This window comes from Nicotiana tomentosiformis, chromosome 1, assembly GCF_000390325.3.
Source record: "Nicotiana tomentosiformis chromosome 1, ASM39032v3, whole genome shotgun sequence".
NCBI classification, from domain to species: domain Eukaryota; kingdom Viridiplantae; phylum Streptophyta; class Magnoliopsida; order Solanales; family Solanaceae; genus Nicotiana; species Nicotiana tomentosiformis.
The window spans coordinates 23,747,259-23,806,604 of NC_090812.1; the positions used below are offsets into that span (position 1 = coordinate 23,747,259).

The 59,346-nt window shown below is 40.3% G+C and overlaps 1 protein-coding gene and 1 long non-coding RNA gene across 2 annotated transcripts; one reads left to right on the plus strand and one right to left on the minus strand.

Moving 5' to 3' along the window:
- Window positions 1–31,406: 31,406 nt before the first annotated feature.
- Window positions 31,407–35,161, minus strand: LOC104085091 (uncharacterized). Its single transcript, XR_683761.4, has 2 exons — window positions 32,598–35,161; window positions 31,407–31,810 (listed from the first exon to the last, which is right to left on the minus strand). It is a non-coding gene; the product is annotated as an uncharacterized lncRNA (long non-coding RNA).
- Window positions 35,162–44,455: 9,294 nt separating this feature from the next.
- Window positions 44,456–45,765, plus strand: LOC104085090 (ferric reduction oxidase 7, chloroplastic-like; the record flags this gene model as incomplete). Its single annotated transcript, XM_018766981.3, has 4 exons — window positions 44,456–44,692; window positions 44,854–45,172; window positions 45,253–45,529; window positions 45,633–45,765. Coding segments are annotated over 4 exons (939 nt in total), but the record flags the coding sequence as incomplete, so codon positions are not given.
- Between the last annotated feature and the right edge of the window lie 13,581 nt (window positions 45,766–59,346).

A 59,346-nucleotide genomic window follows, 5' to 3' on the forward strand; every position in this document is an offset into this window, starting at 1 on the left:
AAACTTTGTATCTCTATTCTCTCATAGATGGTGAGGACACGCGCTACCGGATCAGCTGAGCAGACACCTGCACCCTATGCTAGAGCCGCGAAAGGTTGGGGTTGAGGTAGATGCCGAGGAGGAGAATGTGCCAGAGCTAGAGAACTTGCCATAGCAGCAGTTGAGGAGCTGCCAGTAGCTCCGGTTAGGGGATAAGCATCAGAGGTGCGTGTTGTTACCCCTAGACTTCAGGCGACTTTAGGTCAGTTCTTGAGCATGTTTGGTACATTAGCTCTAGCGGGATTGATCTCCGTTGCACCATCTACTTCGCAGATTGGAGGAGGAGTTCAGACGTCCACCGCCCGTACTACAGAGCAGCGGGCTCATATTGGTCAGGTTCTAGGTGTGATATTGGTACAACATGTTATTTCGGTTCAGCCTGAGGTCAAGCCAGGGGAATCAAAGGAGGAGCAGAAGAGGCTTGAGAGGTTCAAAAGGTATACTCCACCTACTTCTAGTGGCACAACTGCCAAGGATGCATATGGATTTCTAGAGAAGTGTCACTGCATTCTCCGCACCATGGGTATTGTAGAGGTGAACGGAGTTGCTTTTAATACATTTCAACTATCGGGGACAGCGTATTAGTGGTGAAAGGTTTATGAAGAGGGTAAACCAGTCAATACAACATCACCCGCTTGGGCTCAATTTTCGAAGATATTTTTGAGGGAGTTTGTTCCCCAGACCCTCTGGGATGCGTGGCTTATAGAGTTTGAGCAGCTGCGTCAGGGCACCATGACAGTGTTAGAGTATGCCATCAGGTTCAATGAGTTATCCCATCATGCACCTACCTTGGTTCCTACAATCAGAGAGCGAGTCCGCAGATTCATTGAGGGGCTCAGTTATGATCTTAGATTCTGCATGGCTTAGAGTTGTAGACTGATACTCCATTTCAGCAGGTGGTGGATATTTCCAGGATGTTAGAGCGTATTCAAGGTGAGGAGAGGGAGGATAAGGAGACCAGGAGGTCTCGATGTTCTATAGGGTTCAGTGGATTCTACTCTTCTGCTCTAACCCATCGTGGCGGAGGTTAAGGCAGTCGGCCAGTCCAGTCCGTACTTCAGACTACTCGTGGTGCTTCAGTTAGTTAGTGTACTCATGTGAGGAAGTCATCTTTTAGTGCACCACCAGTATGGGGTTCCTACAATGGTTATTTCAGTTTTCCGGCACAGACTCAATACGAGCAGCCACGCCCGCAGAGGGGTTGTTATGAGTGTGGTGATACTAGGCACATCATGAGAGATTGTCCCAGACTAAGGAATGAAGGATTTCATCAGAGCACTCAGGCCACGAGCTCTATTCCAGTTGCTACTCTACCTGCACAGCTAGTTAGGGGTGAAGGACAAGCGGGCATAGGGTACCCTAGAGGGTGAGTCCTCTTATCTTGCTTCACATATGGGTGAGTTTCATAATTTTGTACTCTACTTATGTGTTTACCCTTGTTGGGATATTCTTGTTACAACCCAAATTCGCATACCATAGATCACGTCGTAAGTAGTCGATGTAAATCCAAGAAGATATTATCTTTGAGATGATAAGAAGTTAATCCTATTGGTCTTAAACGATACAAGGGTGTATAAGAGTGGTTAACAAATATTAGAAGTTAAACGAATCAAGGATGTTGTAACCCATATTTTCGGGTAACACTAGAGGTGATTAACTGTCCCAAGAGGTCTTGTTTTAATGTATTTGAATCATATAATATCCGCATCATAAGTCTTGAAGTCAAGCGAGTTATGAAACAAAAGTCGATAAAAGTTGTCGCAACTTAGGTTTATAATTTTACTTAAACTTTAGGTCAAATGTTACTGTATTTTTCTCCCAATGTGCTTGGATTTATGGGGTGATCTACCTATCAAATTGAAGATCTATGAGTCTAGTTTCCAACGCATTAAACTGTTCATTGATACAATCTCAGAATAGAGAGATATTCGCATTTTCGCGAGAGTGCGCCAAGCTGCTCTCTATGGGGCCCACAAAGGCGGTTTAAGACATATGGACATATATAAGATACCTCAACCCCGTTTTAAGTCATTATTTTTCAGTATATTCAGACCTTATAACCCTAAAAACAGTCTCTCAAGGTTCTCTCATGATCCAAGACCCAAACAAAGGGCAAACAACACAAATCAAATGTCGGGAATCCCGTGGCGCTAGTAAGTTTCTTGTTCTTCTTGTTGTTGCTGATTTTTGTGTTGTTACAGCTCGTGTGGGAGGTTGTTTTAGGTGTTTTATGTCCTGTAAATACACCTTCAAGTTTTTAATATCAACCCTAGGTAATTTCAAGTCTTCTAAAGTAATTCTAGTGCCGAAAAACCTGAATTAATTGCTAGTTTCGCTTCCTTGTTCTTGTGGCAGAATTGAAGGGATATTTCGTGGAAAATTAAGGTCAAATTGGAGTTGTTCTTTCTGTTTAAAGGTAAGGAACCTCTTACTCTATATATATTTAAGATTATCCAAGTTGCAGCTAAGTCATTGAAGCTAGAACTTGTGAAATATATATCGAAAGGCTTGGTAGTAATGTTGTTGGTTGGTGGACTGTTTTGGAGGCTCAATATGATTATTAATGATGTTGTTTGGGCTGTTTGGTGATTGTATTGACTTGTGGGAAGTCATATAAATAGGGAAGGTGCTGTCCATTTCATCGTAAAATAGGTTGTGGTGGATACATAATAGTTACGACGCTTAAACGATAATGATAGTGCCATTTCTCTTATTGTAGACTAAGGAGTCGTGACATTTGCATAGCTTGAGGTTGGGCAGTATATACAAGGTATGTGAGGCTATCCCCTTCATTCTTTTGCACGACTCCGATTGTACATAATGTAATGAACGAGCTCCTAAAGATACTCTACTCTTAGAAGCTAGCAGTACTTACATTGCTGCCCTTCTTATGAAACGATTGATATTGATGTTACTTCTCTTATTCTTATATTATCAATGTTGTTGGTAGTTCCTGATTCTTATAAGATTCTTGATGAAGAGTTAATCCTAATAACGTGTACGAAGGATACCAACCTTATGTCACTCCGAAAGGTTCAAAATGTGATTCCAATGAGTCCAGCATGCATCATATATATGTATCTATTTTACTCTACCGAGCCGCGCTATAGTCGGCCGGGTATGGCACCTATTGTGCAACCACTGATCAGTTGGGTTTTACCGAGCTCCACGTGGCCGGGTACGATTCTACCGAGCCCTATGATGGCCGGGTACGTTTTACCGAGCCTATTATGGCCGGGTACGATATGATGATGGTGATGCCCACAAAGGCGTATGTTTTAAAAGTTTATGTATATATATGTATGTATCATGTATTTCATGTCAGTAGCCCTCAGAGGTACCCAGATGTCACAGGTTGTATATTCTCTATCCCTGTTTACATTACTGTTCTTACTTATGCTTTCTTGCCTCACATACTCAGTACTTTATTCGTACTGACGTCCTTTTTATTTGTGGACGCTGCATGTCGTGCTGCAGGTCCTGATAGACAGGTAGACGTAGCTCCCCCACCACAGTAGGCTGTCCAGTTCAGCGGTTATTGGCGAGATCCCTTCTCCGGACTTGCCGTGGTCTTGGTATGCATTTTTGTTATAGACATTATGGGTATGTCGGGGCCCTGTTCCGGCAATGTTGTAGAACTTATGTTCCTTTAGAGGCTCATAGACAGGTGTCGACTCATGGTAGCTCGTACCTTATATATAGTTTCTTGACAGTCTTGTCGTCTCATGTTATGTATGTTCATGACATTATCTTTCATTGTTGGATGTTCATGATCCATGTCTACTATTTATATTGATCTTGTCGGCCCTTAAAGATAATAAGGAAGGTTAGATAAAATGTACGTTGGTGCTCGGCAAGTATGGCCCGGGTGCTAGTCATGACCCTCCAGTTGGGTCGTGACAAACTTGGTATCAGAGCAAGTCTGTCCTAGGGGTTGTCTATGAGCCGTGTCTAGTAGAGTTTTGATTATGGATGTGTAGCGCGCCACATTTATAATCAGGAGGCTACGTGACATCTAGGGTTGTTACCTTCTTCCTGAATCTAGATCGTGCATAGAGTTGAGTCGTAAGTGTTCATATCTAATATTCACCTTGTTTTCTTTTAGCGATGCCTTCGACTAGGAAGCAAGCGATTAGTAAACGACTTGATACAGCTGTAGGAGAGGGTAACATTCAGGTGCCTCCAGCCATAGCAGGCCAAAGTGAGCCTCAGAGTGAGATGCCGTCTCATACCTCTCTGTCTCCTCCAGAGGATATTAGGAGGCACCCAGTACATCCAGTTCCTCCGTCTAGCACTACAGACCATGATATGCGCAGTGCGGTGCAATTATTGACTAGCTTGGTAGCTGCTCAGGCTCAGAGGTAGAATACCGGTGCTGCTGATAAATCGGTTAGTGCGAGAGTTCGTGATTTTATTAATCTAGACCCTCCAGTGTTTACCGGATCAGACCCCAAAGAGCACCCACAAACATTTATTGATCAGATTCATCGTACATTGCGGGTTATGCATGCTAGTGATACGAAGGCAGTGGAGTTGGCTTCTTATCGGTTACAAGATTTAGCGGTTTTCTGGTATGATAATTGGGAGAGATCTAGGGGTCCGAACGCTCCTCCAGCCGTGTGGAAGGAATTTTCTGAGGCCTTTCTTCATCACTACTTGCCAGTTGAGATACGACGAGCTAGAGCTGATAAGTTCTTGAACCTTCGACAGGGTAATATGAGTGTACGAGAGTATAGTATACAGTTTGATTCTTTAGCAAGGTATGCTCCCCATATGGTGGCCAAGATGAGTGATAGGGTGCATCTGTTCGTGAACGGGTTGGGACCACATCTGATAAATGAGTGCACAACAGCCTCCTTGGTAGAGGGCATGGATATTTTCCGTATTCAGGCTTATGCCCAGACCCTTCAGGATCATAAGTTATATGCTAAGCTCTCTAAATGTGAATTCTTGCTGAACTCAGTAGCATTCCTTGGCCATGTGATATCTGATGAGGTTATTAGTGTCGACTCTCAGAAGATCGATGCAGTGAAGAATTGGCCGAGATCTACAACACCGTCAGAAGTCCGTAGCTTCCTGGGGCTAGCAAGATATTATAGGCAGTTTGTAGAATGGTTTTCCTCTATATCAGCACCATTGACTAAGTTAACACAAAAAGCTACCAAGTTCCAGTGGTCTGATGCTTGTGAACATAGTTTTCAGGAGCTAAAGAATCGATTGACATCCGCGCCAGTGCTCACTCTCCCAGAAGGAACAGAAGGTTATGTGGTATATTGTGATGCCTCAGGTATAGGTTTGGGGTGCGTATTGATGCAACGTGGGAAGGTGATTGCTTATGCATCAAGACAATTGAAGAAGCATGAAAAGAATTACCCGACTCATGATTTGGAATTGGCTGCAGTAATATATGCTTTGAAGATATGGCGGCACTACTTATACGGCGTCCATGTTGACATCTACACAGATCACAAGAGTTTACAATACATCTTCAAGCAGAAGGAGTTGAATTTGAGGCAGCGTAGGTGTCTTGAATTACTGAAAGACTACGACATCGAGATATTGCACCATCCTGGTAAAGCCAATGTTGTGGCAGACGCTCTCAGCCGTAAGTGAATGGGAAGCTTAATACATATTGAGGCAGGTAGACAAGGGTTGACCAAAGAGCTTCACCTGCTGGCCAATATGAGAATCAGATTGTTGGACTCTGATGACGGAGGTGTTACTGTACAGAATACAGCAGAATCATCTTTGGTAGCCAAGGTAAAAGCACGGCAATATGAAGATCCTACCTTAGTAAGATTGAGGGAGGGAATTCAGCAGTGTAAGATTACAGCTTTCAAGATCGGTGGAGATGGGACACTGAGATACCAGGGCCGATTATGTGTACCTAGTATGGCAGGGTTGCGAGAGAAGATTATGATTGAGATTCACCAGTCCCGATATTCTATCCATCCTGGCTCGACAAAGATGTATCATGACGTTAAGGAGCAGTATTGGTGGGATAACATGAAGAAGTCTATTGTAGAATTTGTAGCCCAGTGTCCTAATTGTCAACAAGTAAAGATCGAGCATCAGAAACCCAGTGGATTGATTCAGAATATAGAGATTCCGACCTACAAATGGGAGGTGATTAATATGGACTTCATTATTGGATTACCTCGCTCTTATCATAAGTTTGACTCCATCTGGGTGATAGTTGATCAACTTACAAAATCTGCCCATTTTCTGCCAGTTAAGACAACTTACATGGCTGAAGATTATGCGAAGTTGTATATCAAGGAGATTGTTAGGCTTCATGGTGTGCCGGTATCTATTATATCAGACCGAGGAGCTCAATTTACGGCTAACTTTTGGAGGTCTTTTCAGAAGGGTTTAGGCACACAAGTAAATCTCAGCACTGCATTCCATCCGCAGACTGACGGACAGGCTGAACGTACCATCCAGATGCTTGAAGATATGCTACGAGCATGTGTTCTAGATTTCAAGGGAATTGGGATGACCATCTGGCACTTATAGAATTTGCCTACAATAATAGCTACCATTCCAGTATTAAAATGGCCCCGTATGAGGCACTGTATGGGAGGAGATGTAGATCACCAGTTGGATGGTTCGAAGTCGGTGAGACAGAATTATATGGGCCAGATTTGATTCACCAAGCCATTGAGAAGGTGAAAGTGATACAAGAGCGACTGAGGACGGCACAAAGCAGGCAAAAGTCTTATTCCGACGTCCGACGTCGTGATCTGGAATTTGAGGTTGGTGATTGGGTTTTCCTGAAGATCTCGCCGATGAAGGGTGTTATGCGTTTTGGGAAGAAGGGTAAGTTGAGTCCGCGGTATATTGGGCCGTACAAAATTCTTCGACGAATTGGACAGGTTGCTTACGAGTTAGAATTGCCATCTGAATTGGAATTTGTCCACCCGGTATTCCATGTATCTATGTTGAGGAAATGTATTGGAGACCCTTCTTGGGTCATCCCTATCAAAGATGTACAAGTTACAAAGGATCTATCATATGATGAAGTGCCAGTGGCTATATTAGATCGACAAGTCCGCAAGCTGAGAACAAAGGATGTAGCTTCCGTGAAAGTATTATGGAGGAACAAGAATATAGAAGAAATGACATGGGAAGCAGAAGAGGAGATGAAGTCTAAATACCCTTACCTATTCCAGAGTGAAGATAACGAGGATGCCGGGGGAAAGGACGCATTATAAGGTGAAACGGCTCTATGAGGTAAGCAATAGCTTGTGAATACTCTTTTTTTTTAATACAAAATGGTGATATGCAGATAATGTACATATCCATAATGCTTTGTATAGTCTTGTAAGGCCATAGGTTGGGTTTAACTGCTTGCAAGTTTGGCTAGTGTCCATTTTATGGGGGAAACTCAGCCGGAAATCTCCGTCGGAATCCACGATAAGTTAGACACCCCATAAACCCTTACATTCGAGGACGAATGTTCCTAAGGGGGAGAGGGTGTTACAACCCAAATTCGCATACCATAGATCACGTCGTAAGTAGTCGATGTAAATCCAAGAAGATATTATCTTTGAGATGATAAGAAGTTAATCCTATTGGTCTTAAACGATACAAGGGTGTATAAGAGTGGTTAACAAATATTAGAAGTTAAACGAATCAAGGATGTTGTAACTCGTATTTTCGGGTAACACTAGAGGTGATTAACTGTCCCAAGAGGTCTTGTTTTAATGTATTTGAATCATATAATATCCGCATCATAAGTCTTGAAGTCAAGCGAGTTATGAAACAAAAGTCGATAAAAGTTGTCGCAACTTAGGTTTATAATTTTACTTAAACTTTAGGTCAAATGTTACTGTATTTTTCTCCCAATGTGCTTGGAATTATGGGGTGATCTACCTATCAAATTGAAGATATATGAGTCTAGTTTCCAACGCATTAAACTGTTTGTTGATACAATCTCGGAATAGAGAGATATTCGCATTTTCGCGAGAGTGCGCCAAGCTGCTCTCTATGGGGCCCACAAAGGCGGTTTAAGACATATGGACATATATAAGATACCTCAACCCCGTTTTAAGTCATTATTTTTCAGTAAATTCAGACCTTATAACCCTAAAAATAGTCTCTCAAGGTTCTCTCATGATCCAAGACCCAAACAAAGGGCAAACAACACAAATCAAATGTCGGGAATCCCGTGGCGCTAGTAAGTTTCTTGTTCTTCTTGTTGTTGCTGATTTTTGTGTTGTTCCAGCTCGTGTGGGAGGTTGTTTTAAGTGTTTTATGTCCTGTAAATACACCTTCAAGTTTTTAATATCAACCCTAGGTGATTTCAAGTCTTCTAAAGTAATTCTAGTGCCGAAAAACCTGAATTAATTGCTAGTTTCGCTTCCTTGTTCTTGTGGCAGAATTGAAGGGATATTTCGTGGAAAATTAAGGTCAAATTGGAGTTGTTATTTCTGTTTAAAGGTAAGGAACCTCTTACTCTATATATATTTAAGATTATCCAAGTTGCAGCTAAGTCGTTGAAGCTAGAACTTGTGAAATATATATCGAAAGGCTTGGTAGTAATGTTGTTGGTTGGTGGACTGTTTTGGAGGCTCAATATGATTATTAATGATGTTGTTTGGGCTGTTTGGTGATTGTATTGACTTGTGGGAAGTCATATAAATAGGGGAGGTGCTGTCCGTTTCATCGTAAAATAGGTTGTGGTGGATACATAATAGTTACGACGCTTAAACGATAATGATAGTGCCATTTCTCTTATTGTAGACTAAGGAGTCGTGACATTTGCATAGCTTGAGGTTGGGCAGTATATACAAGGTATGTGAGGCTATCCCCTTCATTCTTTTGCACGACTCCGATTGTACATAATGTAATGAACGAGCTCCCAAAGATACTCTACTCTTAGAAGCTAGCAGTACTTACATTGCTGCCCTTCTTATGAAACGATTGATATTGATGTTACTTCTCTTATTCTTATATTATCAATGTTGTTGGTAGTTCCCGATTCTTATAAGATTCTTGATGAAGAGTTAATCCTAATAACGTGTACGAAGGATACCAACCTTATGTCACTCCGAAAGGTTCAAAATGTGATTCCAATGAGTCCAGCATGCATCATATATATGTATCTATTTTACTCTACCGAGCCGCGCTATAGTCGGCCGGGTATGGCACCTATTGTGCAACCACTGATCAGTTGGGTTTTACCGAGCTCCACGTGGCCGGGTACGATTCTACCGAGCCCTATGATGGCCGGGTACGTTTTACCGAGCCTATTATGGCCGGGTACGATATGATGATGGTGATGCCCACAAAGGCGTATGTTTTAAAAGTTTATGTATATATATGTATGTATCATGTATTTCATGTCAGTAGCCCTCAGAGGTACCCAGATGTCACAGGTTGTATATTCTCTATCCCTGTTTACATTACTGTTCTTACTTATGCTTTCTTGCCTCACATACTCAGTACTTTATTCGTACTGACATCCTTTTTATTTGTGGACGCTGCATGTCGTGCTGCAGGTCCTGATAAACAGGTAGACGTAGCTCCCCCACCACAGTAGGCTGTCCAGTTCAGCGGTTATTGGCGAGATCCCTTCTCCGGACTTGCCGTGGTCTTGGTATGCATTTTTGTTATAGACATTATGGGTATGTCGGGGCCCTGTTCCGGCAATGTTGTAGAACTTATGTTCCTTTAGAGGCTCATAGACAGGTGTCGACTCATGGTAGCTCGTACCTTATATATAGTTTCTTGACAGTCTTGTCGTCTCATGTTATGTATGTTCATGACATTATCTTTCATTGTTGGATGTTCATGATCCATGTCTACTATTTATATTGATCTTGTCGGCCCTTAAAGATAATAAGGAAGGTTAGATAAAATGTACGTTGGTGCTCGGCAAGTATGGCCCGGGTGCTAGTCATGACCCTCCAGTTGGGTCGTGACAATTCTATAGTGGTAGCCCGTGTATATCATTTGGTTTTGTTCACTATTGAGAGCAATGAGATTAGAAATGACTTTCTGTTACTCATTACGGTAGGTTTTGATGTGATTTTTGGATGGTTGGGTTACGGTTTGTGATTTAGATGCTCTACCGGTGCGAGGGGTTCATTACGTGTTGTGATTTTGTTATGTGGAATTGAATTTTTGGAAGGTTTCGGTTGGTATAATGTGTATTCTACTTGTGATTCAGTGCTGAGGATAGGATCCTCGCATTTTCATACAGTTTTATATGGTTGAACTGTGCGGAGTGCCGCGATGGAGTTGTATTAGAATGAGATCCTCGTGATTAGTTCATATGTTTTGATTCTCCCTTGTGGAATTGATTCGTAGTATAGTACTGATAGGGAGTTGTGTCTGTAGGGCTTGTTTGATAATTCTCTCATGTGATTCTCTTTGCATATTTGGTCATATTTGCATTGTGCTTATTGGGTTTTAGCTTGCGAGGTGTGTGCCCAAGTGGCATTAGATGTGACTCGTTAATTTGAGTGAATGGTCATGGGATCTTCACGTTTCTCGTATTGTTGTCAATGTTGTGAAGTTTTGGAGCAGGGTTCTAGCTAACATGAGGTTAATTGCTAGTGCTGGATTTGATTATGGGCAACTGTGGTGGCGAGAGTTGTTGTTATGGGCATGTGTGTGATGTGTTACGTCGTGTAATTGTACCTTGTGAGTGTAGGCATGGGTTGTTGTAGTTGGATCGTGTGTGTTGATGAGTGAATCGGGTCCTTGGGAAATAATCGAATGGTGAAAATTTTGGTCTAAGGATTATCAGTGTGGGTGGAAGGAATAATTTTTAGTTGAGATGGTGTTTTCGGGCTTATGTGGATTGCGATGACGTGGGATCACCCGCGAGCATATGTATGGTGAGTACATTCAGTGATTTGATGACTTTGGAATGGTTCTTGGCATGTTCGAGGATGAACATCTATTTAAGATGGGGAGAATGTAACGACTCGACCGGTCGTTTTGAGGATTTGCATCCCGTTCGGTGGATTAAGGTCTCGAGCAGCTTCGTATTATGTATTATGACTTGTGTGTGTGGCCGGGTTCAGTTTTCGGATGATTCGAGATTGATTTGAAAAGATGATTCTTATTTTAGAAGCTAAAGCGATAAGAGTTAACCGGAGTTTGACTTTTTTGTAGATAACTACAAAATGGTGTTTTGATGATTTATGATAGCTTTGTATGGTGATTTTGGACTTAGGCGCGTGTCCGGATTTGGATTTGGAGGTCTGTAGGTTAATTTGATACATTTTGGCAAAAGTTGGAAAGTTAAAGGTTTGGAAGTTTGAGAGGTTTGATCGGGAATTGACTTTGTTGATTCGGGTTCGGATTGCAATTCTACAAGTTGGAATAGCTCCGTTGTGTCATTTGGGACTTGCATGCAAAATTTGACGTCATTCTGGGTTGATTTTCATAGTTCATTAAGTTTAAATTGAGGTGCGATTATTGGTTTTGATGTTATGTTTTGGGATTTGAAGCCTCGAGTAGGTTCGTATTATGTTTTGGGACTTGTTGGTATGATTTGACGGGGTCCGGTGGGGCTTGGGTGTATTTTGGATCATTGGCTGAGAGACTAGTTAAGTTAAGAAATTTGGAGTTAGACCATGGTCAATATCAGGTCAACACGACCTCTTTTCAGTGTTTTGAGTGCGCGATCAGGTCTATAGCGTGTTGTATGATTGAAATTCATATATTGTTTGTATCCGAGAGGTTCCAGATGAATTTCGGGGTGGTTCCGGATCATTTCGGTAAAATTTGGGATTGCTGGTGCCGGTACTTCGCAATTGCGAACTTTTTTGGTCGCAAATGCGCCATCTGCAGCTGGGTTAAGAGTTTGGAATTTCGGAATTTTAGCTCATTCTTTCATATTTTGAACCCTAGACTCGGTAGGAGGCGATTTGGAGGGTGGATTTTCATCTACAATCATTGGGTAAGTGATTTTGATTAATTTTCAACTATTTTAGACGATTATAAATGAGATTTAACATCAAAATTAGGGGAATCAAAGGGGAATTTTGAGAAACTTTGTCTATGTTTGAATAATGAAAATTTGGGATTTGAGAGTCGAATTGGACTCGAATTTTGAAACAAAATACATATATGGACTCGTGGGGTTATGTCTAGTCGGAATCTACCCCTGGACCCGGGTTTTGACCGGGCGGACTTTTGAGAAATTGTGTAAAGATCATTGCTTTATTTATTGGAATTGATATCTCTTGCATTATTTGATGTTATTAAGTCGATTTATGTTAGATTTGAGCCGAGAGAAGGTGAATTGTATAGGAAAAGCAATTTTAGAGTATTGATTGAGGGCTTTTGAGGTAAGTATCTTTCCTAACTTTAGGTGGGGGAACTGTCACGACCCAAAATCCATAAAGGTCGTGATGGCGCCGGACTCCACTGTCAGGCAAGCCAACACTAAATAGTTAATTAAATCCTCATTTTTATATTTTTGAAATCATAAATTTACTTCAATTTGTCTAGTAAAAGATGAATTTACAGAATAAATAACAATGCTTTCCAATTCTAATAGGGAACATCCCATAATCATCCCAGACCCCGGTGTCACAAGTGCATGAGCCTTTTATAGAAATTTAAAATAAAATACAATAACTGTCCGGAATACAACTTGGATAGGAAAGAAGAAACAATACTCTGAAGGAGACTCTGCTGGCTGTGATGCGTCAAATAGAAAGCAGCTCACCTAAGTCCCCGCTATAATCGCGCCTCTGCGCCCACAAGGCCGCTAAACATATGCGTACCTGCACAAAAATGTGTAGCAAGTGTAGTATGAGTACGTAAATCAACGCGTACCCAGTAAGTATCCCGCCTAACCCCGAAGAAGTAGTGACGAGGGGTCGACTTCGACACTTACTATGGGCTATAAATGGGATGTCAATGATATAATTAAGTATGGATTATATGAACGGTTGGAAGCTCAATATTTTGAAGTAAGTAAGTAGTTCTTTTATAATTAAGAAATCTCCAAATTTATCTCTCATTATTTAACAATTTAACTCAGGCCGAGGAGGCAATTTTATTATTTATAAATTTCAAGGCAAGCAATACAAGCATGCGCAATTCATGCCGAGGTCGTACGACCCGATCCAACAAATATTTAAACTGTGCACTGCCAGAGGGTCGAATGGCGCGAACCATAGATGCATCTATTTAATCTGCCGAGGCGTTCGGCCCGTTCCACAAAGATAAACACATTCAAACAGTCAATCAAGACTTCATCAAGGGGGAATTATCCAAGGAAATGTCAATTTCTCTTTTAACAGTCAAAAAATGATGTTTAGCTTTTTAGAAAGTTTATTTACCAAGTTCGATATGATTTAGGCATTTAAATTGACAACAAGGTTGCGAATATTACAAGTAGAGCATGTTTTTGGGTCCTAGACTACCCAGACTTAAGCATAATAGTAGCTACGCACGGACTCTCGTCACCCCGTGCGTACGTAGCCCCCACAAATAGGAGCACATATTGATTTATTTCACCTATGGGGTAAATTTCCTCTTACAAGGTTAGAAAGGAGACTTACCTTGCTCCGAAATTACATAATCGGCTCCAAGGCCGCTCCGACAATTCAAATTGATGTCCGTCGCTCCAAAACTAGTCAAATATGACGCAACCGAATCAAAATATACTCTAATACTCATAATTAATCAACCCCCCGGGCCCATAATTACGAACTTAGTCGTAATGTTGTAATAGAATCCGATGTTTGTCATTTCATAGAAATACTTTCACTATTGAGTTTATCCTTAAACAATTAATTGGAATTGTGGTTATCAGAAATCATTAATCTATTTTAATTGAAGTTATGTTTAAAGAGGGTGTTGTTCCTTGTTGAGTCATCCGTTCATTTTGTTGTTATTGAGATTCTATATACGTTGTGTTGAGCTGTGGGCTATTTGTTGTGGAAATATTGATATCGTTGAATCTTTGGAAAGGTTGTGGCCTATGGGCACTTGTAATAGCAGTTGATATGTTGTGTTGTTGTGATGATAGCACATGTGAATTATTGTGTGGTTTGGTTGCTGTTATGCGGAGTATAAGGGTGACATTTCACCGTTGTTGTTTTGCGGGACATAAGGATGGTATCTCACTGTTGTTGAATATACAGAGTGATACGTGTGGCTATTGTGTTATTGTTCGGGTGGAGCGATAAGGGTGGCTATTATACAGAGTGATACGGGTGGCTATCAGAGAGATAATGGTGGCAATGTCAGGGGTGATGTGTTATGGCTTGGGGACATTGTGTTGGTAATTTTCGTGTGATGGTGTGATTTTTCTTGTGCATGTCATACACCCTGCGTAACTTATTTTGTTGCTTCGATGAGCTACTCGATGTCTTTGATATTACTTGTTAACTTGGGCTGTAGTAGTACACTCGCACAAGCATACACCGTAGTATGCCACTTATACTAGCTCAGGAGTACGAAACTTGACCATTATTGATCATGCCCATGTGTTCTTGTATTATCCATTTTTATGTTGCTATTGATCCTGTAACCATGCCGGGCGGATTGTGAGCCTGTGACCATGCCGGGCGGATTGTGATTGTGAGCCTGTGACCATATCGGGCGGATTGTGATTGTGAGCCTGTGACCACGTCGGGCAGATTGTGATTGTAAGCTTGTGACCATGCCGGGCGGATTGTGAATGTGATCCTGTGATCATGTCGGGCAGATTGAGATATTGGCACGTGAGTTGTCCGTTCGATTATGATTCGAGATGTGGGCACGAGGTGCTGTGAGTATACTAAGAGATGAAGTATTACGGAGTAATTTCGTTGTGAACCTTGTGTTAGAATGACTTGATTTATTTGTTGTCATTGTGTTCCTTAATTGGTTTCAACGGTACTTTCATGGTGTTCCTATTTCCTTACTGTTTATATCACACGTTGATTCTTGTTGCCATTTACTGATTCCTACTTTCCATTATTAGCTTTATACTTCTATACTGCACGGGTTATTTTTTTTCTAGTGAGTGTCTTGACTTGTACCTCATCTCTACTCCACCGAGGTTAGTCTTGATACTTACTGTGTACCGATCATGGTGTACTCATACTACACTTATGCATATTTTTGTGTAGAGTCAGATATTGGAGATATTAGACTCGGGTAGAGTTAACTTGTTGATCGCAAGGATTCAAGGTAGATCTGCTTGGTCATCGCAGTCCCTTGGAGTCCTTTCCTTATATTGTACTGTCAGATTGTCACTTGAACAGTATTGTATTTTGATCTTTGAGATCTTTCCTTGTACTTAACTAGAGTTCGTGATTCTGTATTATCAGTCTTGAGAGGTTGTTATGATTATTGTTGCGTAAGCTCATTTCGCTCTTGTATCGGTATTCATATAAAACTGTGTTTCAAATTAGCATTGTTAATAATTGGTTTAATTATTATAGTAATCGACTTACCTAGTCTTAGAGACTAGGTGCTATCACGACATCCTACGGAGAGAGTTTAGGGCCGTGACAGTTTTTCTAAAAAATTAATAATATTAGAAAACCATATAGTGTGTTGATGAGATTTTGTAGTTCACAAAATTAATAATAATCTCTCTGTGTTATTTGAAGTAATAATATGAAGTTAAATATATAAAATAGTTATAAGAAAAATGAGCAGTTTTCCTTCTTTTGATGGATTGTTACAGTCAGATACGTACCCAAAATATGGGATGAAATTCAAAAAAACTAAATTTACAAGTGGACATTGAAAAATAGCCACAATTTAAAAATTAATCGAAATTTAACCATTTTTTATGTAAAGATAAATATGAACGAAAACACTTTGCAAAATCTGAAAAATATTCCAGCATAATATACTGGAGTTCCAGTATAACATACTGGTCCAACATAATATGCTGGAAGTTTATACACAAGTGCTCCAATCTCTGGTATATTTTGCTGGAACTTTCCGTATGTTGGAGTTTCAGCATAATATGCTGGAAGGTCACAGGTGCACCAATCTCCAGTATATTATGCTGAAACTTTCCGTGTTGCAGCAAAATAGTGGCTATTTTTTAATGACCTTGCAAACACTGGCTATTTTTCAATTACCAGTCCGAAAACTTGCTAGCTCGTGCTATTTATGACATTCTTTCAAAGAATATTTTCTTAAAAAATGAATTTTATCACCAAATACTCGAACATAAAGTACCTAGGACTAGAAATCATCAAATGTCCGACCCTTGGACTAGACCTTTTTGTTTGCACTTAATGGATGTCTAAATCTTAATTATTATGATCTCAGGTATTAAGTGTGTTTGTTTCTAAAGTCTGAATCTTAATAATCCAAATGTTAATCATTAAGTATTTTTTTTAATTCACAACACTTAATGGGTCAGAATATGTTTGTATAATTAAGATCTATAACAAAGACTTAATTACATTGAGATGCTATCATCCACATTCATTACTAAACGAGGCCTTTTGAACTATATAACATATGTTTTTTTAAAAATAAAAATATTTCCAGAGTAAGAAATATATATCTATGTTATATTAAAAGAGAAATAATATCAAAATATTAAGCCAATTGACAAGTTAATAAAAAGTCACATTAGTAAATATATAATACTAAGTACTTGCTAATTTATTAAAGAATAAATAAAGAACAAACAATTTATTTGATTACTATCTTATGTGTATCCTTTGATTTTTTTATAGTTTTTTTTATATTTCTGCACACTATATTAAATAATAAAATAACAACTAATATTTATTAAAATAATATGATAAATTAGATCATAATTTTATATAAGATTAATATTTTATACTAGTATACATAAGAACCAAGGAATTCAGCGGTAAAAGGAAATATCATCTTAAAATTGATTTAAGTAAGTTTATTTTTAAAAAAAATTCAAGACTGTCTACTAATAAGATTTAACTCTTTTTTGGTAATTAATTAGTACGATCTAACTTTGAAGTGTGAAATTTCAGCTATAATCAAATAATTGACCTATGCGAAGAGCCATACCATTAGTTTCTTAATGTCAAATCGTAATTATCGGATTAGTTTGTACGAGTTAATTTGAGCCTTTTCTTTATTTTGATTTCTTAGTTACGCGGTACTAGTAATGTCACCACCATCATTGATAAATATGAAATAGAAATCTTTATACATAACTTACAATTCTCAAAATCGGTAGTACAAGTCACAAGCTCTACTAAGTTTGCTAGAATTAAACAGTATAATATTATTAGGTGACTCTGAGGACTGCGAACGCGACGGTAGGTTTACCTTGAGTCTCCACAACTCGACCAGCCAGTTAATAATCGACAACAACCGTGGCACCTGGATCTACACAAAAATGTGCAGAAGCGTAGTATGAGTACACCACATCGGTACCCAGTAAGTATCAAGACTAACCTCAGTGGAGTAGTGACGAAGGACAATCAAGACACCTACCAGACTAAACAACCTGAACAAGTGCGTAGATGAACTAACAGAGAAACACTATTAATATAAAGCTAAGCAGGATAAGGAATACAAAACAATACTTGCAATGATACGCTAGTAACAACAATATTCAACAGGAAGTAGTCAGGTAATAATGCTATAAAGTAACTGATCACAGTCTAAGTCCGGGGAAACCAAATAAAGGGAAAACCAGCAACAACTTAATAAGGACAACCGCTTTCACACCAGATCTGTTCAAGCATTTCCACGAGGTACCGAACCTCATAATCACAGCTCACGGATCCCAATTCATGAACCTTAATCACTTGGCATCTTGTGCCCATATTACAACTCATAACCGCACGGACGACTCACGTTTCAATAGAACAATCCTCACACATAAGGCAAGATGACAAGAGTACGTATAAGGGTTAATGTCGTCAGGATTCACCTTTTAAAACTGATATGGGTGATTTAACTACGTGTTTGCTTGTGCAAGTGTTCTACCATAATTCCAGTCAACAAATAAGAGTAGAGTCAATGAACGGAACATAAGAAACAATCACCACGAAATGTACAGTGTAACAAAAGCAGCAATGAAGTTTGAAGCATCGACCAACACAACAAGATTAGCTACATAGAACTGAGCAAATAGTGCAACAGGGAGGAAAAAAATTAATATTATGCTAAGGAAAACAACAATCAAAGACAGGTGCACAACAAGAGCTCTCCCGAGGTACTGCCTCATAGTCTCAAATCATAAAATGAATCACAACTTTCCTTATATCACTGCAGGAGCCTTTATATTTAGTTTTGAAAATTATTTTTCCTGAAATAGCATCCCGCATTTTATCTCACCTTATTACACCGCATGACTTCTAGTAGTTCTCCTACTAGCCACGAGTTTCAAGCCCACCATATCTCACCGCATGCGTTTCAACACCCAGACCTTATACCACCGTATGCATATCAATAATAACAATAGTACGGCAAAAACCTCGTGCAACACAATAACAACTGCACGATAGAAACCTCGTGCAAACACAATAACAACCACATGAAAGAAATCTCGTACAACATAATAACAACCGCACGAAAAAAACCTCGTGCAAACACATAACAATTTTCTCAACAAAACACGTATGCCAAAAACACAACTCAAATAAATGATTTTCACAATATTGCCCACATGCCACAATATTTCCTCAAAACATTTTCAATATCACAATCATGTATAGCCCTCGGCTCAACAACACTAAATACAACAGGAACAACAATAATAGAACGAGAATACGACAAGTAAATCAACACAAGAACTTCAGAACACAAAAATAAATGGAAGAACGAACTCACAGAGAAAGACACAACAGGGAAATAATAGTCTCAACAAGAAAAGTTCAACAAGGGAGAGGCAATGTATAACAATAATTCCACGAAACTGCAATTCGATAACAAGAGAGATAGCATGAATCAATGACCCCAAATAAGAATACGTCAACAATGAAAGGGGTATAAAACTTCCATTAAGGTTAAGCAATTACGGAAGAGATAATAATGATTTCAATTAAGGTTAAGCAATTACGGAAGAGAAAATAATGATTTCAATTAAGGTTAAGAAATTACGGAAAGATAGCACGGCGATAAAAGAGGCAACAACTTCAGTTAAGGCACATAAGAGTTTAATCGACAATAAGGGTAGAACATAAAATAATTAATTCTAATTAAGACACGTAAGGGTGAATTTAGTAAATGGGGGATTTAACATGACAAACAACTTCATATCTAATGGACATAAGAACCTAATAGCCCTAAACGGTTAAATTTCCACAAATAAGCCCGAGCACGTACTCGTCACCTCGCGTACATGGCCTTCACATGATATAATTAGCACAAATGACTCAAATCCTAAGGGGTAGTTTTTCCACACAAAGTTAGGCAAGATACTTACCTCAACCCGCGTTCAATCAATCAATTAGAAGGCCTTTCCCTCGATTATCCAACTCTGAACGGCTCGAATCTAACAAAAACAATTTCATACTTTAAATATAACTATAGGAAACTAATTTAAATAATGAAATAATGATCTTAACTAAGAATTGAAAAATCAATCCAAAAAGTCGACTCGTGCGCGCGTCTCGGAACCCGGCCAAAAATTACAAAAATTTGAACACCCATTCGATATCGAGTTCAACCATACAATAATTACACAAAATCCGATACCAAAATCTCGCTCAAATCCCCAAAATTCGGCCTAAGAACTTTTCTCCATTTTACCCAAACTTTTCAACCCAAATCACTAATTAAATGATGAAATCAAAGACACAAATATGAAATTTAACCAAAACTAAGTAAGAATCACTTACCCCAATCACTCTCTTGAAAATCTCTCCAAGAATCACCTCCAACCGAGCTCCCAAAATCAAATTTTGTGAAATAAACTCAAACCCTCGCTTTTGAAATATTTATGTGTGCCCAAATGTCCTTAATCGCGATCGCGAAATACAAATTATACTGGCCACAATTTAACCCTACGCGAATGCGGAAAACATAATGCGAACGCGATACACTGACCTTCAGACCTACGCGATTGTGAGCTACATGACGCATTCACGATGAACAAAGCGTGAATTCAGTTGTTGCTTCACTTCTTCTATGCGAACGCGGCCCTTCCTATGCGTTCGCGATGCTCAAACTCCTTCAGCTTACGCGATCGCATGCCCCAACTGGCGATCGCATAGAACAAACCCCACCAGTTGCTCTAATTATCATACGCGATCGCGGGCTTTCCCACGTGATCGCGTACAAAGAAACCAGATACAGATACCAGAAAAACTTCAGCACATCCCCAAGTCCAAAAATTGATATGTTAACTATCAAAAACTCACCGAAGGGCCCCGGGACCTCAACCAAATATACCAAAAAGTCCTAAAACACGATACGAACTTAGTCGAGCCTTCAAATCACATCAAACAATGCTAAAATCACGAATCGTGCATTGATTCAAGTATAATGAACTTATAAACTATTAACTTCTACATTCGATGTCGAACCCTAACAAATCAAGTCCGATTGACCTAAAATTTTGCATACAACTCATAAATGACATTACGGACCTACTCCAACTTTTGAAGTCGGAATCCGACCCCGATATCAAAAATTCCACTCCTGGTCAAACTTTCCAAAAATCTTCCAATTTTCCAACTTTCGCCAATTAACACCGAAATGACCTATGGACCTCCATATCAACATCCAGACAAGCTCCTATGACTCAAATCACCATACAGAGCTATTAGAATTATCAAAATGCCATTTCAGAGTTGTCTATACAAAAGTCAAAAACTTCGGTCAACTCTTATTGCTTAAGCTTCTAAAACAAGAATCCTTCTTCCAAATTGACCCCGAATCATCCAAAAACCGAACTCGACCACTCACGCAGGTCATAACACATAATACGAAGCTGCTCGAGGCCTTAAGCCACCGAACAGGGCGCTAATTCCCAAAATGACCGGTCGGGTAATTACAAGTAATTAATGGGGTGTGGAGTATCTTAATCATAGTTACGCAGTTGTCACTACCCAAAACCTACTATAGGTCGTGATGGCATCCAATGACTCCCTTAGACAAGCCAATGGTGAACTACAAACTTAATTATTTATTATATTATTTTTTAAATCATAAATCTTATTAGATAGGTAAATCAATGCATTACAAATCGTAGATACGTACAATTTAAATAAAATATAAAGTAAAGGTGTGTCAATGGTAAGCAAAACCATAAACAAATTCTAGAACATCCCAAAATCCGGTGTCACAAGTGCATGAGCATCTAGTAGGAAGTACAATAACAATACAACATCTGTCTGGAATACAAGATAGACATGACAAAGTAAATAATTATGATGGAGACTCTGTGTGTTGCGAATCGTAGCATAGGAATGCAACTTAACATAAAGTCCCCTCTTCAACTGCGCCTACGCGCTCAAATGACCACCAAATGAACCTGTCATATCCTGCACATTTAGTGCAGAAGTACAACATGAGTACGTAAATCAATGCATACCCATTAAGTATCCAGCCTAATCCTGAAGAGGTAGTGATGATGGGTCAGCATTGACACTTACTAGTGGTCTAGTAAATCAAATATAATAAAGTAGACAAATATGAAACATGGTAAATAAACAATGAGAACAAATATAGGCAAATAGTACGGTCTACAACTGAACAGTGAACACAGAATCTTCAATTATAGGATACCTCCTCAAATAGAATACGTAATGGTCAATACCAAACCAACGGTCACATCTCAAGTCAAGGAACTCATGAGTACGCGGACTCCTTATCAGGTATTTTGCACGATTCTGACAAGGCGAGCGACCCGATCCCATAAGAGTGTTTCATAGAACTGTCGAGGTGAACAACCCATTTCCATAAGAGTATTTCATAGAACTGTCGAGGAAAATGGCCCAATCCCATAAGAGTGTGATACATAATCCTACTGAGGCGAACGACTCTACCGAGGGGAATGGCCCGATCCCATAAGAGTGTGTTATATGATACCGCCAAGGCGAACGACCCGATCCCATAAGAGTGTATTACATGATACCGCTGAGGTGAACAACCTAATCCCATAAAAGTGTATTACATGATACCGACGAGGCGAATGACCCGATCCCATAAGAGTGATACTGCCGAGACGAACGACTCGATCTCATAAGAGTATTGCTGAGGTGTTCAACTCGATCCCATTAGAATATAAAACTTTGACAGACCACTGACCCCACTCACGAATATACGTGTGAGTTATAAAATTCAAGAAAAACTATCGGACGAATACGCACAATGCGGAAGAAATCCGTAAAGGAAAGTACAATTTCCATGGTTAATCAAGTAGCTCGTCAAGTGTCTAAAATAGCAACTATGATACTCTACGTGAGTCTAGTCTCAGGCAAAATGAAAATTAAAGCATTTAAATAGGTAAGAATAACTTAAATAGTACAATTAAAGCATGGCGCGAGTCTAAGTCTACCCGGACATAATCAGGAATTCTAGCATATGCACGGACACTCGTCACCTCATACGTGCGTAGCTCCCACAACATGTAGCACATAATAAAACATAACATCTACGGGGTAAATTCTCCCTAAAAGGTTAGAGAAGAGACTTACCTCGCTCCAAAATTTGATAACCGACTCCAATACCTCTCTAACTCCTCAATCCGATGTCAAACGATCCGAAAGTAATAAAATAATGTGAAAACCAATCAGAATATATTCCAATACTCGTCATTTAATGATTTGTAACAATTCCCAACTCCGCTCGAAAAGTCAATAAGGTCAACTCCTAGGCTTACGTGCCCGGATTTCAAATATCATCATAAAAAGTATAACCTTTAGCTTATATATTATATATCCAGAAAGTCGTCCAATTTCATCCACGAATTGACTCTCAAATCAAGGATTTACCATTTCTTAACTTTGGGGCTCAAAACACAAATTTTTACAATCCAAAGATGAATAAAAATTATTATCAACGAATATAATCATGGAAAAACATAAAAATAGAGGTCAGATATTTACCCCTTGTTGAGACAAGAACAACACCGCAAAAATCACCTCAAACGAAGCTCTAGAACTCAAGATATGCTTAAAATACAAAACATCTCGGTTTAAAACATCGTCGAGATGATTTTTGTTCATCGCCTACGCGGGAGACTATCGTATTCGCGGAGAGCAATTTTGTGCGTTGACCGGTCAACCCAGAAATCCTTGTTCACATTCACGGAATCTCTCTCGCGTTCGCGAAGAACAAAAGGTTGCACCAGAAACGAACAATCTTTCCCGACACGGAAATGGGCATAACTCTCTCATACGACCTAAGAATTCAAATATTCTTATTGCTATGGTTCAATAAGGATCTAATGGTTCAATCTAATCACAAATCAAAGGTCGTTTGATCAATATAGTACCCTTTATGCCCAAAGAAACGACGCTGAAACATCAAATAAGAGTGTGACACAATCCAAACACATCTAAAACACACTCGAGGCCTTTGGGACCCCGCCTAATCATACATACCAGTCACAAAACATAACCCGAACCTACTCAAGGTCTCAAATCATACCAAATAACATCAAAACTATGAATCACATATCAATCTAAGCCTAATGAACAAATGACTTTTAAACTTCTAAAACTCATGCCGAACCATACCAAATCAACCCGGAATGACCTCAAATTATGCATGCAAGTCCTAAATGACATAACAGACCTATACTGTAACGAACTGGCCGGTCGTTTGAGTATTTTAACCCCGATCCCCTAATTATTTCTTCTTCTATGTTGTAATATGGATATGTGATTTTTCGGGGGTGTTTGGTTTTGGTTTCGGGAGAGTTTCAAAGTGGAATGGGACATATAGTCCCTAAGTTGGAGCTTTAAGTTGAAAGAGTTGACCGTAGTTTGACTTTTGTATAGATGACTCTGAAATGGAGTTTTAGTGGTTCCAATAGCTCCGTATGGTGATTTTAGACTTAGGAGAATATTCGGATGTTGATTTGGAGGTCCGTAGGTCGTTTTGGCGTGAATTGGCAAAAGTTAGAAAGTTGAAGTTTTGAGAGGTTGGAAGTTTTGATCGGGAAGTAACTTTATTGATATGAGGGTCAAATTTTGATTTTGGGAGTTGGAATAGGTCGGTCATGTCAATTATGACTTGTGTGCAAAATTTGAAGTCAATCGGAGTTGTTTTGGTATGAATCAACATTAGTTTCGAAATTCGGAAGTTCATAGTTTCATAGACTTGAATTGGGTTGTGATTCATAGAATCAATGTTGTTTTATGTGATTTTTGATCTCTAGTAGGTCCGTTATATGTTTTGGAACTTGTTGGTATATTCGGACGTGGTTCTATGGGCCCCGAGTGTGATTCAGAATTGAATCCGGAACATTTTGGACCTTAAGCATTGCTGAAGCATTGTTGCTTCTGGTGTGATCACACATGCGATGGGTGTGGCCGCAGGTGCGGCCTTAGGAACGCAGGTGCGGAAGTGAGTGAGGGACACTCGGATCGCTGAAGAGGGAAGGTCTCCACAGAAGCGAAGTCATTTCTGAGATGGAAGGAAGCGCAGGAGAGGGCCTTGGTTGCCGGTGCGACTTTTCCTCCGCAGGTGTGCGTACGCAGATGCGGTTGGTTTCTCACAGAAGCGGAGGATGATGGGCTTAATGAGAACCACATATGCTATGGTAATTCCGTAGGTGCATAGCCTCAGATGCGGCTGTGGGCTCGCAAATGCGACTTTACTGGGCAGAAAATAGGGAATTATTTAGGGTTTGGTCTCATTTTCATTTTTGGACCTAGAGAGCTCGGTTTATGACAATATTTCGAGAGTTTTTTAAGGAAAACTTTGGGGTAAGAAATACTAACTTGGTTTTGGTTAAATTATACGAATCTAGTATTATTTTCATCATATAATTAATGATTTGAGTTGGAAATTTGGAAAAATATTTATGAAAGTTTCTTAGGCTAAAATTTGGGGATTTGAAAGGTGATTTGAGGTTGAATTTGAGAAATTCTTGTATGGTTGGACTCGTTATTGAATGAGTATTCGTATTTTATAATTTTGGTCGGGTTTCGAGACGCGTGACCGAGTTGACTTTTTATTTCTTTGCAAAGGTCATAATTTTATTGTTCGAAATACTTTCCTATGGTTTATATTTATAGTATGAAGTTGTTTTGACTAGATTCAAGCCGTTTTGAGTTGGATAATCGAGGGAGAGACCTACTAGTAAATTGAGTTAGCGTGATTTGAGGTAAGTGTCTTGCCTAACTTTGTGTGGGGGAATTACCCCTTAGGATTGGTGTTATTTGTGATAACTGTGATGTGTGAAAGCCATGTACGCAAGGTGACGAGTGTGTGCACGGGCTAAATATGGAAATTTATCGGTTTTAGCCATATAGATTCCTTTCATGCCTTAATTGAGTTACATTAACATGTTATAGTCATCATTTTTAGTCTATCTTCACATGTTCTACTTGTCTTATCTCTTACTTGTTAATTGCCCTACATGTTTAGTTGAAGTTGTTGTTGTTTCCTTTATTCCTTACTCATTATTTAACCGTGAATTCTTTACTTGAAGTTGTTATTCTTGGAATATCTTGTTGAATTATTCACTTTCGATTGTTATTGTTGACTCTTGCGTACATCGTGGTTGAGCCATGGACTCTTTATTGTGAAAATACTGCTATTGCTGATTTCTTTGGCAAATTGTGATATTGGGCACTTGAAGCCATGCGGTGTGATAAGGTGGGATAAAATGCAGGATTATATTTCGGAAAAATAATTTTCAAAACTAAATGCATGGTTCCCGCGGTGATATAAGGAAAGATTGTGAATTATTCTTGTGATTCGAGACTACAAGACGATACCTCGGTAGTGACTCTTGTTGGTATTTCTCTATAGTTGCACTTGTCTTTGGTTGTTTTGTTTCCTTAGTATATCATTCCTTGTTTTCTCTGTGTTGCATTATTTGCTTTAGTTCCGTGTAGATAATCTTGTTATGTTATTTGTTGTTTCAATTTCAATGCTATCATTACCACACTACCATATACTTGTACAGTTTTTTCCTTATTTGTTCCGGCAGGGCCTTGACCTGACGTCGTCACTACTCTACCGAGGTTAGGCTTAGCACCTATTGGGTACTGTTATGGTGTACTCATGTTATGCTTCTGCACATCCTTTTGTGCAGATCCAGGTACCTCCTATCAGCCCAGGTATTAGTGAAAGCTCAAATGCGGAGACTTCAAGGTTTACCTGCTGCCATCCGCAGGCCTTAGAGTCCCCCTCTACCTAGATTGCTTTATTTCATTATCCTTTTATAGACATTGATGTATAGGATTATTCAGTAATACTAATTATAGCTTGTGACTTGTATTCGTCGGGTGTTGGGAGTTGCATATGCTGAGTTGCACAGTTTATTTTATATAGTTGTTGAGTTTTTAAACTTTAATTATTATTTGAGTTATTTTTGCATGAATGTTAGGCTTACCTAGTGTTAGAAACTAGGTGCCATCATGACATCCCACGAAGGGTAATTGGGATCATGACATATACCAACTCCCGGAATCATAATTCGGATCCGATATTAACAAAGTCAACTCTCGATTAAACCTATCAACCTTCTAAACCTTCAATCTTCTAACTTTTTCCAAAGAGCATCAAATTAACCTAATGACCTTCAAATCCAAATCCGGACATACGCCTAAGTCCAGAATTATCATCCAGACCTAACGGAACCGTCAAAGTTCTGATCCGAGGTCGTTTACCCAAAAGTCAAACCTTGGTCAACTCTTCCAATTTAAAGCTTCCGAATTGAGAATTATTCTTCCAAACCAACTCTGATCTTCCCGAAAATCTAATCTGACTACACGTACAAGTCATAATACATGAAGTGTAACTACTCAAGGTCTCTGAACCGCCGAACGATACGCTAGAGTTCAAAACGACCGGTCAGATCGTTACAACAGTACTAATAATTAATGGGTTGATCGAAAATCATATAGTAAATGCTTTTACTTTTATTTGATTTGCCTTTTTTTTTTCTCGAGGAAAAAAATCACACTAAAACAAGGAAATAGAAAGAAGAAGCACTAGAGCCAATTGTGCGATTCCCTTTTAGTGTTTGTGGCTACACTATGCGTTTCCCTTTTTAGCACTAGAGTCATGTTATACTTGTACTATTCTTTCTACTGATGTAACGCCGGTATTTTCAATTTTGAGAAGAATATGAACTCGAGAAAAAAGAAGAAGAATATGAACTGACCTTTCCTAGTATTAACAATGAGATAGACATATTCTGTAACTGTATTCATCCATGTTCCGGGGGGAAAGGATAATTTTTGAGTGGTCCAATTTTTTGTGGCTTCATTTCTGCCAGATTTTTGCTTAAGCTTAAATTTTGTACATAGCCTAATGTTGATGGCTCTTGTTTTTTCTGAAGCCTTCTTGTTTAAATGCCCGCCTTGTCTCGCCACACGCGCATAATAATATTTCTGTCTTGTCTCGCTACACGCGTATAATAATATTCTCGCCTTATCTCGCAACATGCGCAAACCCATACATATATATAGCCCGCCTTGTCACACCGCATGTGCAATTATCAATAACAATAGCACGGACAACTCACATGCGAACACCCTGATAATTCTCTCAACAATATCACGTGTTCCAAAAATATAACAACACAATATAATGACTTGCACTACATGTGCCCATATGCCACAACATTTCTTCAAAATAATTTCAATACCACAACCACACATAGCCCTCAGCTCAACAACACTGAGTACAACAATAACACGAGAGTACGACAAGTAAATCAACACAAGAATTACAAAACACAAAGAAACGAAAGAACGAGCTCACAATGAAAGACATGACAAGTAATAATAGTTTCAAACAAGAATAACTCAACAATGGGAGAGATAATGTGTAACAACGATATCCAATAAGAGTAACTCAACAATTGAAGGGATAACATGTAACAATATTTTCAAATAAGTACAACTCGACAATAAGAGAGATAACATGTAACAAGGATTCCAAATAGGTACAACTCAACTATAAGAGAGGTAACATGTAACAATGATTCCAAATAGGTACAACTCAACGATAAGAGAGATAACATGTAACAATGATTCCAAATAGGTAAGACTCGACGATAAGAGAGATAACATGTGACAATGATTCCAAATAAGGATAAGTCAACAATAGAAGGAATAACAATAACTTAAATTAAGGTTAAGCAATTATGGAAGAGATAACATGGCAATAAAAGAGGCAACAACTTCAATTAAGGCATATAAGAGTATATGTGACAACAAGGGTAGAACATGAATAATAAACTTCAAATAAAATACGTAAGGGTAAATTTAGCATACTTTAGTGAACATTATTAAAGATAAAAGGTTTCTACTTATTGGTAAAAATGTCAACTTGTGTTTGTTGTCTTACTTGCTCCATTTAACTATTTTAATTTACTGCCTCAACCACTAGGGCTTGAACCTCGACAAAAGCATAGAGTAGAGATTATAGGAGTAGAATAGAGATATGACGAAGGTCTTGGTAGGGCGTATTTGGCACTGGTGCATGGTACACGACGCATGGCTGGATATTCCTCCAGGTCTTGGTCGGGCAAATGTAATCCTAAATTTATTAGTATTGCGATACTCGCCTAGTTAATCGACTGTTGATGTTCGGATTTTGCTATGTGCCATGGAAGTATTTCTCGTGGAATGATTATGTATGAAGGATGCGTCAGTTATTTGAGTAGTGGAGATGGGATCAGATCTGGTGATTCTTCTGTATTCTTGTGATTTGGAGACGGGGAGTTCTCAGAGACAGATTGTTTCTTAGCTGCGAATTGTGAAGGTATAGCAAACGTTACACAGCTAATAGTGTGTGTTATGGTTAGGTTATTGTGGACTTTTAGGGGGTTATTTATCTATGTGTAGTCCTTTGTGTCTAGTTTTCAAAAAACCAAACTGTTTATCATTTAAAGTTTTGTACAAAATGTTGAGATGATATACTACATGCTGTCTATGAAGAGTTTGGGAAGGGTTAATGAAAAACAAAATTCGCGATCGCGGGGAAATGGCCGCGATTGCATAGGGTAAAAACTATGCTGAAAATTTTTGGAATCGCGATCGTGAGGTTGGTGACCACGATCGCAAAGGGTACCTCTGGAGCAGTGTATAAAGTACTCTATTTCGAAGATCTTGGTTATTTTATCATATTTTGAGCTATGGATCTCGAATTTGGGCGCATTTTAAGGCGATTTTCACCACATGGATTGGGGTAAGCGTTTTCTACTCGGTTTTGATTATCTTTCAAAATTTTATCTCGATTTTGGCATTTTGATTATGAATTTCAAAGAGAAATTGCATGTTTTTTGTCTAAACATTCCTAGAGTGAATTTTTGAGTTTTGAACATCGATTCGAAGTCGAATTTGGTGAAATTAGTATGGTTGGACTCATAATTGAATGAGTTGTAAGTTTTTTTGAGTTTTGTCGGGTTCCTAAGTACGAGTCCGGGTTTGACATTTTGGTTGACTTTGAGTAATTAAGTAAAGATTCGACCTTTATCGTTTGAGTTTGATTCCTCTGATATTATTTGATGTATTTGAGTTATTTTTGGATAGTTTCGAGCTTTGGAGGTTTATTCACACGGAATGGCATTTCTAGAGTATTGTTTGGCTTGCTCAGTATTTGTTATAGCATGTTTGAGGTAAGTATCTTATCTAAACTTGGTTGAGGCACTAGTTACCTGAATTATTTGTGATAGCTACATGCTATGAGTGCACATATGTGTGGGGTTTGAGACTATGTACGAGTACCAGGGTATTTATCCATGCTCGAGGTAGTGCTTGGGCTATGATATGCCTAGAATCGACTGTTAAGCTGTAAGGTATGATGTTTCTCATAATTGTAACATTGTTGTGAACTATCTGACCCATGTTTGAGGTTACGAAAAGGCTAATTCCCTAAATAAACTTGGTAATTGCTAATTCTGTGATAAAATTTCTGATTTAAGCTATGATAGCACACTTTGCACATGCCTACACTTAAGCATGTTATTATGCAAGTTCAAGAACATGAAATCTTATATTTATTCATCATATAATGTGTTCTTGTATACTTACTTGTGTGTGATATGATTTGGATTGGATGCGCGTGATCACGCTGGGCGAATTATATTGTTATGTCTGTGACCACGGGGGACGGATTGTGTTGTTATGCTTGTGACCACGCCGGACGGATTGTGTTGTTATGCCTGTGACCACGCTGGACGGATTATGATATTGTGTCTGTGACCACGCCGGACGAATTATGATATTTTCACGTGAGTTGTCTGTGCGAATTGATATTATTAGTACGTGAGTTGTCCTTGCAGATCCAGATATTGATATTATAGCACGTAAGTTGTCCATGTAGAACGTAAGTTGTCCGTGCAACACGTGAGTTATCCGTGCAGCGTGTGGATACGGATCCATCCCCAAGGATCATCCTCTCATGTTTCTCTCTTGACGGTGTACACGCGGATTGTGAGAAACCGACGAGTTTCTGGTTGATGTAAGCTCTGGGAGAGCCGGTTACTACTATTTGGATTGGGATGCACGTCGGGACAGGTCTTATTGGCTTATTGTTATTTGGATCGGGGTGTGTCCCGCAGCGGATTGATATGTGGTTATTGCATTTCATATTTACTTGCAATTTCCTTGACTGCTTACCCGATTTACTTGCATATCATCCTTATATGCTGGATTGTTGCATGAGCATAACACTTTCAAACAAAGAATTGTGAGCATCAAGGTGGGTTTACCCGAGATTTTCTGATTTGATCATATATTTGTTCTATACTTGTTAAAATTATGAATTGTACAAGTGATAACGAGTTTCATTTGTGATTCTTGCTTATATTACCTCGCCGATTTAGCTAGGTTACTTATTGAATACATGTGGTCGGTTATACTCATACTACACTTTTGCACCTTGCATGCAGATCTTGGAACTGATGTTGCTGTGAATGGCAGGAGCTGGCATTGAAGATGTACCCGCGTTACAGATTTCGCTACCACTAGTTCTTGGTAGTTCTAGATTTGAAATTTTGTTCATATACATTTCAAAGAGATGTATCATTTTTCAATTCAGTTTGTAAATCTAAGTCTTAATGACACATGACTTGTACTATCAGTTATTGTGAAGTTGTATAATGATTCAGTTATTTCACTTTTGGCTCTTAATTTTATTATTAAATTGTGTTTACTATTATTTAGCTTATAACGGGTTGGGTTAGGTATTATCACGATTAGTTAGATTTTGGATCGTGACATTAACCGCCCTTTGAACCAAACATAAAAAAAAATTAAAATATTTTCGTTCGTACCAAAAGCACCCTCTTTCAGATACGGGAGTTTTAAACAAACAGAACTTCATTTAATAAACCAAACTGGAGATACACAAATGATCACATGATTCGAGATAAGCAGTATTTTCTCAAGCAGGCACCATTAATCCAGCATGATCTATGCAAGCAGGCAAGCTGCAGGTCTTATTTGTTTATGAATAAACAGTATCTTATATATTTTAGTTTCAAGAGGAAGAGGTGCAGCAGGAGGTCTCTGCTGCTTTGGTTATGCATTTAATACTGCCTGTTTCATCAACGATGCAGATGCAACCTTCTCCACATTCAGCTATGACTTTCCCAGCATTGGTGATTTTACAAGTATATCCTGCGTCAGTCTTGCAGACTACTTTGCAACCAAGTGAGCCCTCTAAAGCTTTCTTTACCTCTGCTAACGTACTCTCAGATTCATCCCTTCAACATATGTGCAAACATCATATTCTTTTTATTAGGTCCTGATATTCTCTACTCCCTCCGTCTCATTTTATGTGACAGTATTTTGACCCGATACAAAATTTAAGAAAGTAAAAAATAATTTTGAAACTTATAGTTCAAAACAAGCTATAAATACTTGTGTGGTTGTCAATATCTCATTAAAGGTAAAGTATAAATTTTAAAGTTAAATTATTTATAAATAAAAAAATATGATATACATTTTAGTAAAAAAGAAAGTATTAACACATAAATTGAGACAGAGAGCACTAATTTTTCGAGCACATTAAATTAAATCAACTACGTATATATACTTTACTCACTATGAGAAATAAAGGGTCACAATACCACTTTTGTCATTTTAAATCGCCCACTATAACAATAACAAGAATACACTGTACCAATTATAGCACTAAAATTACTTTGATGGCTATATTTAATCGCTATAGTGGGAAATAAGTAAAATTGAGTCACTTTAATATGTTGAAAAATAAAATTACTATTATATTAAGAAAAGTTTAGAAATTGAATTGATATAATGTGTAAAGTTTAATTATTTTAATGCGTAAAAAACAATATTGTTACTTTATGAAACAATAAACCTTGAGTTCTTAGTTTAATCTTAATTAGATGATGTGATCACAGAAATTAACATGATATTAGAGACAAATTCAGTCATGGAGTACTTCCGTTCATCCTCTCCTCCACAAATACTCTCATAGCTATTTCTTAAGAAGAAGAAAAAAAATTGGAAATAGTGGGTACTTACACACAGATACAGGTGGTGTCGGACGTGGAACAAATACAGAAGGGCTTGCCAGCTTTGGAACTATCTGTTTTAGTAACAGAGCAAGACCATCCTTCTACGCACTTCCACTCTACTTTCCCCTCCTCCTCTATTCCGCAGCATCTACAAATACCGATAAACAAGTTGAATTGACCACAGTAAATATTCTTGGTAAACTATCTCAATCAGTGATTTGACGATTTTGGTAGGTTCATATGATATTTTTGGACTTGTACGCGCGTTTGGTTAGGGTCCGGAGTGACCCGAGCGAGTTTCAACGCATTTTGTGAAAGATTGTGAAAAATGAGTTTTCTAGTTGAAATCTTGAGCTTTGATGATCAATTCTTGTTATTTGATGTTATTTTGATGATTTGAGGTAGCGAGAAAATTTATATGATGTTATTACACTTGTGTGCATGTTTGATTTGAAACCCAAGGGGTTCGGGTGAGTTTTGGATGAGTTTGGGTAATTTGGCAATTATTGGTATGCTTCAATTCTGGTGCTAACGGCATGTCTCGCATTTGCGATGACCTGTTCGCAAATGTGAATTCCGCTTTTGCGAAATTGAGCTCGCATTTACGATGAGGGACTAGGCTGGGTAAATTCTCGCATTTGCGGATATCCCAGGCTTTGTTTTTGCGATTGCTTGGTCGCATTTGCGACTAGACACTGTGTTATGAACCCGAATTCATGACACAAAGTTAACGAGGGAAATGATAGGTTTAATTCATAAACTCAAAGAGTCAATCATTACAATAACATAAACTAGAACTAAGAAGGAGATTTAGAGAAGAAGGATAGAGAGAGCCGGGGGAGAACAAAAAGAGATAGTTGAGCGGAAGAAGCCAGGAGAACGGAGACGAGAGGAAACAGAGTTCTCAACAATACGCATAATTCCAAAATCATTGACTTCTACTATTTTAATAGAATAGTTCTTGGGCTCATTACTCAACCCGGATCCCAAATTAGTCTGACCATATTGCTTGTTCTCAGCCCAATAGTTATTTGTGCGCTGATATCCTTATTGGGCTGTGGTTGATTCATAACAATATTTCCATCCTCAATAAGAACCTTGTCCTCACGGTTCAAGTCAAGAACAGTGATACTCACGAGCTCCCAACCAATTATATGAATACTAAGGCGTTCTTTGTACCTAGAGAAAAATAGAGGATCCAGTGCACCTTCAGCGAACCAATATAAACCTTGTCCTTTGTGGCTCTCATACATTAGTGTTATCAACCTGAGCAGTGTTATCAACTTGAGTGCCATCATAACCTGCCCCGCATATCGACAAGATCTTGCTTGCCCTTTTCGCGAAGCAGTTAGCGAAGAGAGAAATGAGTGAACCAAGGCAAACTTTCCAGAAGCAAATCCCCACAAAAGCACCCCGTATAATATGACATCAACCCATCAATTTGCCTCAAACACCTTAGTATCCTTTCCTTGGTAACCTTTAGATCCTTTAAGATATGTTCTGTTGAGTGGTGGATAGCAAGGATGGTATTGTACAACACTTGTTTTGGAACTAGCCCTTTGTGAGATATGTTTGTCAACACACACTCAACTTCATCGTATTTCGTAAATTTCAGCGGAATAAGCATCCTATACATGACAACTCTTGAAATTTTACCATTAAATCTCATTGCTTTCTTCAAAATGAGTCCCTCGTCTAGATTATCATTCTTACAAAGCCCATGAATGAGGGTACTATAAGAGACAATAGGATAACATGTACTTGTAATTGCCCTTACTCTCAGGTATTGTGTAGTTTCCACATAAAAGCCATGAGAAAGCTCTACTAGGCTTGAATCCTCATTGACCGTCTTCACACAAATCTTATCAACCACCTCGACTACATACCTGGAAGCAATACATGCGCTAATGTGCCGAATGAATAAGGATGTTTGGCTAGCTCGTTGTTCATCATTAGCACTAGGATGCCGCTGCCCTATCTTGTTCATGGTTGAAGAACAACTATTCAAGTCTAGTGAAAATATAAAATGAATAGAATATCCAAGAGTATTATAGAAGATATGTGGGGAGCCAAATGTTTGGTTTAAGGTGGCCACAAGATCTGCAATAGTGGAAGATGACCTCAAAGGTGTAGATGGTACCCATATCAAGGCATTTGTTGGTGAGTGTAAGCCAAAACAAGAAAGTTCTGCCACTTGTGAATCAGCATTGTCACCTTTAATTGCACTCAGCGATATATCACTAATCTCTAAACCAAAAATTATATTTTCAATTATTTCACTGATATAGAAATTCACACATCATTGTCGTCCGGGATCCCACATTTTAATCATAGAGTAAGAAGATGCAAATGAGCAAACCTTTCTAGTAGAGACCAGCAGTAGTAATGCCTTAGTCTTTGGAGTCCAGAAATTCTCCATATGCATTGTGAAAACCAGTGCGCACCACCATTCCATGGATCGCAGTCCCCCAATGCGAAAGTTCCAACAACTTGTTCAATTAGGGATACTACAGGCTCTCGGCCACCACAATGAAATGGATAAGCAAGTCGAATAGATCTCGCACTAGAAGGTGACACTACTAACTCACTGGTATCAATAGAAAGCAAACATGATTCCATGATAACATCACCAAACACAGAAAGTTTGCCGTCCATCAAAAATGTCTTCTTAGTACTATAAGGTAAAGTAGCATAGCCATTTAGTAGTATGCAACTCAAAACTACAAGTCGAAAATCACATAATGATGGTTGCTTAATTATTAACACGAACTCTTCATCCCATGATGGTTTTTTATAACCAACAAACAGAATTTTGTGAGGAACATATCGCGCAATATTTGGGACCTCGCTAGCCATCATGATCTTCTTATCAAAGAATTTCACAAACATGGACGCCTGTGAATGTGAAGCGATATGACATTTTCAAATGGATGTGCGACTTCAGCATGTCTCACAATATCCTTCGGCACTACATCATCTCCGCTAGCAAAAGGTACCAGAAAATTGGTTGTCGCATCAGTTGGAGAGACATAGTTCTTGTCAATGGTTCGTTTGAGATTTCCATCAGGATACACGACACCAAAGGACTCAATACCAAATTTAGCTTCACCAAACAGCTCCCAATAATACAACTTTGCAAATAAATAACTCCATATTTTTCTAGTTGCTTTAAATAATGTAGGTGCATATGATAGAGAACTTAAAGGAATATGCAGAAGAGATGCACACCCTGAAGCAATGATAAATTCCTGCCCTGTATCAAACCAATTGGCCACATAACTAGAATTTGACAGTCCAATATCCCTTGCATTTGTAGCCCAACTACCAGAGTGTTGTACCAGTAAAAGTACTTGACTGGAAAAAGCTAAGGTATCTGCCAACGGGCAATTGATTCCTGTAGTTATCACGATCCTAGTTTTAACCTTATACTCACGTGCAGAAAAAGAAATCATAAATGAAGTCGTATCGACAATTTGACTAGGCAACCGACGTGTATCTTTTTGGAAATTTTCAGCAAGCACCATGTCTTCCTCTTAGTCTCCATAATCCAAATCAGAGTCATCAGTAAGTACCTTGGAGCAGTAGTTATGCGGCATTTTGTCGAACACTTGGCCTTCCTCTATGAATTCCTCTTTCTCAGTCAACAGTATATTACTAGCTTGGAGCTCCTGTAGTATTTCCCTGTTAGTTTCAGCTGATGTTGCTTCATCTTGGGAGGTGTCCAGCATTTCCTCAAACACCTTGTATGCAACATTCATGTTGCTGTTGTTCGCGTGCTTATTCCAATACTGAGGCGAGGGTGAGGTGCTAGTGTTGCACCATGATGGAATAAATGCAGCTCGTGCTAGAAAATCCTCCACTGACTTGCGCTGCTGGTGAGTGGCCAAGCACCCGCCAGGTGTTTCTCTAGTTCGGGTGCAAAAATGCAGCCTTAGTTTCTCCTTAAAATGATTCCAGTCAAAAAATTGCTTATTTTGAAACAACCAATCAAACCAAGCAAGTGCTTCGCCATCAAGTAGTGGTAAAGAAGATGTAACCAGTCCTTTTCGGAGAAACCAAGGTAGGTGAAGTACAGCTCTGCCCAAAAAATCCAACCCTCTAGGTTTCCACTGCTGAATCGATCTAATACAACCATTGTTATTGGAGTACGAACGATGAAAGCACCAATGTTATGAACCTGAATTCACAACACAAAGTAAACGAGGGAAATGATAGGTTTAATTCATAAACTCAAAGAGTCAATCATTACAATAACAGAAAGTAGAACTAAGAAGGAGATTCAGAGAAGAAGGATAGAGAGAGCCGAGAGAGAATAGAAAGAGATAGTCCAGAGGAAGAAGACAGAAGAACGGAGAAAGAGGAAATAGAGTTCTCAACAATACACATAATCCCAAAAGCATTGACTTCTACTATTTTAATAGAATAGTTCTTGGGATCACTACTCAACCCGGATCCCAAATTAGTCTGACCATATTACTTGTTCTCAGTCCAATAGTTATTTGTATGTTGATATCCTTATTGGGTTGTGGTTGATTCATAATACACTGGACTTGGGCAGGTTCGCAAATGCAAACCTTTGATCGCATGTCCCTGATGATGGTAGATGTAACACCTCGTACCTTAGTGTTTGGATGCATTGTAGTAAAACCATGTTAATTGGAAAAGATTAAGGCCGTACATAAAGCTATAGATGTAAGACCCCGTAAGTTTATTGAATTTCGAAAACGTTATATATTGCCTTGATATGGTACTTTCTTTTAAGAGAAATATTTTTTTTTAAATGTTGGATAAATAGGATTATCAAAAGTTAATAGTATAATATTATTTTGATAAGTTTTAGTTAAATACACGATATGAGGAAAAAAAAATTACTTTCTCATAAGAAAAGTTATATTTTACCCATTTTAGAATTAATAGTACAAAAAACAATATTGTGCTCTTGATATTAGGTTGAAAAAAAAATGAATTTGATAAAATTACATCGGTGTCAATAAGTAGTCATGTATTATTTTATTAATGAATCAAGTTATTAATATAGTGTGACTTATGTTAAACGGAAAGTAGTTACATTTACGCCATTATCTTAGGGAAAGAAATGGATTGTTTAATATGCTTGTGATATGTATAACTTGTTGTAGTAGACACCTTCCCAACTTTCTAAAAAAGTTATACCTTTATCTAATTAGTCATGTTCCACCACCAAAGTTAACTATTGCATCAGATCCTTATCTTATCTTACCTTCTTTATGTAAAAATTAATAAGAAGCAATTTACATTCCTCTTCTTTTCAATTCAATGAAGTACACAAAAAGTTTTGTTCCTTCTTTCTATTTTTAACGAAGAACAGTAGTCTTAATCGGAGGTTCCTTTTATCAAATTATCTCAATTGAAGTAAGGTGTAGGGAAGCTTTAAAGAAGACGATCTTCTACGAGCTCATATAAGTAATTAAGGTATATTAAGGTTATCCATTCTTTCTTTTTGGCATGATCCATATGATACAAACGAAACGTGCAAACACAGAACTTTCATAAATGGCTATATTCATAAAAGTACTAGGGGTGCCTATGTTCTTGATTCTCCATGTGTCCTATTATTATATCTTCTATTTATGGGTATCAGAAAAATACGTAAGTTGCTAAAGTTTATCCGAAGGCATATTGATCTTATGACATTCCGAGAAATCTTACTCACTTACTTCATTATGCATTGTATTTATTTATACATGTACATTGACCCATGACCAGATGGCGTTATATACGATTATATTATATGTATATGGGATATGGAAAAAGGTTATGATGTTATATACGCAGCACCACCTGATCAGCTGGTATACGTTGATGATTTCGCCCACAGTAGCTGAGATGATATGATGGGATGCCCTTAGATGCGTGATGATGTTATGTAAGTATATACCTATGCATGGTATGGTATTTATACGCACATGTATGACATTATAAATTTTTCATGATTCACAGAGTTATTCAGAATTACAGGTTGAGTTCTTTACTCCATGTTTCTTTCATGTCTTTTATATACTATTGTCATGCCTTACATACTCAGTACTTTATTTTCACTGTCGTCCCTTTTGCCTGGGGACGCTGCGTTTCATGCCCGCATGTCCCGATAGACAGGTTGAGAGACCTCCTAGTAGGCTATCAGCTCAACGGAAGGTGTTTGTGTACTCCATTTGCTCCGGAGTTGCCTGTTTGGTCAGTATAATTTAGACATGTATTGATTAGTATGGCGGGGCTATGTCACTTTGCTTTTTGCACATAGTCTGCATTGCACTGTTTGCTCAAAGATTCGTGTGACCTCCAGTTGTGAATAAATAAAAGTTTTATATGAAACCAAACCTGGGTTATTGAAGTAATGAAATGCACTGGGTTCTCACTTCGCAATGCTTCCCTTATAACCGTTTGTTGGCTCCAAAGTCCAGTACCTCGCGAGATTCCGACATTTAAAGAACTGGGCATCCATCTCTTGCATTTCAAATCTTGTGTCGCCCCTACTGTGGTATAAAAGCCCGTTGATTGTACCATGCTATCCAACATATTAAAGTATTGGACCTTCAACACTTGCTTCCTATACATGAGGGCTAATGTAAGACTGTCTAGTTCCAGCTTCTTCCTTTGATATCTTGAATCCAAGCTTGAGTCCATGCTTATGCTTACCATCAACACTCGTTCAAGGAAATGAGCACAAAGTGCTAATACTACCCATTGAATTCATGTCAAATGGCAAGGCATGTATACAGTAACATCTCCTGCAAAAATAACACGAGGTTAGTAGAAAAAATGTCCACCGTGATCTCCTCCATAAGGACTTGATCATGGTGAACCAAGGTACTGGCTCCAGCCTTCCCCATCTCCCTACTACTCCTTTCCTCCTCTCCTCCTAACTCCTTGCAACTCTTACTCTTAGGTATGGACATTATAGTTTATCACTATTCACGATCATTTTACCTTGTACCTCCAATTGATCAAAATGATGTACTTCTACGTAGCCATCATTTAGAGCATAATTAGCTAAATAGTCAGCCAATTTGTTTCCCTCCCTCATAATGTGCATGATTCTGACATTGTATCTCTTCATAATGCCCTTGATTTCCTCCACATAAGCAACTACAATTCAAGGTGCAATCCATGTGCCTTCAACTACATTTTTCATCAACATTGAGTCTGTTTGCACCAAAATCTGTATGTAGCCATGATGAATACGATACTTCAAAGCTTCAAGAATAGCAAGTGTTTCAGCCTAAGTATGGGTAACCTCCTGAATCTCCTTCCCCATTGCAAATATAACATCTCCTTTTTTATCCCTTAAAACAAAACCAATCGAGCTTCTGCCTGGGTTGCCTCTTGATCCCCATCAGTATTGACTTTTATCTATCCTTGAGTAGGCAATTCCCATAACACCTTAGTCACCTTCAATCTTGGAGTATAATTCTCTAACAGATGTAACAAATATGGCCATTTATGTGGGATATTTTGTAAGCTTGGCTTCCTCACTTTAACTAAGGCTTGAAGTGTTGATGATACCTGATATATCACCCTACTAACTCAGACAGCTTCCCCATGTTCAATAGTGTAATGACCCGACCGGTCGTTTCGAGCATTTGAATTCCGTTCAACTATTTGAAGTCTCGATTAGCTTCGTATGATGTGTTATGACTTGTGTGTATCGTCGACTTTGGTTTTCAGGTGTTACGGAATTAGTTTGGAAGAATGAATCTCATGTTTGAAGCTTTTAAGTTGGGAGAGTTGACCAAGTTTGACTTTGTAGTATTTGACCTCTGATCGGAGTTTTGATGATTCCATTTGGTCCGGATGATAATTTTGGACTTGGGCATATGCCCGAATTTGCATTTGGATATTTCTAAAAGGTTTCAGCACTAATTGGCGAAAATTAAAAATTTGAAGGTTTGGAATGTTCATGAATTTGACCGGGATTTGACTTTGATGCTATCGAGTTCGGATTATGGTTCCGGAAATTGTAACAGCTTCGTTATGTCATTTAGGACTTGTGCGTAAAATTTGAGTTCATTCAAGGTTGATTTGATATGCTTCGGCACGTGTTTTGGAAGTTGAAAGTTCAAAGGTTTATTTAAGTTGATTTGAGGTGTGATTCATGGTTTTGGTGTTGTTATACATGATTTGAGGCCTCGAGGAAGTCCGTGTTATATTTTGGGACTTGTTGGTATATTCGGACGGGGTCCCGAGGGGCTCGGATGAGTGTCGGACGAGGTCCAGATCATTGTTTTGTCTCATGTTGCATTGCTGAAGATGAGCTAGTTCTGGTGTTGTGCACCTGCGATTGGTTTTGCGCAGGTGCGGTGGTCGTAAAAGCTAGGTCATTGGCGCACCTGCGAAGAAGGCTAGGTTGGGGAACCATCGCAGATGCGGAGTAAGAAGCGCACCTGCGTGCGCGCAGAAGCGAGATCATTGGCGTAGGAGCTGGCTTTTGCGCATATGACGTTTATTTGTCGCACTTGCGATGTCACAGGAGAAGATATTTTTTCGCAGGTGTTAGGGGCCATTTCCCAGCTGATTCCGCATAAGAGGACGTCACGTTGCATAAGCGACGCCGCAAAAGCGGCTCATTTATCGCATATGCGATATGTTTTGGCAAAAGCTATTAAATCGAGGGTTGTCCATTTTTATCATATATTTAGCGATAGACCTCGGATTTGGGCGATTTTGGAGGCGATTTTCATCACATGGGTTGGGTTTTTAGCCGTTCGGAGGTCGATAAGCGCGGGATGACACTTCTTGAGTATTGTTTGGCTTGCTCGGTATTGGAATTAGCTTGTTCGAGGTAAGTAACACTTTTAAACTTGGTGTTGAGGGTATGAATCCCTGAATATACATGTTATGTGTTTTTGTTGAGGTGACGCACATGCTAGGTGACGGGCATGTGTGCGTGCACCATGTGAATTATGACTCTGTTGATTCTTTGGTACTGTGTAATTACCTAATCTTGTTTTCATCCATGAAATTTCCACATGCTAGAGTAATTGAGCTGTGATACATGTTATATGCCATGTTTAGGCTATATGCTTATTCTTTTGGGACCCACTGAGGTTATTTCTGTTGTTGAGTTATCTGCTTAAATTGCAGTTACATACTTAATCATATTTATTCACTTGCATATCATATCTCAGTCTCTGTTATCATTTGTTGTCACATCATGTTATCATTGTTCGGGTTGATTGGCATGAGATTTGTGAGCCCGAGAGACTGGTGAGATTGATGACTGAGTTGGGGTTGAGGGCCAGATTATGAGTGATATTGATGGGATCGGGCTGCATGCCGCAGCATGCCATATTGGCTTTATATATATTATTACTATATGGATCGGGTTGCACGCCGCAGCAGGCCCTATGAGCTTTATATATATATTATTGATGGGATCGGGCTGCACGCCACAGCAGGCCATGATGGCTTATATTAGCGCTTGGGCAGGATCCGCCCCTCCGGAGTCTGACATACCAATAGTGAGTGCACGTTTTATTGATTCATGATGGGATCAGGTTGCGCATCGCAGCAGGCACCATACAATATTGAGTGACTGAGTGTGCTGAGGGATTTAGCATGATGAGTGGGAGTGCGAGACACTAAGATTGAGTACTCTGAGAGCGTGAGTACATGAGTTCATCACTATGATGCATTGCATTGACATGTATATTTGACATACATGCATAAAGATGCATTTCTTCATGCTACACGGTATTGTGACATTCATGACTTCACATGCACATTGACATGTAGGCATAAAGATGTACTTTCATCATGCCATCGGAGATTTAAATAATTTATCTGTGTTGAATGTTTTTTGAAAAAATCACAGTTTTCTGATATACTCACATTTTGGTGATTTCGGTGAAAGATTTGGGTTTTATTATTATACTTGAAAAGCATATCTATTTTTCGTAACTGTGAACGAGCGGAGCATCATATCTTTGAGTTGTTTCTTGTACTACTTTTATTATATTGTTATGAGTTGTTGGCTATTGGTGTTGGACTCTGACCATTGTCCAAGCTCGTCACTGCTTTCAATTTAAGGTTAGGTTTGTTACTTATTGAATACATGGGGTCGGTTGTACTCATACTACACTTCTGCAACGTGCGTACATATATTGGATGTTGATGTTGCTATGTATGGCGGGAGCTGACACTGAAGGTGTACCTGCGTTCCGGTCATAACTGCCTTTTATTCTTGGTAGCTTTAGAATTATTAATCTGTTCATGTATATTTCAAACAGATGATGTATTTATTTCATAGCAGCATTGTAAACTCTGAATCTTAGAAGCTCATTATTTGTACTACCAGTCCTTAGGATTTTGTATAAAAGCTCAGTTATTTCATTATTTATTTTCCCAGTTAAATCTCATTTGAATAGGATTGTTGCTATTTGGCTTACATAGCGAGTTGAGTTAGGTGTCATCACGACTAGTTGGACTTTGGGTCATGACAAATAGCTATTTCTTCTCTTCCAAATCTCCCACAAAATAATGGAAGGCAGTGCATGAATAATAGGGCTAATTCGCGGAATAACCTGGGTAGTCCAGCACTTTGTTACTGCCTGTTGCAAAGATAAGCCTTCCATTGATATTCCGGCATTAGAGAGAAAGTAATACCATACAAAATGAGCTGCATAGGATCTAAAGAACACATGAGCTTTATCTGGATTGAGACAACACCAACACCTAGAAGGCATAAAGTAACCAACCTCCTAAAGTGATCATCAAGTGGCAATTTGGCTTTCCACACCTTCCACGTGAAAAAATCAATTTTAAAAGGTAATCCTTTCACCCACATGTTCTTATATGCAATACTAGGATCTCTTCTCCTCCTAAGATATTCCCAGGCAGACTTGACAGTGAAATTTCCCCTAGCTTCCAACATCCAGTAAGGTAAGGTCGATCATGATCATTATGTGACACTGGGGGCTTGATGTTCTCAATGACATGAAGTGCTAAATCATAAGGAAGAATTTCCAGCAGCCTATCTTCATCCTAAGACTCTTCCACAACCACATCATATACATTTATAGATTCATCACAGTAAAAGTTTGGTGGAGTAATGAAGTACAAAGCTCCCAATCCTATCCAGTTGTCAAACCAAAACAATGAAGAACCCATTCTTGGTTGTCAAATGATTTGATGTTCAATCTATCTCTACACTCAAGCATTTTCCTCCAAACATGTGATCCGTCACTCCAAGGAACCACCATGGCACTCATTTTCTTACAATATTTTTCGCTCATAAAAGAGCTCCACGATGTAGGTTTAGTTCTAAAGTTCCACCAAAGTTTGCAAAATAGAGCTTTTGAAACATCATGTAGTGATCTAAACCCTACCCCTCCTTCTTCATATGGTTGACATAAGGTGTCCCAAGATGTCCAATGTCTACTCTTACCACCTACTGAATTACTCCAAAAGACATGAGCAAACAGTTTATGAAGCTTATTAATAACAAATGGAGGAGGATTCACAGCTGACAACAAATGTATTGGCATACTATGAAGGACATGTGATATCAAGATTGCCCTTCCACCTATAGAGAGAAATTTACCGTTCCATGATTGCAACTTGTCAAGCACCTTTTTGATAAGCCCATGATAATAATCCATTCATCTTCTAGCACAAAATATGGGGCAACCTAGATAAGTAAAAGGAAACTCTTGCGTGCTTATTCATGTAATCCTTGATAGCTAGCTAGTTGTGTACAATTGCGCATCTTGATAAATATAAAAGAGAATTCCATGCCAAAAGGTTTCGAAGTGTTGAGACCAGTACATAGTTTGTTGACTTGAAGGCTCCTTTAATAGCAGGATCGACTAATATCTGCTGTTGTAATTTTCCAGTGTTCTGTTGCTGGAGCTTACAGGCCTTCGTTTTGGATTCACTGGATTAATCTGCTTAGCATTTTTGTTTCTGCCAGGTGCACGGGGTTCAGTTCTTCTTCGAGCTATAGATATTCCTTTTGAACTTGCCACTAGATATGTTTGGCTGGGACATCTTACTATGGCTCTTTTTAGCCTTCATGGCCTGTTCTATGTGATTGGCTGGGCAATGCGAGGCCATCTTTTGGAGGAAGTGAGTTCTAAAACTGAAAATTATTTCCTTAGCCCATAGAGATCCCTTATATTAAGTTGTAATTCAAATATTAAAGGGGCTTCATCACATGTAATCCATCTTTGTGAGTATTCTTGGTAAAGAAATTGAAGACTTAGACTTTGTCACTGTGTTTAATGCAGCTCGTTCAGTGGAAAAGCATAGGAGTAGCCAATGTTCCAAGAGTTTTCAGCCTTGCAGCTAGTTTATTAATGTGGGTGACTTCACTTCGTGGAGTAAGGAGACAAAACTTTGAACTGTTCTTCTATACACACCAATTATATGTGGTGTTCCTGGCCTTGCATGTTGGTGACTTTATCTTCATGATATCTGGTGCTGGGATCTTTCTTTTCATGCTTGATCGGTTCCTTAGATTCTTCCAGTCACGAAAGACTGTTGACATACTTTCAGCCACATGCTTTCCTTGTGGAATCGTTGAACTTTTTCTTTCAAAACCTTTGAGTAAATATAAATCTCACTCAACTAATTTTATTTCCACTGCATTTTTCAATGATTCTAATACTGCTTCTCTTATAATGTATATTTACGTTACAACGCCCTTGGCTGGATATTTTTACAAGTACCCGAGTTGTCCTGGCTGCAGTGGCACCCTTTCAGTGTCTCCTCTAGTCCTCTTGATGGGAAACATCATCTTGCGATTCTCATAAAGGTTCTTGGAGATTGGACTAAAAAACTGAAGGGACACATCTTGAATCTTTCGATTGAACAACCTGATATGGAGCCCATTTTGCAGCATAATAGGAAGATAACAGCGTCTGTTAAAGGTCCTTATGGGAATGAATCCCCATACCACTTAATGTATGTACATACTCAGCCATATCTGTTGAGTATACAATTTTCTTTTATTAAAGCTATCAAGTCATTGACTAATTAATTGGCTTGATCATGCTTCTCCTCTCAGGTATGAAAATCTCATTTTGGTAGCAGGAGGAATTGGAATATCACCGTTCCTAGCGATCCTGAGTGATATCCTCCACCATATCAACGATAGTAAGCCTTGTCAGTAGAACCGTGAATCTAATACTATATCATCCTTCAAGACTATGGTACTACTGTTTGTACTGATGTAATTCTCGATTTTGAGAAGAAACCATGTATTTGTCTACCCCTTCCTGAATAATATAAACTGAGCTTTCCTAGTATATTTACAATGAGATAGAGATATACTGTAACTGTATTGATCCGGGGGAAGGAATTAATTTTTGAGTGGTCCAATTTTTTGTGGCTTCATTTCTGCCGAATTTCTGCTTAATTCTGTACATAGCCTGATTGAATGTTGATGGCTTTGTTTTATTGTAACGATCCGGCCAGTCGTTTTGAGAGTTGTAGCCCCGTTCCCCCATTTACTACTTATTCTGTACTTTATAGTTGTTATGTGACTTGCCGGGGTAGTCAGTTCGGGTCCAGTGAGGTTTCAAAATGAATTGAGATACTTAGTCTCAAGGATGAAAACTTAAGTTGAAAATTATTGACGGGATGTTGACTTATGTGTAAACGACCCCGGAATAGAGTTTTGATGATTCCAATAGCTCCGTATGGTGATTTTGGACTTAGGAGAGTGTCCGAAAAATTATTTGGAAGTCCGTAGTTAAATTAGGCTTGAAATGGCTAAAATAGAAATTTAAGCTTGAAAGTTTGACCGAGGAGTTGACTTTTTAATATCGGGGTCGGAATCCAGTTCTGAAAATTTTCATAGGTCCATTATGTCATTTATGACTTGTGTGCAAAATTTAAGGTCAATCAGACTTGATTTGATAGGTTTCGGCATCGAATGTAGTAGTTGGAATTTCTAAGTTTCATTAAGCTTGAATTAGAGCATGATTCATGGTTTTAGCGTTATTTGATGTGATTTGAGGTTTCGACTAAGTTTGTATGATGTTTTAGGACTTGTTGGTATATTTGGTTGAGGTCCCGGGGGCCTCGGGTGAGTTTCGGATAGTTAACGGATCAAATTTGGACTTAGAACAATTGAAACTTGTTGTTGCCTACTGATGCAATCGCACCTGCGTAATTTGGCTCGCAGGTGCGAGCTCGCAGAAGCGAGCCTGGCATCGCAGAAGTGGATGGTCCGCAGAAGTGGATGAGGCATTGTAGAAGCGCGACCGCAAAAGCGACGCAATGGTCGCAGATGCGGCCTGGGCTAAGGGGGCCTTGGACCGCAGAAGAGGACGCTTCATCACAGAAGCGCAGAAGCGAGTCCGCAAAAGCGAACTCCTTGTCGGCATAAACGAAGGCGGTCGCAGAAGCGGGAGATTCACCGCAAAAGCGGAACCACAGATGCGGTTAAAAATTCCGCAGAAGCGGAATCTCTGGGCAGTGTACAAAAACAGAGGGTTCCGAGTTTGTCATTTTTGGACGTTTCAAACATAGTTTTTGGGCGATTGTCGGAGAGAATTCACGGGGAAACTTGAGGTAAGTCATTTGTGATCATTGTTAGTCAATAATATTGGATTATCATTGAGTATTTCGACTAGATTATATATTTTTGAGATGAAATTAGAGGATTTGGGCCTAGGGATTTCAAAATAAGAATTTGAGATTTAGAGGTCGAGTTGATGTCGGAATTTGGTAAATTTGGTATGGTTGGAATCGTGATTGAATGAGTGTTCTTATTTTGTAACTTTTGTCGGGTTTCGAGATGTGGGCCCCTGATAAGTAGGGATTTTAGCCTATTAATTGCTCTCTTTTACTTGTGTTTTGGGCTACAAATGCGTGAAGGTATTCTCGGAAACTAAATTAATAGGCTTGCTTGCAGGGATTGTTTAAAATGAGCCAAAGGAGCCATAATCAACTCATAAAGGAGTCAAAAATTAAACAAAAACCAAGACTGGGCCAAGAGGTGTGGAACGCGGACCGCGACCAAAAAGTGCGGCCGCGAAAGTATCAACGAGGACGCGGCCATTATTTTGAGGTCCACGATATGAAGAATCAGAGAGATGTCTTTTTGGGCACAAACATGAACGCGGACCGCGACAAGAAGATGCGGCCGCGAAAGTACCAGCACGACCGCGATGGGAATTCCACGGACCGCTGTTGCTAAGGTTTAGAGAGTGCATAATTCAAGCAAAAATGAGAAGGGCGGTCCATGTAAAAGTTACGCGGCCGCGGAAGTCTCTCACCCGGACGTGGTGGAAATTATGCGGTCCACGAAACAAGGTTCAACCCAGGTCCATATATGAAGAAACGCGGACTGCGATCAGAATTACGCGGCGGCGAAAGCAAGTGTGCGGCCGTGGTCAGAATTACGCGGCCGCGAAACGTCCGCAGGGGTATTTTTGTCCTGAAATTTCAGCTTAGTATAAATAGATCTTTTTGTCAATTTTAGGTTATGTTATATTTTTTCTGAGTACGTGAGACGACTAGTTTTTCCCTTTTGGGAAATTTTGTACAAGATTTACCTTATAACATTAGATTTTCATCTTTTAATTTACTATTATGGATTATATCCTCTCTTTATCTTTGATTTCTGCTATTATTATGAGTAGCTAGACCCATAGCTAGGGTTGTGACCCAACCCTAGTGTGGGTATTTAGTGGGTCTTAAATTTTAGGGCTTGATTGTTTATGGGTTAGTGATATTTAGCCTAGTTCATGCTAGAATTGTAGAATTAGTGATTGCAAATACTGATTCATGCCTTTGTGACTTAGGCTCTTCTTGAGAAAGAGGGACTAAGTCTAGGAAAACTAGGCTAACAAGGAATTGGGGTGAACTCAAGAAACTGATAGCCCCAATAAAAGGGTTAAACCTAGAGATAGTAATACCCAACTTGAGCTAATATCACTTGTATTGCATGAATACCCATTTGGACTTGAGAAAGCCAAATTAGGCAAAATCACTCAAACTACCTAGAGGTATAGATTGAGTACTTGGATGTGATAGCTATATTACGACCCCAATCAAATCAAACTCGCCCTAGATTATTGATACCCGTTAGATATCCACCTAGGCGGAAGTCACTACCCTAGTCCTTTTTAAACACTTGAAAGCTATCATCAAAAATATTGTACTTAGCTTTAATCTTAGCATCCAATAGAAATAGAAATAGAAGTAGAATTAACACCATTATGTTTGGAAGTGAAATTAGGAACAACACACACATCTATATTTAGATAAATACCTAATTCCAAATCAATTAACCCCCTGTGGAAATCGATCCCGACCTTGTTGGGTAAAACTGCATCGACCATCCTCGCTAATCAATAGTGGTGTAGGTTTGGCAAACGATCAATTTTTGGCGCCGTTGCCGGGGAGTTAGACGGTTTTAGCTATCTATCTAACTATTTGTGTGTTTTGTTTTTATTTCCTTCCATTTTCTAATTTTTGTGTGTCAATTGCTTTAGGTACCAAATGGTTTATAATGAAGCTCTCGCGCATATTCCTCAGGGGGGAGGGGGGAGGTTGTAACGACCCGGCCGGTCGTTTCGAGAGTTATAACCCTGTTTTCCCCATTCCTACTTCTTTTTGTGTTATTCAGCTATATTATGTTACATCGGGCTAGTTGGTTCGAGTCCGGAAGGAACTCGGGGTGAAATGAGACACTTAGTCTCATAATTGAAATTTTAAGTTAGAAAAGTGGACCGGAGATGGACCTATATGTAAACGACCTCGAATTTGAATTTTGATGATTCCAATAGCTCCGTATGGTGATTTTGGGCTTAGGAACGTATCCGGAATATTATTTGGAAGTCCGTAGAGGAATTAGGCTTGAAATGCCGAAAGTTTTTATTTTTGAGAAGTTTGACCGGGGGGTTGACTTTTTGATATCGGGGTCAGAATCTGATTCTAAAAATTGGAATACCTCTGTTATGTCATTTAGGACTTGTGTGCAAAATTTGAGGTCAATCGGACGTGATTTGATAGGTTCCGGAGTTGTTTGTAGAAATTAGAAATTTCAAAGTTCATTAGGCATGAATTGGGGTATAATTCATGGTTTTAGCGTTGTTTGAGGTGATTTGAGGATTCAACTAAGTTCGTATGATGTTTTAGGACTTGTTAGAATATTTGGTTAAGGTCCCGAGGTCCTCGGGTGAGTTTCGGATGGTTAACGGATCAAAAATTGAACTAGAACAGCTGCTGCAATTTCCTTCTGTTGGAAATTGCTTCTGCCCAGAATCGAGCCCAGATCGAGCTCAGGGTCGATGGCCATGATCGAAGCCCAGATCGAGCTCAAGGTCGAGGGCCATGATCGAGCCCAGGGTCGAGGGTCACGGTCGAAGGCATGATCGAGCTCAAGGTCGAGGGCCACGATCGAAGCCCAGATCGAGCTCAAGGTCGAGGGCCACGATCGAGCCCAGGGTCGAGGGTCACGGTCTAAGGCATGATCGAGCTCAAGGTCGAGGGCCACGATCGAAGCCCAGATCGAGCTCAAGGTCGAAGGCATGATCGAGCCCAGGGTCGAGGGTCACGATCGAAGGCATGATCGAGCCCAGGGTCGAGGGTCATAATCAAGGGCTAGGACCGAGAACCAGGATCGAGGACCTCGATCGAAGGCCAAGATCGAGGCAGAACCGAGGATGTCTGGGCAGAATTATAAAAACGGGGGCTTCGTCCCATTTGCCATTTTTGACAAATTGGAGCTTGGGGAGAGGCGACTTTTGATATATTTTCAAGGAAAACTTGAGGTAAGTCCCTTGTGATCATTTCTACTCCATAATATTGAATTATCATCGAGTAATCCGACTAGATTACATGATTTTGAGGCGTAAATCGGAGAATGAAACTTAGAAATTTGGAAATTAGATTTGTAGATTTGAGGGTCGAGTTGAGGTCAGATTTTGGTAAAATTGGTATGGGTAGACTCGTGGTTGAATGGGCTTTCGTATTTTGTAACTTTTGTCGGGTTCCGAGATGTGGGCCCCACAAGCGAATTTTGATCCAATTTCGGGTTTTGGTCTAATTTTGAAGCTTTTCCTGTGGAATTCATTCCATTAGCGTATATTGATGGTATTATACTTATTGTGAATAGATTTGGAGCATTTGGAGGCCGAGTCCAGAGGCAAGAGCATTGCGGGGTAGAGATTTGACCGATTTGAGGTAAGTAACGATTGTAAATCTAGTCCTGAGGGTATGAAACCCCATATTTTGTATCATTCTACTATTTTTAGTGACGCACATGCTAGGTGACGGGCGTGTGGGCATGCACTATTGGGGATTTGTGACTTGGTCCGCCCCGTAGCAACTGTAAAGTTGCATACTTTGTTGAAACCATTGATACTTATACGATTTAGAAAGATTTTATGTAAATTGGGCTGAATGCCATGTTTGGGCCTTGCGCCAATGCTGTTTGGACCCTTAGGGGCTGTTTCTTACCATCCTCTCATTGTTTTCGATTGAAAATCTATACTCAGTCATGTTTATACTTGTTTACCATATAACTCAGTTTTATGACTCTATTTTGATGTATATAAATGTTTTGGGCCGAATGCCCTGTTTTACTGAAATGCCCGAGAGGCTTGAGTTACTTATGATTGAATGAGGCCGAGGGCCTGATTTGTGAGGATGAGTGTGGATCGGGGCTGCCCGCCTGCAGCATACTTATGACTGAGTGAGGCCGAGGGCCTGATTGGTGAGGATGAGTGTGGATCGGGGCTGCCCGCCTGCAGCATATTGATACTATAGCACGTGAGTTGTCCGTGCAGATTATAGCGCTTGGGCTGACGGAGCCCCTCCGGAGTCTGTACACACCCCCAGTGAGCGCAGGTACTTACTGAGTGCGAGTGCCGAGTACCGAGTGCCGAGCGATTGGGAGGACTGAGTGACTGTGAGTACTGAGTAACAAGAGTGATTGTGAGGTATGCCCGAGTGGCAAGAGTGATTGTGAGGTATGCCCGAGTGGCACGAGTGATTGTGAGGTATGCCCGAGTGGCAAGAGTGATTGTGAGGTATGCCCGAGTGGCACGAGTGACTGTGAGGTCTGCTCGAGTGGTTGTTTATGATTTCATCATTTTTGCTCACCTTTGCATTGAGCCTTTGTTTGAAAAACTATTGGAAAATAAAAGTGATTTTTATTGGAACTGGGTTTAAAAGAGATGTTTGATTCAAATCCTGATTTTTAAGAGCATGTGGTATTTTACTGATATGAACGTTATATGCTTTATTGCTCGTCTCTACTGCTCAGTCTTTATTTATTGTTGTTACTTACTGAGTTGGCGTACTCACATTACTCCCTGCACCTTGTGTGCAGATCCAGGTGTGGCTGGACACGGTAGCGGTTTATTGAGTGTTCTGGTTGCAGATTTTCTTGGAGATAGCAAGGTAGCTGTTTGGCGATTGCAGCCCCTGCGCTTCTCCCTCTTATCTTCCTCTAGTAGTATTTAGCTATTCTTCCAGGCTGAGTTAGCCTTGATATTGTTATACAGATTATAGTAGATGCTCATGACTAGTGACACCCCGATGTCGGGCTTTTCTTTTCCGCACTTCTGTTTTTCTTTGATTTGAACTCTTTAAATGGAGGTTTTTATGTTAAATAACCTTGAAATTATCTTTGAAATGAAAATATCGTTTTGTTTTAGAAATGAGTCGGCTTGCCTAGTTCCACGATAGGCGTCATCACCATATGGGGTTACTTTTGGGTCGTGATAGTTTGGTATCAGAGCCTAGGTTACATAGGTCTCACGAGTCATGAGCGGATTTAGTAGAGTCTTGCGGATCGGTACGGAGACGTCTGTACTTATCTTCAGGAGGCTGCAGAACCTTTAGGAAACTCCATATTCTTGAATTCTTGTCGTGCGAATCTGTTGATTCTAGTAACTAAACATCTGTTGTTTTATTCTCTCACAGATGGTGAGGACTCGTGCTACCGGTCAGGAGGGCCAGCTACCAGTACCACCAGCCAGGGCCGCGAGAGGCCGAGGCCGTGGTAGAGGCCGTGGTAGGGGCAGAGGTGCAGCCCGTACAGCAGTTGGGGCAGTACCTACAGATCCACCGGTTGTCACCAGATCAGGACCAAGTTCCAGTTGTTGATGCACCAGCTCAGGCACCACATGTGCTTATTGTGATTCCAGGCCTTCAGGAGGCCTTAGCTCAGATTCTGACAGCGTGTACTGGCCTTGCTCAGGCGGTCTCTATTTCGACGGCCGCAACCACTTCTCAGGCCAGGGGAGGCACTCAGACTCCCATTGCTCGCATACCCGAGCAGGTTATTCAGGGACTTCAGACACCAGAGGCACCACCAGCTCATCCGGTTGCTGTTGCTCAGGATTATGTGTTTCCTGCTATGCCTGAGGATGATCAGCGTAGGTTGGAGAGGTTTGGGAGACTTCAGCCACCACCTTTCAGTGGCACAGAGAGAGAGAGGACGCTCAGGACTTTTTGGACAGGTGTCAGAGGATACTCCGTACTGCTGGTATTTTGGAGACTTGTGGGGTCTCGTTCACTACCTTTCAGTTTTCTAGGGCTGCACTCAGATGGTGGGAGACTTACGAGAGGCGTAGGCCTGTTGGCGCAACACCCCTTACTTGGCAGCAGTTCTCCGTGGTCTTTTTAGAGAAGTTCGTGCCTCGATCCCGCAGAGAGGAGCTGCGTAGATAGTTTGAGCGGCTATGCCAGGGTGATATGTCTGTGATGCAGTATGAGATGCGTTTCTCCGAGTTGGCCCGTCATGCTATCTGGTTGGTTCCCACGGACAGAGAGAGGATCATGAGGTTTATTGATGGCCTCACTTATCAGCTACAGTTGCTCATGACCAGGGAGCGAGTTTCGGGTGCTACCTTTGATGAGGTTGTCGACATTGCTCGGCAGATTGAGATGGTTCGCGGTCAGGAGAGGGTTGAGTGGGAGGCCAAGAGGCCTTGTGGTCAGAGTGGATTCTGCGGTGCTCCTCTTGGGGGTCAATTCCAGCACGGTAGAGGTCGTCATTTTAGACAGGCTTAGTCAGCTCGGCCATTTCATCGGGGTGAATCATCTGGCCATGGTTCTCACAGTTCTCATCAGGGCCACTCATCACTTAGTGCCCTTCCAGTTCAGAGTTTGTCCCGTGCTCTACATGTTCAGGGATCTTCCATGCCAGGTTCTTCTGCCAGTCATCCTGGTGCTAGAGGTTCCCTTCAATTTCCGCCGCCAGCACCAGGGAGTTGTTTTGAGTGTGGGGAGCTTGGGCATATGTGCAGGCAGTGTTCTCGTCATCATGGAGGTCTATATCATCATAGGAGTCAGCCTCCGACTATAGCCCCAGCTACCTCACCATCCGTCCAGTCAGCTCGGGGTGGAGGTTAGTCAGCTAGGGGTCGCCCTAGAGGGGGAGGCAGATCAGGGGGTGGTCAGGTCCGTTTCTATGCTCTCTCTGCCAGACCAGATGCTATTGCTTCAGATACTGTGATTACAGGTATTGTCTCAGTTTGCCACAGAGATGCCTCAGTATTATTTGACCCTGGTTCCATGTATTCATATGTTTCCTCGTATTTCGCCCATTTTCTGGATATGCCCCGTGAGTCCTTAGTTTCATCTGTACATGTATCTACTCCTGTGGGCGATACTATTATTGTGGACCGCGTATATCGGTCATGTGGGGTGACTATTGGGGGTCTGGAGAGCCGAGTAGATCTATTGTTGCTCAGTATGGTTGACTTTGATGTGATATTGGGCATGGATTGGTTATCTCCATGTCATGCTGTTCTAGATTGTCACGCTAAGATGGTGACGTTGGCTATGCCGGGAATTCCGAGGGTTGAGTGGAGCGGTTCTATAGATTATGTGCCAAGTAGGGTGATTTCATATTTGAAGGCTCAGTGCATGGTTGAGAAGGGTTGCCTATCTTATTTGGCTTTTGTGAGGGATGTTAGTGTAGAGACTCCTGTCATTTATTCTGTTCCGGTGGTACGTGATTTTCCGGATGTGTTTCCTGCAGACCTACCGGGCATGCCGCCTGACAGAGATATTGACTTTGGTATTGATTTGGTATCGGGCACTCAGCCCATTTCTATTCTACCGTATCGTATGGCACCGGCGGAGTTGAAGGAATTGAAAGAATAGCTTCAGGAACTCCTTGATAAGGGGTTTATTCAGCCTAGTGTGTCACCTTGGGGTGCACCGGTTCTATTTGTGAAAAAGAAGGATGGTTCCATGAGTATGTGTGTTGATTACAGGTAGTTGAACAAGGTCACAGTCAAGAACAAGTATCCTTTGCCTCGCATTGATGATTTATTCGACCAGCTTCAGGGAGCGAGGGTTTTCTCCAAGATTGATTTGAGGTCCGGTTATCACCAGCTGAAGATTCGGGATTCAGATATTCTCAAGACAGCTTTCAGAACCCGATATGGCCATTATGAGTTTATGATGATGTATTTTGGGCTGACCAATGCCCCAGCAGCGTTCATGCATCTGATGAACAGTGTATTCCAGCCCTATTTGAACTCATTCGTCGTTGTATTCATCGACGACATCCTAGTGTATTCTCGTAGCCAGGAAGAGCACTCTCAGCATTTGAGGGCTGTATTGCAGAGATTGAAGGAGGAGAAGCTTTATGCAAAGTTCTCTAAATGTGAGTTTTGGCTCAATTCAGTAGCATTCTTGGGGCACGTGGTGTCCAGTGAGGGTATTCAGGTGGATCCGAAGAAGATAGAGGCGGTGCAGAGTTGGCCCAGACCGTCCTCAGCCACGGAGATTAGGAGCTTTCTTTGTTTGGCGGGTTACTACCGTCGCTTTATGGAGGAATTTTCATCTATTGCATCGCCCTTGACAAAATTGACCCAAAAGGGTGCTCCATTTAGGTGGTCGGATGAATGTGAGGAGAGCTTTCAGAAGCTCAAGACTGCTTTGACCACAGCTCCAGTGTTAGTTTTTCCATCAGCTTCAGGTTCTTACACCGTGTATTGTGATGCCTCAAGGATAGGCATTGATTGTGTTTTGATGCAGTAGGGTAGGGTGATTGCCTATGCCTCGCGCCAGTTGAAGACCCATGAGAAGAACTATCCTATCCATGATCTTGAGTTAGCAGCCATTGTTCACGCCTTGAAGATTTGGCGTCATTATTTGTATGGGGTTCATTGTGAGATCTATACTGATCACCAGAGTCTGCAGTATCTGTTAAAGTAGAAGGATCTTAATTTGCATCAGTGGAGATGGTTGGAGCTTCTTAAGGACCATTATATCACTATCTTGTACCATCCGGGGAAGGCCAATGTGGTGGCCGATGCTTTGAGTCGTCGGGCAGAGAGTTTGGGGAGTTTAGCCTATCTTCTAGTAGTAGAGAGACCTTTGGCATTAGATGTTCAGACCTTGGCAGGCCAGCTTGTCAGATTGGATATTTCGGAGCCAAGTCGAGTATTGGCTTGTGTGGTCTCCAGGTCTTCTCTTTATGACCGTATCAGGGAGCGTCAGTATGATGACCCTCACTTGCTCGTTCTTCAGGACAGGGTTCGGAGAGGTGATGCTAGGGATGTGACTATTGGTGATGACGGGGTGCTGAGAATGCAGGGCCAAATATGTGTGCCTAATGTAGATGGGCTTCGAGAGTTGATTCTTGAAGAGGCCCACAGCTCGCGGTATTCCATCCATCCGGGTGCCGCAAAGATGTACCAGGATTTGAGGCAGCACTATTGGTGGAGGCGGATGAAGAAGGATATAGTTGGGTTTGTGGCTCGGTGTCTAAACTGTCAGCAGGTTAAGTATGAGCATCAGAGACCAGGTGGCTTGCTTCAGAGGTTAGAGATCCCAGAGTGGAAGTGGGAGCGGATCACTATGGACTTTGTAGTTGGGCTCCCACGGACTTCGAGGAAGTTCGACGCTATTTGGGTTATTGTGGATCGGCTGACCAAGTCCGCGCACTTCATTCCAATTGGTACTACTTACTCTTCAGAGCGGTTAGATGAAATTTACATCCGAGAGATCGTTCGCCTGCATGGTGTCCCAGTTTCTATCATTTCAGATAGGGGTACTCAGTTCACATCGCAGTTTTGGAGGGCCGTGCAGTGAGAGTTGGGTACTCAGGTTGAGTTAAGCACAGATTTTCACCCTCAGATGGACGGGCAGTCCGAACGCACTATTCAGATATTGGAGGACATGTTGCGTGCTTGTGTCATTGATTTTGGGGGTTCATGGGACCAGTTTCTGCCACTCGCGGAGTTTGCATATAACAACAGTTATCAGTTGAGTATTCAGATGGCTCCGTACGAGGCTTTGTATGGGAGGAGGTGTAGATCTCCGGTTGGATGGTTTGAGCCCGGTGAGGCTAGGCTCTTAGGTACAGACTTGGTCCAAGACGCATTAGATAAGGTGAAATTGATTCAGGAGCGGCTTCTCATGGCGCAGTCTAGGCAGAAGAGCTACACGGATAGGAAGGTCCGTGATATGTCTTTTATGTTTGGGGAGAAGGTTTTGCTGAAGGTATCACCCATGAAGGGTGTTATGAGGTTTGGGAAGAGGGGCAAGTTGAGCCCCCGGTTCATTGGGCCTTTTGAGGTGCTTCAGAGGATTGGAGAGGTGGCTTATAAGCTTGCCTTGCCACCCAGCTTGTCGAGTGTGCATCCAGTGTTTCATGTTTCCATGCTTCGGAAGTATATTGGAGATCCGTCCCATGTTTTGGATTTCAGCACGGTTCAGTTAGAGGGTGATATGACTTATGATGCGGAGCCGGTGGCTATTTTGGATCAGCAAGTTCGAAGGTTGAGGTCAAAGGATATAACTTCAGTGAAGGTGCAATGGAGAGTTCAGCCTGTGGAGGAGGCCACTTGGGAGACCGAGCGGGAGATACAGAGCAGATATCCACGCCTATTCGAGACTCCAGGTATGTTTCTAGACCCGTTTGAGGATGAACGGATGATTAAGAGGGGGAGGATGTAACGACCCGGTCGGTCGTTTCGAGAGTTATAACCCTGTTTTCCCCATTCCTACTTCTTTTTGTGTTATTCAGCTATATTATGTTATATCGGGTTAGTTGGTTCGAGTCCGGAAGGAACTCGGGGTGAAATGAGACACTTAGTCTCATAATTAAAATTTTAAGTTAGAATAGTGGACCGGATATGGACTTATATGTAAACGACCTCGGATTTGAATTTTGATGATTCCAATAGCTGCGTATGGTGATTTTGGGCTTAGGAATGTGTCCGTAATATTATTTGGAAGTCCGTAGAGTAATTAGGCTTGAAATGCCGAAAGTTTTTATTTTTGAGAAGTTTGACCGGGTGGTTGACTTTTTGATATCGGGGTCAGAATCTGATTCTAAAAATTGAAATACCTTTGTTATGTCATTTAGGACTTGTGTGCAAAATTTGAGGTCAATCAGATGTGATTTGATAGGTTCCAGAGTTGTTTGTAGAAATTAGAAATTTCAAAGTTCATTAGGCTTGAATTGGGGTGTAATTCATGGTTTTAGCATTGTTGGAGGTGATTTGAGGATTCGACTAAGTTCGTATGATGTTTTAGGACTTGTTGGTATATTTGGTTGAGGTCCCGAGGGCCTCGGGTGAGTTTCGGATGGTTAACGGATCAAAAATTGAACTAGAACAGCTGCTGCAATTTCCTTCTGTTGGAAATTGCTTCTGCCTAGAATCGAGCCCAGATCGAGCTCAGGGTCGATGGCCACGATCGAAGCCCAGATCAAGGTCGAGGGCCACGATCGAGCCCAGGGTCGAGGGTCACGGTCGAAGGCATGATCGAGCTCAAAGTCGAGGGCCACGATCGAAGCCCAGATCGAGCTCAAGGTCGAGGGCCACGATCGAGCCCAGGGTCGAGGGTCACGGTCTAAGGCATGATCGAGCTCAAGGTCGAGGGCCACGATCGAAGCCCAGATCGAGCTCAAGGTCGAAGTCATGATCGAGCCCAGGGTCGAGGGTCACGATTGAAGGCATGATCGAGCCCAGGGTCGAGGGTCATAATCGAGGGCCAGGACCGAGAACCAGGATCGAGGACCTCGATCAAAGGCCAAGATCGAGGCAGAACCGAGGATGTCTGGGCAGAATTATAAAAACGGGGGCTTCATCCCATTTGCCATTTTTGACAAATTGGAGCTTGGGGAGAGGCAATTTTTGATATATTTTCAAGGAAAACTTGAGGTAAGTCCCTTGTGATCATGTCTACTCCATAATATTGAATTATCATCGAGTAATCCGACTAGATTACATGATTTTGAGGCGTAAATCAGAGATTGAAACTTAGAAATTTGAGGGTCGAGTTGAGGTCGGATTTTGGTAAAATTGGTATAGGTAGACTCGTGGTTGAATGGGCTTTCGGATTTTGTAACTTTTGTCGGGTTCTGAGACATGGGCCCCACAGGCAAATTTTGAGCCAATTTATGGTTTTGGTCTAATTTTGAAGCTTTTCCTTTGGAATTCATTCCATTAGCGTATATTGATGGTATTATACTGATTGTGAATAGATTTGGAGCATTTGGAGGCCGAGTCCAGAGGCAAGAGCATTGCGGGGTAGAGATTTGACCGATTTGAGGTAAGTAACGATTATAAATCTAGTCATGAGGGTATGAAACCCCATATTTTGTATCATTCTACTATTTTTAGTGACGCACATGCTAGGTGACGGGCGTGTGGGCATGCACTGTTGGGGATTTGTGACTTGGTCCGCCCCGTAGCAACTGTAAAGTTGCATACTTTGTTGAAACCATTGATACTTATACGATTTAGAAAGATTTTATGTAAATTGGGCTGAATGCCATGTTTGGGCCT